Raw genomic sequence first — 68626 nt, 5'->3', positions numbered from 1 at the left:
CATGATAATGTGGATATAACTTATGAAATGGAGTGAAAAAAAATGTCATTAATTCTTATAATCGTTCTTCTCACATTTATTATCACATTTATTATTTATTATCTAACTTCAGTTCACGCCCTCACCATCTGTGTCACCAATTCCCTTTGTCTCCAGAATGTGAGTACACACGGCTCAAAGTTTGCTTATAGGTGCGCACATTTTCCCGTCAAGTTTGTATTTTATAGATAACAACCTTTGCGTGGGAACTGGCATACATACGTTTCCAGCCCTATTTTGTGCGTACGCACGCTTTATAAATGAGACCCCTGGACTGTAAGGAGTGTATTGACGTCCATCCTATACCAGTCTGCAACGAGATTGGACAGTTCTTCCTTAGGAACATTCATGTATGAAGTAATGGCGATCGTAAATAGTTGACTATTGACCTCAGAACATATCAATGATCCTGTGGGACCAGAACCTTTGATGCCGAATCAAATACTTACAATGAAGCCTACTATCAATGCACCACCTCTTGGAGAGTTTGTAAGGGAGGATCTCTATCTTCAGAAGAGATGGAAAAGAGTTGAATTCCTGGCGAATGAGGAATATCTGTTAAGCTTGCAGCAGAATTGTAAGTGGAATAGGAGCAGGAGAAATGGCAAGATAAATTACATTGTTCTGCTCCGTTACACACCTATCGAGAAGGTAAAAAGCAACCTTGACGTCTTAAGTAAAGTTGGCCGCATATTCACAGATTCATTTCTCAAACAACGGAGACCCCGGAGACCAACGGAGTATTCATAACTTTGACTAAGAATCACACGCTTTTTGTTTTTTTATATTTTGAATATTTTCTAATGTTTATTGACTTCTATACTGAACTGTTGTTTATTTGAACAAGATTTATTCTCTCTAAGAGTTTGTTGGTTATATGTTATTTTGTTCCCATCATGCCTTTATATGTCACTTCCTGTTTGTCATCCACATGAAGAGATGGAACAATGTACTGTAATCATCACAAGTTAAAGATGTTTCTATCTAAATCATATGCCATCCAAACAAAAAAGTGCAAGATATAACCCCCTCTCTTAGCTCACAAGCAGGCAAAAGTGGTATGTGAATATGTGAGTTTAATGTGATATGTTTGTTTTCCATGTAACTGAATGATGTTATGTTGTATATTTCATATTCTTTTTACTCAGTTCTATGGTGTTGATGTCTGTCAATGAATGCATTAAACATCTCTGAAAAAGAAAATCAGCCTTCGTAATGTGACTAAGGGCAGCATACTTTCTTTTTTTCGTTTCTTTCTTTCCTTTCTTACTTTCTTTTCTTTCTTTCTTTCTTTCTTTCTGCCTTAAAACAAATTGTGTAGTAGGTCTTAACAGGTATTACTCCCTGTTGTGGAAGTTTTTGAGAAAATAAAGTATCACACTGGTAGGCATGGGCAAGAGTAAATAGGTTCATGGTTTGTTTGCACTGCTGCTACGCAACAGAACCCAATGCTCCTCATGTAGCTTGAGCAAGGCCGGGCCCCGAGTTTTTATAAATATGATTCAAACACAGAATCTGAAGAAAGGAAAACATCATCTACCATTGGCTAGATGGACAACGCCTGATCATCTCCTGATCAGGATAATCTTACCCTTACCAGGAGTTGTTTATGAGCCAACTCACTACTCAGGCATGCAAGCTGTAGAGGTGGCAGTAGAAGGTTTGCGGTAGAACGTAGGATAACAACATTGATATCTGGGCCACATATGGGTTAGATCGAGGTGTCATGGGTTCCGCAATTTATGTGAGTCCCCTTTATGTTTCACAATGTGGTTCCCATATACAGTAGGCATGAAAATATGCAATCTACATAGGATCTATGTGGGCAAAATGATTTCACATTGTTGAAAATAAGCGAACATTTAAAATTATAACTACAAGAGTAATCCACTCCCTGACACAGTTTTGTTCAAGCACAGCAAATCTTCAAATTTTTTATTCATAGACAGCAAATTACAGAAAACCTGCAAATAAGGCATTCATTTTGCAAGTGTATATACACATTAAAATAAAACATAAGAAAGAAAGCAGGTTTGAAATCCATGTACAGTGTTTGTTATAAAGAAGGCAAACAAATCCAAGATGGACATTAGAAAAAAGTCCACTTTAGCTAAACTTATGTGTGCTGATTCGATCTGCAAATGTGCAACTGGATTTTTTCCATGATTTACATATTACCCAGGATTATATTTTCTCTTTTTTTTTTTTTTTTCAAACTTTATCTAGTACTAACTATATTCTTTGACTTTTGATATAGAGGATGGCTAGTACTAGTTTTGGTGCAAGGTCATGGCATTTTTGGGTTGATTCAAAATGTTTATAACCATCTTTTAAAAATAAAAATAATTGGAATTAATTCAAGTCAAGTCACTTTTATTGTCACATCACCACAGCACATGTGCCTTGGTGAGTGAAATTCTTAGGAGCAAACTCCAGAAATTACAGAACAGTTATGCAGATAAGATAAAGATAATGAGTTGGCATGTGAAAATGTGCAATTTGCTCATACATATAGTTAGTGCAATATGTGTGTACAATATGTACAATTAACAAACAAGGAAATCAACAGATGAAATGTGCAGTATGCTCATACATATAGTCAGTACACACAGTGTACTATTGGGCATCCTTACAGTAGCACTACATATTATATGCAATATGTATTTATATATGTTTTATGTGTGAATATATGTAAATATATTATATATAAAATACTATAGGTGCAAAACAGATTGTACAGGTAAAGAAGTGACAATTCAAATCGGTTTCTACAATGACTTGCCATGCCCAGTAAAGCATTTTTAATGCAGATAGTGTAGACCTGTACACTATGTGCAATGTACAAAACCAGTTCATATTAATAGTTTTATCAGATGCAGCTTGATTTATCACTTCTTTTCTGATTTGGTACAGTTTCTAGCAAATGTCCACAAGATGGCAGTAAAATTCTTCTGCATATATTCATGGTTCTCAGTATCTGTACATTCAAATACAACAAAAAGAAATGCCTCTTAACATATCACAAGAATTGAAAAAAAAATTAAAAGTGTGCTAAATTACACTATTTTCCTTATTAATAAGATTGATTGGTCTTATTGTTATAATAAGATAATTGAGAAATTTTCAATATAAATCAAATCTCAAGTGGCCTACATTCTAAAAAAAAAAAAATAATTGCTTCATGAGAAATGTAATGTTTTATTGCATAAATCGGGTATTTAATTATTTATTTAAATTCCATTTTAATTAAAAAAATACAAACATATTTTAAGTAAGACCATGTTTACATATTATGTTATTTTGTTATGTTTCTTTTTATTGGGGTTTGGAGGTGTAGGGGAAATAATACCTCATGAAATAATACCTGGAAAAAAAGGAAACCTGGCTCTTGGCAGCACAGTGTCATACTTTAAAAACATGCCCATCTTCATTTGTCTTGCCATGCTAAATCCGTAGAGGGTTACCAAGGGGCAAAAAGGCAGCTGTTCTGGTAACATGAGTATCTGAACAGGGACATAAGCGTTAATTCAAGAATTGGGTATATTGAAATACTACTACAAGAATCAAGTAGTTTTAATGTTACTAGTCATTCTCAAAACCACTGTTCTTTTTTATTTACTATATTATACAGTATATGTACCTATCTCAGGCGTCATCGGGCACAGGCTCCCTGTGACCCGAGAGGTTCGGATAAGCAGTAGAAAATGAATGAATATTATATATGTTTTATTTAATGTTTAAACACAATTTAATGTATCAATCAATGTAAAGCATAAGAACATTTATTAATTTGTCTATTTTATATAGAAAGTCATTTTCCTGCTTTGTGTATTCTTTATTAACTCAGTAATTGGTATTGTTACTGTATATAACCAACTGGCATCCTCTTAATCTTAAAAATCTAAATGCCAATGCTAAATTTAGCTTGGTTCCACTATTGCTATCCATAGTAGCACTTAAGGGATCTGCTTAATGGCCAGCTGCAGACAAGATTAAAATATGAGTGTAATACAGAAAGCATGAATGTCAGAGAATATTGGATATGATGGCTAAAAATATCTACTTAACCTAGTTTATTTATGTAATGTATGCTGTCAGTTCTTGTCTTTTAAAGATCTTGTAAACAGGGTATAACATTCAAGTAATTTGAGATAATATATTTGATATATAAAGGCTTACAGCTCAGCAGGGAAAAACAGCATATCATGTACTTAACACACTGAGTGATAAAATGCTTGGTAGCTGGCAGTAATGAATTATAGCTGTGGGGAAGCCTTCATGAGCTGCTGGTCAGAAAGCATTTACATATGTAAAGCCATTCCACATTAGTAATAAACATTTGATATGCAATTTGAGGTTGTTGACCTCAGCAATAGCAATGCATGTTGCCAAACCCAGGCTGACAAATTAAAAACCTATCTGGTTACGCAGTTTCACTGGGTTATGCTGTTCTTGTTTATGATTCATGCAGATAAAGACCATAAATGTTGATTTAATACTAGACTTTCATTTTTTTTATAAACCATGGAGAAATTATTTTTGCATGTAGTCTTTTTAAATACAGACTCTGACTCATAATATTAGATTAGATTAGATTAGATTAGATTAGATTAGATTAGATTCAACTTTGTCATTACACATGTACAAGTACAAGGCAACAAAATGCAGTTTAGGTCTAACCAGAGTGCAATAGTAGCAAGTGCAGGATATACAGATTGTATAAGATTTAAATAAGTTAAGTAAGTGATGAGTGATTTACAGTTGTGTGCATACTATGAACAATATACAGATTTACAGAAAGATATGTGCTGTAATAAAATATATGGCTAAATAAATTATATACAGTATATATATATATTCTATGAATATACAGATGAATATACTGTATATGTGCTGTGAACATAATATACAGATGTCTATTACTATAAACTAAAATTTACAGAGGGTATGTGGTATAAACAAATATTGTTATTACGATAAACTGAAATATACAGGAGGATATGTACTATGGTCATAATATAATATATTGCTGTTATTATGAACAGAAATTAGGTGGGTATATACAACGGTGAGCAGCAATGTGAAAAAAGGAGAGCAAGTGTGCAAATGAGCATGATTTTATGTAACAGTCCATTAGTGCAATAACAAATTGTGGGGTGTGATTGAGTGATCAGAAGTTTTAGTTTAGACAGTTCATTAGCACAATAGCATAGTGTGAGGTTTGTGTGTGGCAGTAGAGTGAAGGACAGTAGGATCCGCAAGTGGCAGAGTTCAGTATAGAGACAGCTCTCGGAAAAAAGCTGTTCTTTAATCGGCTGGTCCTGGTCCGGAGGTGCCTGAAACGCCTGCCGGAGGGCAGAAGTGAAAACAGTCTATGGGCAGGATGAGAGGAGTCCTTAAAAATGCTGCGAGCTCGACGCAGACAGCGTTTCTTGTGGAGTGGAGTCCCTGTGATGCGCTGGGCGGTTCTCGCCACCCGCTGCAATGCCCTGCGTTCTGCAACAGAGCAGCTTCCATACCAGACTGTGACACAGCTGGTCAGGATGCTTTCTATTGCACAGCGGTAGAAGTTCACCAGAATATCTGAGGAAAGTTGGTTTTTCTTTAGTGTCCTCAGGAAAAAGAGGTGCTGGTGAGCCTTCTTGACCAGGCTGGAGGTGTTGGTAGTCCAGGACAGGTCCGCCGAGATGTGGGTTCACAGGAACTTGAAACTGGAGACGCGCACAACAGCCATCCCATTGATGTAGATGTTGTCATGCGTGCCTCTTGTCTCTTTCCTGAAGTCCACAATGAGACACTCTTTGTTTTGGAGGTGTTAAGGAGCAAGTTGTATTGTTATTGCACCATGTGGCTAGGTGCTGGATCTCCTCCCTATAGGCAGTCTCATCGTTGTTGGTGATGAGACCAATCACTGTAGTGTCATCTGCAAACTTGATGATGGTGTTAGATCCATTCACAGGCCTGCAGTCGGAGGTGAAGAAGGAGTAGAGGAAGGGGTTTAGCACACAGCCCTGTGGTCCACCAGTGTGATAGTGTTGGAGCAGATGGAGCCCAATCGAACCTGCTGGGGTCTGTTGGTCAGGAAGTCCATGATCCAGTTGCAAGTTGTGGTGTTAATGCACAGATCTACTAATTTGGCTATCAACTTGGATGGAATGATGGTGTTAAATGCTGAGCTGAAGTCAACAAACAGCATACATGCATAGGTATTCTTATTGTCCACGTGTGTGAGCACAGAGTGCAGTGTCATGGAAACTGCATCTTCTGTGCTCCTATTGCTACGGTAGGCAAACTGGTGAAAGTCCAATGTGGATGGCAGAGAGTCTTTCAGGTGTGCCGCTCAAAGCACTTCATGACAATGGGTGTCAGTGCTACAGAGAACTCTTGTTATAAAACTAGAATTTGATATATTCTTTGTCAAGATATGTAGTATTCATTTACACTAAAATGTGTAACGTATTGTAAAATTCATGTTTTTATGTCGTTTTCTTTCACTATCCAGAAAATGTTGTATGTAGAGTATTGAAACATTTCCAATCCAACAGATGGTTTATGATTGTCCACCACCTAGCATCAAGGATATCACACCATACTGTAGGTGTTAGTTTAGTCGATAGCACTCCTTGTCATTTATTGCTAATCCATAGTAACCAAATATATTCTTTGGATGGTTTACAGCCCATGCCTATCCAAACCATAGAAACACAGTGATAATCAGTTTCTTTGAATTAAATTTGTGATTTTCGATTTTGAAATGCATTAACACCCCTTCCATTTTACCCTGTACACCACACACTTTCAGTACAGTTTGGTACTTTGGTTCAGATCTCTGCCGACTTCAGTCATTTTCTGATAATTCTGTGCATTAAGGTGATTAAGGATGGAGAGGAAAAGGAGAGCTGGTGAACAATTTTGTGGCATGGTGTGGGAAGCAGCATCTCAGTGTGGACCAATAACAAGGAGATGGTGGTGAACTTCAAGAGGAAGAGGACTACAGCCAGCCCCATTACCAGTATACTGTAGATCAGGACTTTAAACTAGCTGACGTCTACAGATGTCACTGTTTACAGTAGCTCAGTGGCACTGGATAAAAATTATGAACTCCTTAACTTAGATTCAACTCAGCCAGATGTCATTCCAAAAAATAATGAAATATCATAAAGGAATATGTTTAGAACACTAAGTTTATAACTTTACTCAATTTTGTTATGGGAGAGGACATTAAGGACCATCTCCGCAAAAAAGGACTGTGATTACCATTTAAAAAATAGTATCACCATTTGGGTGATAACACCTCTAACAATACAATGCCAATGTGTATGTGACCATGAATACCATTTATAGACATCTGGCTAGATGATGCATCACCTGGTCATTTGAGTGATACACAATTCTTACACTCAATATGCATTCAAAAGCTCCTCAACATTAAATTACAAACAGAAAAACCAGTATAAGTCATTTGAGAAGGATTTGTAATGCGTTCTTCTTCACTCAGATGAACCCAAAGTATTTCTTGTATTTTGTAACTGCTACTGTAATCCCCTGCAGTATATGACTAGTTAGTACCACACTGAGATCATGGCTTTGGATTGCTGCTGCAGTTGTTGGTTTTGTGCTGGATCACCTCATTGAACTTTTTACAGATTCAGCAGGACAATTGGAATATATGTATTAAACCATAAAGTATATTGCATGCTCATTTTTGTCATTAAAGATCTTGCAAACAAGGAATAGCATTCAAGTGATTTCAGATACTGAACTGACACACTTGTCAAGAGTTTACAACTCAGCAGAGAAAAACAGCTTGTCATTCACTTAACACGCTGGGTGATAAAATGCTTGGTAGCTGGAAGTAATAAATTGTAGCTGTGGGGAAGCCTCGATGAGCTGCTGATCCAAAAGCATTCACAAATGTAAAGCTATTCCACATTAGAAATAAATACACTGCATGTAGTGGGTATAAGGTTGCTAACCTCAGAGATAGCAATGTGTTTTAGTTTATAAGTATGCCAAGCAGGGCTGAAAGATTAGATACTTATCTGGTTACTCAGCTATAAATTCACACAAGAAAATTTGTAGCACTTGAGAGTGCAGCACCTCAGCTTTCAGTGTAATTAAAACCTTGGTGTAAAATCCAAAACAAGCAAAGTTATTCAAATCAATTCAATTCAATTCAAGTTTATTTGTATAGCGCTTTTTACAATAGACATTGTCTCAAAGCAGCTTTACAGAACATAAACACAGAGCAGAAGGTAAACATAATTAATGATAAAGGAATTAATGAATAATAAAAGAAATAAGAATTAACAGAATAAAAATTCTAGATTATTATTAGTTGTATATAGTTCACAATGTGTATGTATTTATTCCCCTATGAGTAAGTCTGAGGTGACTCAGGCAGCAGTGGCAAGGAAAAACTCCCTTAAATTGGTAAAGGAAGAAACCTTGAGAGGAACCGGACTCAAGGGGGAACCCATCCTGATATGGGTGACACTGGGGGTGTGATTGTAATATACAGTCAGTTAAATGTTGTATTGGTGTAAGGTTCAAGGACTTCTGATCTCCTGAGTACCACAGAGTCTAACTGGAGATGTCTCAGGATTCTTAGAGTCGGCCTCGGCTCAGTGGACGTCCAAAGGCTTCGTCCCACAGAGGACATTGGGAGATGGTACAGTGTCTGGATGCCTCGGGATAGGTACAAAGAGAGAAGCAGTGGAAAGGGATTAACATATCTGCTGTTCATAAAAATGTGCTGGTCTGATGTACTGGTGCATGATATTATGGGATGTATTATGTGTACGCCTGACTAAAGAGATGAGTTTTTAATCTACGTTTAATCTGGGAAAGTGTGTCTGCGCCCCGAACACTATCAGCAAGACTATTCCAAAGTTTGGGAGCTAAATAAGAAAACGCTCTACCACCTTTAGTAGACTTAGATATTCTGGGAACTACCAGAAGTCCTGAGTTTTGTGATCTCAGAGAGCGTGAAGGATTATAACGTGTTAGAAGACTAGTTAGATACATGGGAGCTAAACCATTAAGAGCCTTGTACGTAAGTAGCAGCAGTTTGTAGTCAATTCTAAACTTAACAGGTAGCCAGTGTAGAGATGATAAAATTGGGGTTATATGGTCATACTTTCTTGTCCTAGTGAGAACTCTGGCAGCTGCATTTTGGACTAACTGTAACCTATTTATTAAAGATGCAGGACAACCACCTAGTAATGCATTACAATAGTCCAGTCTAGAGGTCATGAACGCATGAACTAGCTTCTCAGCATCAGATACAGACAGGATGTTTCTCAGCTTGGCAATGTTTCTAAGGTGGAAGAAGGCTGTTTTGGTAGTATGAGCGATACGATTTTTAAAAGACAAGTTGCTGTCTAATATAACACCGAGGTCTTTCACTGTCGAGCTACTAGTAACAGTACATCCCTCTAAATGGGAGTTAAGTTGTGAGAGTTTATGTGCACTGGTTTTTGGACCTATGAGTAGTTTTTCTGTCTTATCGGAGTTTAACAATAGAAAGTTGCAGCTCATCCAGTCTTTTATCTCTCTAAGGCACTGAGTTAATTTGGACACTGTGGCTATTTCATCTGGTTTTGATGAGATATATAACTGTGTGTCATCAGCATAACAATGGAAACTAATCCCATGTCTTCTAATAATATGCTTCCCTAATGGAAGCATCTATATAGAGAAAAGCAGAGGTCCTAGAACTGATCCTGAGGGACCCCATAATTAACTGGTAGTAAACTGGAGGATTCACCATTTAATTCTACAAAATGGTATCGGTCAGACAGGTAGGATCTAAACCAGATTAAAGCCTGACCATGAATACCTGTGTAATATTGTAAGCGAAGAATGTTGTGGTCTATAGTGTCGAATGCAGCACTAAGGTCAAGTAGAACTAATAATGACATACAGTCTTGGTCCGAAGCTAAGCACAAGTCGTTTGTAACTTTAACAAGTGCAGTTTCTGTGCTATGATGGGGCCTGAAACCTGACTGAAACTCTTCAAGGATATTGCTCTCCTGTAAGAAGGAGCTCAGTTGAACAGACACAACCTTTTCAAGTATTTTAGACATAAACGGAAGGTGTGAGATAGGTCTGTAATTTGATAGTTCATTAGGATCTAAGTTAGGTTTTTTGATGAGTGGCCTAATAACTGCCAACTTAAAAGACTTCGGGACGTAACCTAAAAATAACGAGGAGTTAATGATATTAAGAAGAGGCTCACCAGCTTTATGTAACACTTCTTTCAGTAGTTTAGTTGGGATGGGGTCTAGTGAACAAGTTGTTGATTTAGCTGTAGTAATAAGTTTAACTAACTCTTCCTGTCCTGTACTTGTAAAGCTGTGTAAAGCCTTAGGTAAGACTGTGTCACTGGTTGCTCTCATATGTTGAGCGTCACCTATTTTATTCCTGATACTTTCGATTAATCAATATGTATCAATCATCAATATGTTATTGATTTTTCCTATATAATATATAAATGCTATAACAAGGGCGTAAGTTTGATTTTGACATTGGTGGGGACATAAATAAAATTGGTCGGCAGAGCCTCATTGTCACAAAAGTATAAAAGCTTATTGGTTTTTACTTGACTTGAACAATAATTAAAATAGTATTTTTTGTGCCATAACTTTATTTATTAAGGTTAAACAGGTCAAAAACAACAGATATACAATAGGTCTATTTTATTTTTTATGATGCCAGTAAGAATTCTAGTAGGGCAAGTTAAAAAAAAAAAAAAAATGCAGATTTCCTCCAGATCTGCTCCAGAAAAACAACACCACATTACATCACAGAACACAATGTATTAATTACTTAATTTTGTGAATTAAAACAACAATATATATTTATATATACACTATATATAATTGGTAACTAGCCACATCATAAAAACTGAGAGCTTAGTGTGTACTGTACTGTAACTTGCTATTTGAACAAGCCAAACACATGTCTATGTCTGTCATGACCAGAAATAAACTGCTGGCATATTTGTTTCACGTCGATTTTGTCCAGTTTGTCCTGGTGGACATGGCAAACAGCAATACTGCTCAGTTGTTCTGAGCCATGTTTTTAGTCTTCGGAGAGTGTATCACCTTGGTGGATGTCTTTGGTGAGGAATCTGAATGGACGTAATTCCAAGGGAGTCAACCATTGCAGCTACTTTACTAAAAACCACCCGAAAACGTTCCTCATTTCTTTTGGCTTGTAAAGTGGATTTGATGCACTTGTTCAGACACTCCAATTCCTCAATTACTTCTAATGCCAGAAAGAGTCCAAGCACAGTTTTACCCTTTTCAAACCGCTCTCGCAGTCCATTTGCCCTCACACCTGTGTTAGATCCATATGATGCCATCTCCTCCAAGCTTGCACTCTCATGCTGAGACAGTACTGCTTTGATTGCTTTTCCTCACACTGTCCACCTGGTTAGACACAGTGGTCTGAGTGATTTTTATTGTCTGTCTGATAGTCCACTATTTAAGTGACGGTTATCGATGTACACAAATTCATACACACTAATGTTTAAATTTGCAACTCATCCGGTTAATATGGAATTGTAATGTACTGTGAAAAACACTGACCCTGAATCGATGTGTGACACAACATTCCCCGTATTTTGTGCATAAAACTGTTGTTATAAGAATACTTTCTTACTCACATACCGGCATAATCACATTGCATATTGCAGTTCATACAACGGAATAGCTGCAGCCGACCTCAACACATCAGCGAGAAAGACAAAGCCAATCAAACAGCGACGTGGGTTAGAGAGGCAGGACTCAAAAAAGTCAAAGGCCAATCCTTTTAGAGAGGTGAGTTACAGAGGCGGGATTCATTGCAGGGGGTAAATCTGTTAACCGTTTGTGTTCCACAAGTTGCGCTATTTTTACAGAACGCCGTTGTAAAATATTTTTCATCTTATTTTATGATTCCTGAATAAATGTTAAATGTATATATATATAGAGGCTTGGTCGATTTATTGCTAGAGACAATTGAGTATAATGTACATGGGCAAGGCTGCCAACTCTCACGCATTCAGCGTGAGACTCACGCAATTAACCCAAATCTCACGCAGACTCAAAAAATCGCGCCGCATGATGTAGCAAAGCAACGCGCAGAGAGACCAGAAAGACAGTGTAGTGATTTTTTTGTGACAATTGTGAGGGAAATACACAATTTATTCCCATAAACTTTGTAGTCAGCCATTCTCCCTCCCATCTGCACCGTGTGAATTGTGAACACAGGCAGGTCAGTGAGTTACAGGGCGTCAACGACATCCCATATTAAAATGATTTTATTTATATCAATTACAACTCATCAATCATGTCCAGATATTTGACTGTTGGCCATCCAAATCAATGATTAAGGCTGCAAAATCAGCCACCAGCACTTACAATAGAGCACATGTTAATCTGAGAACATGTTAATCACATGTTAATCCTATTTCTGTAAAATTTTTGTGAAAATTAAATGTAATATAAATCTAACAAAAAATTCTGTACAGATTACAAATACTTTTACAATCAATATATACATAATACACTTCTGCTAATGCAAGTGTTTTGCGTTTGTATTTTTTTCCACACCAAGCCAAGCCACTCGACAAGCCCCACCCCCTCAACAAAAGCCCCGCCCCCAAAATCTCACTCTAAACTGAACTCAAAAGTTGGCAGCCCTGCATGGGAAGTTACTATTAGATATGCACATATGTCTGGTCAATGCAGGCCAGGCCACCAAATAGCATCATTGATGTCAAGCCATAAGTGTTAGTTTAGATGGATAGCACTTTCTGTATTTAAAGGTGCCCTTCCACACAAAACCGCTTTTACTTGTATTTTTTTATGTGTTAGGTCCATATGTGTTTTTGTTGTGTTGGGAATGTGAAAATGAACTGCTACCTCCCCTGTCAGCTCTAGCCACTTAAAAGAAATAAGTGGAGAAATCAGGTCATTTAGAAAAGCTGCTCAGTGTGACGTAGAAATGATCGAGCTCATTACTATTCAGGAGCTCTCCCACTTGAGACTGCCCCCACAGAATATGTGTAGCTCAGTGAGTTTCCTATACAGCAAGGATGGCTGAACGTCAATATACTTGAAGAAGCCATTCTGCCGCAATTCCAGGTGATTGTAAACAATCTCTCAGGGTAAGAGGCAAGTATACTACAAGACTCTTCTCTGTTCTGGCATTAAGGTGGTGGAATGAACTTCCCCTAGAGGTTCGGACAGCTGAGTCACTTTCTCAGGAAACACTTCAATTAGCACTTCTTTCCTTATCTTTTGCATTTAAAAAAAAAACAACAAAAAAAAAACAAACAAACAAAAAAAAACCTTTGACACTTTTTCATTGTAACTTTGAACAAATGTTTTAAACTCATGGTATCTTAAGTATGTAACCTAGTGAACCAGCATTAATGTATTCAATGTTAGAGATTTAAGCACTTATGTACGTTGCTCTGGATAAGGGCGTCTGCCAAATGCTGTAAATGTAAATGTAAATGTAAATGTAAACAAAGTTCCTCTAGCCTAGGCTACTTATTGTGCTGGGTGAATGAATAGTCATACTCTCGTATCCTAGCGGTTAGCCAATCGGAGCCAAGCAGCAGAGCTCATTGCATAATAATGAGAACTGGAGCAAATCGAGCCGAGTCTTCCTGCAGGCTTTCTATCAGACACTAGAATGGCTTGAAACAAGGTAACCAAGACATTTTTCCCACAAAAATGTTACAGCGTCCATGGTAAACTTCAGACATTACCACAAAAGTAATGAAATACGTGTGGCAGGGCATCTTTAAGTGTTAACCCATGGTAATATGTGAAAAGCAATTTAGCACCAAACCACAGAACTATTGAAATACATTTAAAAGAAGAATTACTATGTCTTCCACTTTAGAACATGCTAAATTGCAATTTAGTCTGTATAATACAAAACGAATTACAGAGAAGCTCCATGCATGGAAAAAAAAAGAAAAAAGAAACGAACTAAGGGAAAAATTACAAATTACTTCCCACCAACAAATGCTTGTCTTCACCCAAGTAACTACTAGTAAGAAGTCTATTTAAAGTAATTAAAACACACCATCTATTTGTAGCAGTAATGACTTCATGTGTTAAAATTGATAAAAATCAGGCAAAATATTCTGACCATTAATTTAATACCAAACAAAGTTTTTGATCAGTACTTCACAGTATTTACAGTATTTCTTCTTCAAAATGATCAACCTGAATACTGGATCCCTTACACACATGTTTCTTTAAACAGATATATCCAATTGCTACCCAACCCATTTTAAAAATAGTAAAGGCTTCCCTTAGCACTGGCTATATGCCAAAATCTTTTAAGCTGGTTATCAAACCTTTGATTAAAATCCTGACATTCGACCCAGTTGTCCAACTATAGGCCAATATCAAACATCCCCCTTATCTCCAAGATCATAGAAAATGTTGAAGCACATTAGTTATGCTCATGCCTACATAGGAATTATATTCATGAATTGATCCAGGATTTAGGCTCATAGCACAATGACAGCACTGGTTAAAGTAAATGGCCTCTAATCAGGGTTGTGTCTCTTTGCTGGTGTTGCTTGATCTTAGTGCAGCTTTTGATACCATTGACCATACTATATTACTTCATAGCTGGGCTGCCAACTTTGGAGTTCAGCTTAGAGTGGGGGCTGGGCTTGTGGGCTTGTTAATATGGGATGTCGTTGACTTGACATTCTGTTCTTAGAAAACAAAAATTAACATTAACTACTAGACATGTCCAGATATTTGTCATCTGGAAATGCTTTTGTACTGTTTTTTATGATAAAATTATGTAAAAATAACTGTTCAGTGCTGCAAAACAAACAACTCTGTTAATGCTAACTTAATTCTATATAAACTATATAACAGAATAGGCCTATTAGTTACTAGCCTAAACTGGACAGAGACAGGGAGCACCCTGTAACTCACCGACCTGCCTGTGTTCACAATTCAGTGATTCAAACTACACAATTTATGGGAATAAATTGTGTATTTCCCTCACAATTGTCACAAAAAACTCACTACATTGTCTGTCTGGTCTCTCTGCACGTTGCTTTGCCAAATCATGCGGCGCGATTTTTTTCCCTCACTGCTGCACGAGTCTGTGTGAGAATATGGGGGTGTGGCGTGAGAGCTTGAGATTTGGGTCAATTGCGTGAGTCTCACACTGAATACGTGAGAGGTGGCAGCCTTGCTTCATAGGCTTTAACATGCTGTTAAAGGGACAGCCCTTTCCTGGCTCAGGTCTTATTTGACTGATCACTATCAGTTTGTAGATCTAAACAGTGACTACTCTAAACAAACTAAGGTATTGTTTGGTGTTCTGCAAGGTTCTGTTTTAGGCCTACTGCTTTTCTCCATATACAGTATATGCTACCCCTTGGTGCAATTATTCGCAAACATGGTATTAACTTCCACTGTTATGCTGATGATATGCTGCTATACTGTATGTTTCAGCTACGTCAGATGTGAGTCACCAGCTTAATATGATGAAGATTGTGTGAAGGACATCAGACAGTGGATGGTTACTAACTTTCTTCTGCTTAACTCTGACAAGACAGAAGTGCTTTTACTAGGACCACAGGCAGCAATTCTGATTACAGAGTAACTCTGGATGGTCATTCTATCACGTGCAGCAGAAAAAGACCTTGGTGTGATTATTGATACCGGTCTCTCATTTGAAGGTCATATAAATAATATCACAAAGGTAGCCTTCTTTCATCTCATAAATATTGCTAAGTTAAGAAATATGATGTCATTACATGATGCAGAAACACTAGTTCATGCATTTGTTACCTCTAGTTTGGATTATTGTAATGCTTTACTGTCTGCATGTTCCAGTAGGAGCATAAACATGCTCCAGTTAGTCCCAACTAGAACCAGAATATATGAACATATCACCCCTATCTTATCCTCATTGCATTGACTCCCAGTAAAATTTCATATTGATTATAAAATACTATTACTAACCTATAAAGCAGTTAATGGTCATGCAGCACAGGTCGGCTGCCATCACAACTGCTCCGACTGCTTTTTGTCATTTTTCTGTGGTTATTCTAGCCCAGAAAGATACATTTCTTCACTATGACCATTATTACATATGACAGAGATATTCTTATTTCTACTGGTGTTCAACAAACTCACCAACCGATGTTTTTAAACCTGGACTCAAGCTGGCCGAGTGAGATCTTAAGGACTAACAAAGGACACGATGTGAAACGTAGCGTCAAGCTGAGAGCACAAGCATACTGGGATCCCCTGCGTAGTATCTTGTTAGCCAACATCCAGTCTCTGGAAAACAAGATTGATGACCTCAGGGCCAAGATAAATTTTCAGAGGGACATCTCTCGTCGGGACTGTAAACTCCTCTGCTTCACAGAGACATGGCTGAGCCCAGCGGTGCCGGACCACGCTATACAGCCGGCAGAGTTCTTATCAATCCGCCATATGGACAGGACAATGGAATTGGGGAAGACAAGAGGTGTTGGAGTGCGTCTGATGGTAAACAACAGCTGGCATGACAGTACGAGCATTGTTTGTCTCTCACACTACTACTCACCCAACTTGGAACTTCTAAGCATCAAATGTCACCCTTTCTACCTTCCTCGAGAGTTTAGCTCAGTCATAGTAAGTGCCGTTTAAATTCCACCTCAGGCGAACACTGCTCTCACCTCACAACAAACACTGCACAAGGACACTGCACTCATTGGGCAGGGGATTTTAACAGTGCCAACCTCAAGTGGGTAGTGCTAAATCTCAACCAACATATTAACTGCCCCACCAGGGGCAACTGTACACTGGACCATTGCTACACTCAAGACAGCTACAAGGCTCAATAACGTCCACCGTTTGGTAAATCGGACCATGCCGCCTTTTTCCTCATGCCTAAATACAAACACAAGGCTAAATACAAAGCTAAAATGGGAAGCCCCGGCTAGGAGGGACAGACCAATCGATGGCGACTCTGCAGGACACTCTAGATGACCCAGACTGGGACATGTTCCGCACAGCTCTAATGACATCAACATGTTTATGGAAGTAGTCGTGGGATTTATCAGGAAACTATCGGATGATATAGTTCACAAAATCATCATTAAGATGTTTCCAAACCAGAAGCCATGGGTAAATAAAACCTTCCCACCACTCTCTGAAATCCTGCTCTGCTGCCTACAACATGGGGCTTGCCACCAGGAACATGGACATTTGCATACTGTCCCAACCGTTCCGCCGAGGACACCAGCGCATAACTTTACACTGTGCTTGCCCATCTGGACAACAGAAATGGGGTGTGGGAAAATAATTTTCATTGTTTTATTTCCTTTTAGTTCTAGCATATTTCTGTGGATAATATAGAAGCCCAATCAAGTGACAAGGCTTTACATTAGACTTGTGGTCTCTGTATCTCATAAATATTGAAGGAAAGGGGCAAGGTAACTCAGGGTATCATCTGTCTCTTTGCGCCATTTGTCCTATTGTTATGTTAATGGGATTAAGGGTGGGTGAAATTCCAGGATCTGGTGTGGGGGCTGTTACATCCTTTCATGTTTTGATGGTCACCCGAGTGTTTTGTCGCTATCTGATTGGACTGCCCCCTAAAATGTGTATATTTACAATGTATTACAACTTTAAGTCAGACTTGATGACTGCAGCCTCGTGTATCTACAATAAAGACTACTGCACAAGGATATCCAAGTCTCCTGGATCTTCTCTGGAAAAAGTTTACAACAGATGGTGCCGTGACCCTGATAGAGCTTCTCATCTCACTAAACTTCTTCAAAACTTCAAGCTCCCAAATCTTCAGATTTTTTCCAACTCAACTTTGGTTTGGTGAGTGTCACTCTATCCAAAGAACCTACAGATCAGTATACATGTGGTTATCCTCTGCTTTGTCAGGGAAGAGTTAACAAACAGCTGCAGGGTTTGGTTTAACTACAATTTTTGTTTATCCTCTGTTTATGCAGGGACGAATTTTGGGTTATCCTCTGTTCAGGCAGGGAAGAATTTTTGGCTTATCCTCTGTTGATCAGAGAAGAATTTTGGTTTATCCTCTGTTGATCAGGGAAGCATTTTGGTTTATCCTCTGTTGATCAGGGAAGAATTTTGGTTTATCCTCTGTTTAGGCAGGGACGAATTTTGGGTTATCCTCTGTTTAGGCAGGGAAGAATTTTGGGTTATCCTCTGTTTAGGCAGGGACGAATTTTGGGTTATCCTCTGTTTAGGCAGGGAAGAATTTTTTTGGCTTATCCTCTGTTGATCAGAGAAGAATTTTGGTTTATCCTCTGTTTACCAGGGAAGATTTTGTGGTTTATCCTCTGTTGATCAGGGAAGAATTTTGGTTTATCCTCTGTTTATCAGGGAAGAAATTTGATTTACCCTCTGTTTATCGGGGAAGAGTTTTGGTTTATCCCCTGTACATCAGGGAAGAATTGTGTGTTATCATCTAGAAATCAGAAACAGTTATGGGTTATTTCCTACTTTAGAGAAACTAACAGTAGATTGTCTAAAAAGAGAAATCCCATAGCAATCTAAATGTTTAAAAAGAATGCAAGACTGAACCCCACTACTGAAAAAGGTGGATTAGCTACCCCGTTGTGGACTAGTGGAGAGTTCAAATCAATGTTAGATGAGCAAATGAATGTTATAGTGACAGACTCAGTCAAACAGAATTTGACAAAGAAATATGGCATTCATCCAGACAAAGTGTGGTATATTGAAGAGTGCAAAAAGATGCTAGGTGCATGTATCAGAAAGAAAAATGTCAAAGGAATTATCTGTTGCCACATGGAATTTTGTGTTACCTCAGCACAAGAGCATGCCCAACGTATTGCAGAGCTAGAAGAGCAAAACAAAGAGTTACGTGCACGAGTATCTTCCATCACTAATGTAAATCCTGACTTGCATTCCTTGTCTAACCAAGAAGGAGATAATGTGTCCTTTAGTGACCTTACTGATCAGCCAGTCAATGCCCTTGTGTGTGGAGCTCGAAAAAGGGTTCAAAGTAGAATAGAAGAGGCAGAAAAAGTACTTTGAAAGTTTTGAAAGTACTGTGTATACTTCTGATTTCAAACATGCCAGCAAAGATGAGTTTCGAGAAGGAGTCCTTAGGATACTGAAGGATATTATTGGGCCAAAGATTGACTGGGTCAGAGTCACTAGCTGTGTGCAGAAAAAGAAAATACATATTTTAATGAAACTTTATCTAATTTTGTTTTGTTTTTTACAATTATTTTGAAAAATCCAATGATAATGATAGTTTGTATTGTTACATTATTTAACAATAAATCACCGCTGTTTATTTTATGTTCTTATGCCTTATGCTAATTAAATCATGATCTTGACATAACAAAAGTTGTTTTGTTGTGACCACAAATGAATTTTCTCGTTATCTCGACATAACAAAAAGGAAAATTAATTATGCATGGCCTCTTAAGACTGCTGTTCATTTACCAGCAACAACACAACAACTAAATATTAGTGGTGTAAGACAGTGTCAGTATCTGTTTTTGTACAGTATCTGTGGCTGTCTAGTGCTCAAAATATAGGATGTGTGTTTCTTTTGTGTTAACCCAACCATTTGTTTTTTTCTGTGTAAACCACTCTATTTGCTTTTATCACCATTGGGTTGTGTGTGAAAAACCAATTACCATCTCATTCTGATGTTTGATGTGGACATTAATTGAAACTCTAATGTATCTGCATGATTTTATGCATTGTGCTACAGCCACATGTTTGGCTGATTGGATAACTGCATAAATATGCAGCTGGTCCTTTTCAATTATACTCTGTATTGAGTGTTATGAGTACTCAATACACAATACACTGTGAATATTATGCATTCAGTATTGTATATTTTGTAAATTGTGGGCTATTCTGTGAATCTGTTGCTGACTCCAACACTAAACCAAATTCTTTGTTGACTTACAGGATATTCTAATTTTCTAATCTATAAGTAGCTGTAAGCATAAGAAATCACTAGCTGGCTAAATAATTGGATACTAGCTAAACATGTTCTGTCATGTTTTTTCAGATTTTATACTGGTTGGAATGATCCAGTAATATCTATTTTGTATACCTGATCAGGAAATAGGTTTTTATATTTACTTATTCAGTATGATCTCTGATAAAATAATTTTATTGACAAGAATAGCAAAAACTACTGATTAATTATATACATTTTTATTTAATATTGAATGGAAATCTTATTTCTACTATATAGTCATATTTTATAACTGCAGCAGAATCTTGCTTTTACTCTTCTTTGGCCTGTGGAACAAAAAAAGGGAAAATAATTTAACTTCTATATGTTAATTAAAATTCCACACCTAAACATAATTCAATAGTTTTAAGAAAAATGTAAAAATTCACTTTTACATTCAAATTTAAAAAAATTCTTTACTGACCTTTCCACTATCACGACTCTTAGCCCTGAGCTTATTGACTTGGGACTCAGCAACGTCAGCACGCTCTTCAGCTTCCTCTAAATCATGCTGCACCTTCCTGAGCTTGGAAAGGTGGGCATTAGCCTGTTCCTCCTGAAAACAAACAGTTGTAGGACATATGTGATATTGTCCAGACACTTGTTCTGGACAAAGGCCTAGCATATTCATTGATCTGCATTACAATGCTTGGGCAAAAATATCTTACCACTTCCTCAGACTGTCTCTTATAGGCCTTGACCTTCAACTGCAGCTTATCAACCAGATCTTGCAGTCTGGCAATGTTTTTCTTGTCCTCCTCTGTCTGTGAATTTCAAAATTTTTTTAATTAGATTGCATTGAAATGTTAGTGATCTTATCATTTGACACACTTTATACATACTTGGTAGGTGAGCTCCTTCACTCTCCTCTCATATTTGCGGACACCCTTAACAGCCTCGACTCCACGTCTCTGTTCAGTATCAACTTCATTCTCCAGCTCACGTACCTGAAAGAGTCCATGGACAAAACATTGAGACGTTCCTTGCAATAGGAATTCTGTTCTGTATCCGAAATGGGGAACTGGAACATGAAAACATTGGGAAGCTTTTGAGTTAAAAAATAGCCTTCAAGTCGTACCCTGGACTCCAGTTTCTGAAGTTGTTTCTTTCCTCCCTTCATGGCCAGATTCTCAGCCTCATCCAGGCGGTGCTGGAGGTCCTTGACTGTAACCTCCAGGTTTTTCTTCATCCTTTCCAGATGAGCACTAGTGTCCTGCTCCTTCTTCAATTCCTCAGCCATCATCGCAGCCTATTGTAATATTGCAAGATTATTTTTCTACCTGATGCTTTACAACTGATTAGCAATATGTAATATAAATTGTACCAATACACACATCTGTGATAGCTTTCTTGGCCTTCTCCTCTGCATTTCTTGCTTCCTGCACAGTGTCCTCAACCTCACTTTGGACTTGAACAAGATCAGCCTCCAGCTTCTTCTTAGTGTTCAGCAGACTTGTGTTCTGCAGAGAAAATACGTAGGAAATTATTATCCTTTATATATTCTTACCACATATATTCTTACCAGTCATACATATTTTAAAGAAACAAGTTGATTTAAAAAATACCTGAGAGTGCAGCAAGCCAACACGCTCACTAGCATCAACCAGCTCCTGTTCTGCCACTTTGCGGCATCTCTCTGTCTGTTCAAGGGCAGCTCTTAGCTCCTCAATCTCAGCCAGCATAAGAGTGTTTCTGCGCTCCACCATGGCCACTTGCTCTTTCATGTCCTCTTGTCCTCTCAAAGCATCATCAAGGTGCAGTTGGGCATCCTGAAAGCAAAAACAAGCTTCATTTATAGATCATCAGACACATGTGGAACACTGAATTGTACTAATTTGATATCACACCTTGAGTTGTCCCTGGACATTCCTCAGCTGTTTCTGTGCCTCAGAAGCTTGGCGATTGGCATGGCTGAGCTGAATTTCCATCTCATTGAGATCTCCCTCCATCTTCTTCTTAATTCTCAGAGCATCATTCCTGCTCCTAACTTCAGAATCCAGAGTACTCTGCATTGACTCAATCACCCTCTGGCTGTTCCTCTTGATTTGCTCAATCTCTTCATCCTTCTCACCAAGCTTCCTGTCAATCTCACTCTTAACCTGGTTAAGCTCAAGTTGGACACGGAGAATCTTTGACTCTTCATGCTCCAGTGTGCCCTGCAAATACATTGAAACAGAAGTAAGACATGATCAGTTTTAGGGTGAAAAACAAGTTGCTGACAAAAAAAATTTGAATTGGTATCAATTGTCCTCATGTGTACTATTATCTGTCTACAGTACCTCAGCCTCCTCCAGAGCAGTCTGGATCTCAGCCTTCTCAGTCTCTACTGTTTTCTTGGCCTTCTCAAGCTCATGGATGCTCTTTCCAGTTTCACCAATTTGTTCAGTCAGGTCTGAGATCTCCTCTGTTCACAAATTGTTGGAAAATTGTAAATTGTGGTCACAACTAAGATAAAAAAACATGTTAACATTCAATGAAATAGTTCAGAGTGTGACATACGCTGCAGATTCTTGTTCTCCCTCTTGAGTGTTTCGAGGTGGTCAAGAGCTTCCTCATAGGAGTTCTTCATCTTGAACAACTCAGTGCTCAGACCACGAGCCTCCTTTTGGGCTCCTTCCAGTTCAGCCTGACCCTCCTCATATTTCTGCTTCCATTCTGCAAGGACCTTTAAGACAGAAGCAACACAGATTTTGTAAAATCTCGTATGAAGACACCAAACAGAAATGTAAAACGTATTAATTACATCTCAGTAAATAAATTAGACAGATTACCTTATCAAAGTTCCTCTGCTTCTTGTCAAGGTTGGCAGCCAAGGAATTGGCTCTTTCCACATCAATCATGAGATCCTCCACCTCACCCTGCAGTCTCTGCTTGGTCTTTTCCAGAGAGGCACACTTGGAGTTCACAGCCTCAATTTGTTCCTCAGCCTCCTGCAGACGCTGTGTCAACTTCTTTCTGTTAAGCATTCAATTTTGTTTTAGATATGATTTTGAACTGTTTTTTCAGTATCATGAAATTTTGTTTTGAACATACTTGGATTCCTCAAGTTCCTCAGTGCGCTGGATAGCATCAGTTTCATATTTATTTCTCCACTGAGCAACTTCGCTGTTGGCCTTAGACATTCCACGTTGTAATTCAGCCTTTGCCTCCTGCTCCTCCTCAAACTGCTCTCTGAGGAGATCACAATCATGACGTGCAGACTGCAAACCATGGGCCAGGGCATTCTTCGCCTGTGGGAAAAAGTATAAGTTGTTTACTATTCTTCATAAATACATATGAGGGATGTGGTAGCTCAGTGGCTAGGGTGTTGGGTTACTGATCGGAAGGTCATGGGTTCGAACCCCTGGTCCACCAAGCTGCCACTGCTGGGCCCCTGAGCAAGGCCCTTAACCCTCAGTTGCTCAGTTGTAAGTCACTCTGGATAAGGGTGTCTGCTAAATGCCGTAAATGTAAATGTAAATATCACCTGTGTATCAAGCTTAATGTATATGATGTGATAGAATTTCATTACAAGTTTACCTTAACCTCCTCCTCCATCTGTCTCTTAAGCTCCTCAATTTGCTGAGTGAATGCCTGCTTGCCTCTGGCCAGCTGAGAAATCAAAGCTTCCTTCTCTTCCAGTTGACGTGAAAACTCACCTGTTTGATTGCAGATTAGATGTTAAACTAAAGCAAGTCTTGTAGAGAAATGGTGGTAGTGTCTTCAGTTCATAATGTGATAAAAGGCTAATTTTGGTGCATATAAGAATGTTATTTTACTCTAATTTACAACATATTACAAAGAGACATGAAGACTTCTTACCATTTTCAGTTTGTAGTCTTGCTTTTTGAACACTGATGTCATTAACCTGGCGTGCATTCTCATCATTCTTTGTCTTGACCTCACTCAGTTGGTCCTCAAGGGTACGGCACATCTTTTCAAGATTTGCCTATAGAAAAAATTTGTATTAGTTAATTGAACTGGAATAATCAGTAAACCTAATAATTATTACCCATTGAAGGAACATTAAATTAAATTATTTTCAACCTTAGCTTTAGCAACAGCTTCCATGTTGCTGGAAAGATCATCAATCTCCATTTTGTATTCACTCTTCTCTTTTTCAAGTTTCTGCTTGACTCTCTGCAGGTTGTCAATTTGTTCTCCCAGCTCTGCCACGCTGTCAGACTGCTTTTTGCGGAGGGCAGCAGCAGTTGCTTCATGCTGCAAAGTGGCTTCTTCAAGATCACGACGCAGCTTCTGGAACTCAGCCTCTCGCTTCTTGTTCATCTCAATCTGAGCTGCAGTTGCTCCACCAGCCTCCTCAAGTCTCTCACTGATCTCCTCAAGTTCTCTGGAGAGATCAGATCTCTGCTTCTCAACCTTGGCACGAGCAGCACGCTCAGCCTCAATCTCTTCTTCCAGCTCCTCAATACGGGCCTATTATTGAAAGAAGACCACACATTTGTGAAGAACCGTATAATTAAGTAGAGGTACTTTAGACACACCTTGTCAGCACACTTACATTTGGTTCTGTATCACCTACAAGATGGGAACTACAGTATGAGTTCTCAATTGATTTTACTATTATATGCAATAGAGTATGAAAGAAAATCTTTAAATACCTGAAGCTCCTTGATCTTCTTCTGATGCTGAGCACCAAGAGATTGTTCATCCTCAATCTTGCTAAGAAGCTGGCTTATTTCAAAGTCTTTCCTGAGAGAATTGAACAGTAACATTTTCAACATACAAGATAGAAGGTAGATTTATTTATTTCAAATGCGTTGATGGACTTTCTTATTTGCTATATACTTACTTTTTCAGCTTCTCCTCAGACTGCTGCTTGTCATTCTCCAGGTCCATGATGGATTCCTGAGCCAGTTTTAAGTCTCCCTCAAGCTTTCTCTTAGCTCTCTCTAGATCCATGCGGAGTTTCTTCTCTTGCTCAAGAGAACCTTCCAGCTGTGAATATAAAATATTTCTTTAGGTAACTTCTGCGGAATCACCTTTTTAGCAAGCAGTTTTGCAATTCTGTATCAAGTTGCTCACATCATCCACTTGCTGTTCAAGCTTAGTCTTAGATTTTGTTAGAGTGTTGACTTTGTCCTCCTCTGCCTGAAGATCATCAAGGGTCTGCTGATGTGCCTCTTGGAGGGCCTTCTTCTCTTTTGTGAGTTTGGCAATGCTCTCATCTTGAGCTGTCATCTCTTCTGTGAGGTTCTTAACCTGCATTTGTGAGAACACAATTACTTTACTTGTAGACAATTGATTAATTAGATAAACAGTGGCAATAGTTAATTTTTTGCTGTCTGAAATAAAGTAAAGACCTTATTTTCTGTGGCATGTTTCTCCTTTTCTACTTTAGCCAAGGTAAGTTCCAAGTCATCAATGTCCTTCTTCAGCTCAGAGCACTCGTCTTCCAGCTTCCTCTTCTTTGCGGTCAGCTCAGCATTGATCTCCTCCTCATCTTCCAGTCTCTCAGTTGTCTCTTTGAGTTTAGCTTCAAGCTGGATTTTGCTCTTAATTAGACCCTCACATCTCTCCTCAGCATCTGAGAGATTCTCAGATTCCTATTTATAGTGCAAGAAAGACTCACAGTAGATAAACTAACAATATGGATGTAAAATGAACGTAGACATTGAACTGATATTTTATATTCATAACTAAATTTACTTAAAGAAATTCTTACAGATGCAACTTGAAGTTGCAGGTCATTCTTCTCTTGAAGCAGTGCCACCATCTTTTCTTCAAGCTCCTTCTTTTTGGCCTCAGCCTTGGCAAGATCTTCCTTGCATTTTGCGAAGTCCTCTTTCATGGTGACCAGCTCCTTCTCAGTTTCAGCACTCTTCAGAAGGGGCTTGATCTTGTAGTACACCTTCATCCATGGCCAATGTTTAACATTCATAAATGAGCGGATGTTGTACTGTATGGTGTCAATGGCCGACCTTGAGAATAGAAATGGTTTCTTGTCTACAGTTTGTCTGAATTCATATCTTATTTAAATGTTATTGTTATCAACATAAAAAAAACGTTTTTTTGGCAAATAATACAATTTTAATTAACACATATACATCGATAAACATTTATTTACATTCCTAGTTTAAAACAGTTTCTGGTGACAACATTATAAAATACCTCCTCTCCATCATTTTCACAAACTCTCTTCTCATGAGGTAACCACGGCAAAGAGCCTGAGTCATTGTGACCAGAGAAGCCAGTTTTTCATCTCGCATCTCTTCAAGAACACCCAGCAAACCAGCTTTGAAGAACACCTGGAATAAATGGCAGGATTTATATTATTTGGACCTCAATTTCTTTACATTTACAGAGAAAAATATAGTATTAAGAGCTTTTTTTATATTCACCTTAGTGTGTCCAAATCTATACTGGTCATGGTCAATGTCGATGGATCCCAGAAGTTTCTCACAGGCCTTCTTGTTATCAATAAACTGGCCTTCAGGAATAACACTGGCATTCAGCACTTTGTATCTGTAAGAATAGATAAGTATTTATCTCAACATTTCAAGACAAGAAAAAAAATGTAGACACAAATAATATTATGGAGTTTTTTGTACCTTTGCTTGAAGTCACCATAGAGGATTCTGCTGGGGAATCCCTTTCTGCAGATTCTGATACCCTCCAGCACACCGTTACATCTCAGCTGGTGGATAACCAGAAAGTTCTCCATAAGACCTGATAAAGACAAGAAGAGAAGTCACTCATGGTGTAATGAAGTCAACAGAATTTTTTGTTTGCTCGGCTCACAGTGAATCTACTGAGAATTCTTTCAAAATTTACCTGGAGTCTTAGATTCATTTGGAATCAGGCAACGCACAAAGTGAGGATGTGTGCTCCTCAAGTTGGTCATCAACTTGCCCAAGTTCTCCTGTGTAGTAAACCTATTATTTATAATTGCATCTAAAATATAATTGCATTGATCATAATGAACTGTAAGTGTAACAAACCCTGAACTGTGAGGACACAGTCTGCATGGAACCACCCTTCTTCTTGCCTCCCTTCTTTCCAGTATCTGGATATTTTAAAAATTATAATCACAATTACATTCTTAAGCATAAAACTAAATAATTAGTGTAAGTATGTCTTTTAAATGAATGAAAGTACCCTCAACAACAGGTGGGTAAAGGGTAGCAAGCAGTTTAACAGAAGACTTCTGGTACAGCTGCACAACAGATTCATTCAGTGGGTCCTTGTTCTTTTCCAGCCAGCCAGATATGTTGTAGTCCACAGTACCAGCATAGTGAACCAGGGAGAAGTGGGCCTCAGCTTTGCCTTTGGCAGGTCTGGGTTTCTGGAAAGCGTTGCACTTGCCAAGATGCTGATCATACAGCTTGTTCTTGAAGCTGGTGTCAGTAGCCTTGGGGAACATGCACTCTTCTTCCAGGATGGAGAAGATGCCCATTGGCTGTTACAATAAAGAACATTAGTTTTGAAGATACATTGCAGATGTTGCAAATGTACAAAGCATAATAACCTTCATGGATACCACACCTTCTCAATAAGTTCAATGCAAGCAGCCAAGTCCATGCCGAAGTCAATGAACTCCCAAACAATGCCCTCCTTCTTGTACTCCTCTTGCTCCAGGACAAACATGTGGTGGTTGAAGAACTGTTGAAGTTTCTCATTGGTGAAGTTGATGCACAACTGCTCCATGCTGTTAAACTGAAAAGATGGAAGAGAACCCTCTGTAGGTATTCAATATGATTCAAACAAATTTTTAGGTGAACATTTAACACAAACATATCACATACATCAAAGATTTCAAATCCAGCAATGTCCAGCACACCAATGAAGAACTGCCTGGCTTGTTTGGTGTCCAACATCTGGTTGATGCGTATGACCATCCACAAGAACATCCTTTCATAGATGGATTTGGCCAGTGCGCTCACAGAGTTATATACCTGTAAGTACAGATGTTTATCAATTTCCTTTAACTTCCTTACAATGTGCCCGATTTACAAAATGCTCTTTAATACTTTGGATTACATACCTGTGGTACAGTCTGTCCCTTTGTCACAAATTCATTTCCAACCTTCACTCTGGGGTAGCACAAGGCCTTTAGCATATCCGCTGAGTTCAAACCCAGAAGGTAGGCGACTTTGTCAGCCTCTGTTAATAGTAGCAAATTTACATGTTATACATACACCTTAATATAAGCAAGACAAAAAGAATATGCCTAAGATTTTCTGGGTTTTGACTCACAGAACCAGAGCATTCATGCTTGAGACAATTATAAAAATTGAAGATGAGTCTTACCCTCTGTGCCATCAGGCTCAGCCTGCTCCTCACGCTGCTTCTGCTTGAACTTCATGTTACCATGATGAAGCACAGCTCCAGTGAATTTGTAGATGCTCATTTTCTCTTCATTACTGAAGCCCAGGATGTCAATAGCAGTCTGTAAATGAATGACAGTTGTTAAAGCCATAAGGATTTATAAAGTACTTCAATACAATTAGCAAGAATCCCTTACATCTGTGGCAATCAGTTCCTCTTTATCATTAATGCTTGGCACTGTGATCTGACCCTGACTGCACATGGGGAAGTCGTATGGGTTGGTAGTTATGAGTGTCATTTCTGTGGAGCAAGGACAGAGGTTAAACAAAATTCTGGCTAGTGTACGCTGTGCAAAGTGTAAATGTATATTATATTCTTTACCAATCAGCTCAGGCTTTTCATTGGTCATCATCTGGTAAAAGATGTGGTATCCTCTCTCATCAGAAAGCTGGAATGTTACTCTAGACTTCTCCAGCAGATCTGTTAGGACAAAGTTGCATGTTATAAATAAAAGCTACTGTAGGCTTGTAGAACTACCATCAGTGATGTAACATGTAATCAACTTACATGTCTCAATGTCAGCACTAGCCAGTTTGCCCGATGTGCCAAAATGAATTCTGATAAATTTACCCTGTTTAAAAAACAAATAATTAAATGTCAATTTCATCAGAACTGATACAACCAACAGCAATTTATATAATAGTTTTGGTGAAATATGTTGCGCTGAATAGATTTAAACTTACAAAACGAGAAGAGTTGTCATTTCTCACAGTCTTAGCATTACCATAGGCCTCAAGCAGTGGATTGGCTGCAATGATCTGGTCTTCAAGAGATCCCTGAAACATTCATTTCAACTTTTAACTTAAAACCTAAAACCTCAAAACCCCTGGCTTAAAAAATAGTGCCCTGAAGACCAAATGGATTTGGTTCATACCTGCATTTTGCTGGAAGATTCCTTCTTCTTGTCACCATGCATTGCAACTGTGGCAAAGTACTGGATGACACGTTTGGTATTCACAGTCTTTCCAGCACCAGATTCTCCACTGGTTTAGATGAAATAAAATGATTACTGAAACTAAAATGAGAATTCTAATCATTTTTGTATGTACTCATGTACTAAAAGGTACTTACGTAATCAGAACAGACTGGTTCTCCCTATCTGTGAGATAAAAATCAGATTCAATTTCATTGATAAATTTTAATTAAAAGAGTAGGAAAATTTCATAATAAATTTATTATTTGAATAGTTAAATGTGTCTTACCAGTAAGCATAAACTGATAGGCATTGTCAGACACAGAGAAGATGTGAGGTGGAGCTTCCATGCGCTTTTTGCCTCTATAGGCAGCCACCACTTCTGCATCATATACTGGGAGCCACTTGTAGGGGTTCACAGTAGCACAGAAAAGTCCAGAGTAGGTCTGAAGTAGATATGACAGGGAAGAATACATACAAGAGTTACTAAAGAAATTATGCAATCCTATCTGGTCAGCCACCCTTGTGATCACTCGAACTTTCAAAGTTTATAGTAAGAAATCATCTCTTTTTTTTTTTTACTAATGTGGGTGTTTGTAGAGTAGTGTAATTATTATTTAGTGTTGTACTATTGTTTATCTTACGTAGATCATCCATGCTGCGTAACGCTCTTTGAGGTTATACAACACAGAGGCTTCATTGAGGTGAGTCATCATGGCCATGTCCTCAATCTTATCAAACTTAGGAGGATTCATGGGGTAGACATCATCCTCCTTAACCGTTCTTGTCTGTAAGATAATCAAATAATGCACATTTAGTGTGAATGATCCGTGTATAATATTATGAGTTAGTGATTCGATTTTTCAGCTTCAATTCTTACCTCCTTGTTCAGAAGCAATTCAACAGTGACTTTGCCACCTTCTCTGCTCTTGATTGTACCCTTAAGGTACAGCTCTTTGTCATCAGCTACATAGCAGGCTGCCTTTGCATCAAAGGGCATGTTTTGTGCCTCAATTCTCTCCTTCTCTGGCTTACGGAGGTAAATGGCAGCTTTGCCGTAAGCGGCCATCTCTGCGTCTGTGCTCATGGTGGCAGTTTTCTGTAATAATGACACACAAAGTTAATAAAATTAATTAAATTAAATGTATCTTTTGTTGCAATTTTAACATCTATATTTTTTAAATATTATTGTATATGCGGTGATGAATTTTTGTGTGTAGCATTCAAATACTTTGAAGTATAGATCAATGTTCTTTCTTTTACAGCTTATTCCAAAATTATGATTCTAATTTTGCATAAATTACAGTACGGTAAAGATGTTTATTATTAAATCCTAATTCTTTATTTCTTTTAAATAAGAAGCGATTAGAGAGTGTCATATACTACTTAAAAGTAGTATATGACCCTCCTAAATTCCTTCTTTTTAACAACTAGTACAGTTTCTTTATATAGTGATTGTCATCTCTGTTTGAATTACCTTCCTGTGCTTTCACAGGTGTCAAATCACAGATCTGTAAAACAAACAATGATTAATGTATTTGAATATATGAAATTAGATTAAACATATGTAACTAACAAGTGTTTACAACAGGGTTCCATATGTTATTTCAAAGTTTAAATTCAGATTCATTTCAATGGATTTTGAACATTCAGCTCAACGTATTATATGGGCATGTATGCAAAATGCATCATATTACTTGTATAATCACCTTGGTTTTATTTAAATCTTAAATTTTAAAGTTGCAGTAGTTCCATCATTGATCCATAAATTTTTTGAATTACACAAATAATGTAATTCTTCTACAGAATAAATACAGAATAATTCAATTGCATCTTACCACACACAGGAACTTTGCCAGACTCCTATACTTCTTGTTCTATCTGACAGCTACTTATATTAGTTGTGTTCTGCAAGCCAAGCAGAAGATATATATGTCCAGACTAATAAGGCTTGGATGCTAGCCAAAGAATCAATCTCAAAAAAACACTTGATGGCAGCAATCCCATTGTGGACATAAAAGTATTTTACTTAAATATTTGAATATTCTTTTAAAACAGAATTGACCTTCTAAAAGTAGAATGGTAGTATGATTTTGAATGGTAGTATGATCTTTGTACATTTTTTTTTATTGGTTTAAATATGGATATCCTGTTAAAATGGTCATGACTGATGAATCTTCACAGCTTATATGTTTGGTATATGATTTATATAATATATAACAGTGAGCATAAATCACTAATTTTATGGTGAAAAAATGTTTAATGCACTGCTTGTAATTTATCTCAAGTAGAATTTCACATGTCAACATATGTATGTCACTCTGTGAAACCTGAACCCAGGATGAGTGTTCATAAACCATTTAAGGAAATGCGGCCATGAGTTACATGTCATGTGTTTGGTTCATATTTCATCTGCCTGCATTTCCATAGCCTCTTGTGCCACACTCACCATTTATTAAATTAGTATGTTACTAAATGCAGATGTGTGAAAAATTACCAAGCTAATAACCTTGCCAGGTTTAGAAATTTGAACTCCCCTGGTATATGTGTTTATGACATACAGTGAACAAAATGGTGTTCTAAAGTTGTGTGTACATGCCACATGCTCCTAAAATAATTAACCTGTCACCTTAAGCACACATGCCATATATTTTATTTTATTGCTATGTTACGTTTTCGTTACAGTTATTAACAATTTATCGAATCACTCCATATCTTTTACCTTGCTCAAATCACCTCATTAGACAAAGGGCTGCAATCGTATAAAATATTATTGTGTAAAAAAGCTTGAATCAGAACAGAATTATTAATCAAATGGCTTGTATCCAGATAGTACTGCTGCATGTTACAAAGGGTACAAAACCTCTGTAAATGAAATCTGCTCGAAATCTGCTCATATAAATACATAATTCAATGTATGCCAAACAGTTGATGGGCAAATTTAATTTGAAATAATTTCAAAGTGTCTATTAATATATTCATTTCTACCACTTATCCGAACTTCTCAGGTCTTGGCTCAGGCATCATCGGGCATCGAGGCAGGATACACCCTGGAAGGAGTGCCAACCCATCGCAGGACACACACACACTCATTCACTCACACACTACGGACAATTTTCCAGAGAAGCCAATCAACCTACCATGCATGTCTTTGGACCGGGGGAGGAAACCGGAGTACCCAGAGGAAACCCCTGAGGCACGGGGAGAACATGCAAACTCCACACACAAGGCGGAAGGCGGGAATCGAACCCCCAACCCTGAAGGTGTAGGCTAAATAGGCTAAAGGTATTTGGAATCTCCAAGAGTTTAGCGTAAGCTGTCATCGACAGCAATTTGCTGGAATTCTGCCATTTTTTCTGACAGAACATGTGTAACAGACATTTAAGTTCAGTTCATAAATTAAATATTATAGGTCAGGCCCTAAAACTTTTTGTTGTCATTAAGCCATTTTGTTACAACAAATGCTTAGGATTTTTTTTAGGAAGATTTTACAGTTTCTAAAGATTTTAAATAGCAGGCACACTTGGTAGTTGAATGGACCCCAGGATTAACTGATTCAAATATGTCTGACGCTTGAATGGTTGGCATGAAAACCACTGCCCAGAATGAAACCAGTGCAGCCACACTGGTGGGATTTATGTGCACCAGTGCATTTTTCATTACAATACCAAAATAGCATAATACTGCTTTTTTTATGCTTCACTAATGGGATGCAAATTAAAACCTTTACCTCTTTCCTTAATGCATAGCACTAATCATTATGTCCAAAGAGTTATGTTTATTATTTCATCATATGTTGATCACCTGCAAAGTTTAATCTTTTTTTCATGGTGGTTTAGGAATAGGGGCTTCTTTATTTCGAAACAACCTTCAAGGCCATGGCCATTTGGGACTCTAATGAGTTTGGTTAATAATAGGCCCAGTCACCACACTACCATGCATGTACAGTAGGTTGTTTAACTTGAAATAGGCTAATGGATGTCTCACAAAGGATGCCATGTTGGAGATTATTGGCTCAATGTCTACAGCAATGGGATTAAGCCTGAGATGCAGTTGTATAAATATATCCAATATACAATGTACTGTACAATAGAGCTTGTACAGTTTTGCAACCAATCATCCACTGCAACCCTGCTAGTCGGTTGACAGAAAGAAACTCTGTGCTGTATTCTATTTAGGGATGGCATGGTGGTGCCAATAATTTCAGGAAAAAGGTTTTGTAGCAAATTGCATTATTTAGAAATGCTTAAAAACAAACATTCATGAAAATACATTGTGTCTAATGATGAGTTAAATTAAAACTATAGAATCTCCATTGGTTTTAGGGTCAATGTGCAGTTCATTGCATTGTTTAATTCATTTTCTGTTTTGCTCATTGTCTTTACAGTACGCCTATAGCAATTTAAAGACAGGCATATAGCCATCCAATGTAAATGACTATGGCTAATCACCACAAATAATAATCATCCTAGCTTATGACTGCTGCTAGTTTTAAACAAATTTAATCCATTTGACATGGATTATAAGTTTATTTCTAAGATAATTGTAGTCTTAAGGCATTATCTGGCATAAGGGTCTTTTTGCAGATATTTAAATGTAAAACTTGTGTTAATCTTGTGGACATTATAAGCTATCAATTTAACATCCCAGTCGGGACTTTCCACTGTCATCTGTTGGTTAGCATACAATTGTCTTACTTTGAGATGTTTGGCACACTTTATGTCACAACCGACTATTATTGCAGGTATTTTAGAAATAAAAGATACAAGTATAGTTTCTTGCATAACACCTTTATTCAAAGTTACTTTCCACAAATAAAACATTACAAAGTTGGTGATTACTCTGCTGATTCTTTGCCCTAAAAAACAAAAAAGAGTGATTACGGCATGTGTAGTAATAGTATCTGTCTCATTAGCTTTTAAACATAACGTAAATATTTCTTATCATTTTAAAAAAATTACCTTTCCAGCATCACGACTCTTAGCACGGAGCTTGTTGACTTGAGACTCAGAAATGTCAGCACGCTCTTCAGCCTCCTCCAGATCATGCTGCACCTTCCTAAGCTTGGACAGGTGGGCATTGGCCTGTTCCTCCTGAAAATAAAAAATTGTTACAGATTAAATGCTTCATGGTATTTTAGGAATGACTCCTAATTAAGGCCTTAACTAGGCCTTCCTAATTAATATGCATAGGCAGATTTATCTCACCGCCTCCTCAGACTGCCTCTTGTAGGCCTTGACCTTCAGCTGCAGCTTATCAACCAGATCTTGCAGCCTGGTAATATTCTTCTTGTCCTCCTCAGTCTGCAATATGACAAAATATTTTATTAGTTTTGTTTTAGTAGTTTACATTTATTGTGTAATTATTTGACACACTTTATACATACTTGGTAGGTGAGCTCCTTCACTCTCCTCTCATATTTGCGGACACCCTTAACAGCCTCGACTCCACGTCTCTGTTCAGTATCAACTTCATTCTCCAGCTCACGTACCTGAAAGAGTCCATGGACAAAACATTGAGACGTTCCTTGCAATAGGAATTCTGTTCTGTATCCGAAATGGGGAACTGGAACATGAAAACATTGGGAAGCTTTTGAGTTAAAAAATAGCCTTCAAGTCGTACCCTGGACTCCAGTTTCTGAAGTTGTTTCTTTCCTCCCTTCATGGCCAGATTCTCAGCCTCATCCAGGCGGTGCTGGAGGTCCTTGACTGTAACCTCCAGGTTTTTCTTCATCCTTTCCAGATGAGCACTAGTGTCCTGCTCCTTCTTCAATTCCTCAGCCATCATCGCAGCCTATTGTAATATTGCAAGATTATTTTTCTACCTGATGCTTTACAACTGATTAGCAATATGTAATATAAATTGTACCAATACACACATCTGTGATAGCTTTCTTGGCCTTCTCCTCTGCATTTCTTGCTTCCTGCACAGTGTCCTCAACCTCACTTTGGACTTGAACAAGATCAGCCTCCAGCTTCTTCTTAGTGTTCAGCAGACTTGTGTTCTGCAGAGAAAATACGTAGGAAATTATTATCCTTTATATATTCTTACCACATATATTCTTACCAGTCATACATATTTTAAAGAAACAAGTTGATTTAAAAAATACCTGAGAGTGCAGCAAGCCAACACGCTCACTAGCATCAACCAGCTCCTGTTCTGCCACTTTGCGGCATCTCTCTGTCTGTTCAAGGGCAGCTCTTAGCTCCTCAATCTCAGCCAGCATAAGAGTGTTTCTGCGCTCCACCATGGCCACTTGCTCTTTCATGTCCTCTTGTCCTCTCAAAGCATCATCAAGGTGCAGTTGGGCATCCTGAAAGCAAAAACAAATATATATTAAATATTTTTAAAAGCTTCATTTATAGATCATCAGACACATGTGGAACACTGAATTGTACTAATTTGATATCACACCTTGAGTTGTCCCTGGACATTCCTCAGCTGTTTCTGTGCCTCAGAAGCTTGGCGATTGGCATGGCTGAGCTGAATTTCCATCTCATTGAGATCTCCCTCCATCTTCTTCTTAATTCTCAGAGCATCATTCCTGCTCCTAACTTCAGAATCCAGAGTACTCTGCATTGACTCAATCACCCTCTGGCTGTTCCTCTTGATTTGCTCAATCTCTTCATCCTTCTCACCAAGCTTCCTGTCAATCTCACTCTTAACCTGGTTAAGCTCAAGTTGGACACGGAGAATCTTTGACTCTTCATGCTCCAGTGTGCCCTGCAAATACATTGAAACAGAAGTAAGACATGATCAGTTTTAGGGTGAAAAACAAGTTGCTGACAAAAAAAATTTGAATTGGTATCAATTGTCCTCATGTGTACTATTATCTGTCTACAGTACCTCAGCCTCCTCCAGAGCAGTCTGGATCTCAGCCTTCTCAGTCTCTACTGTTTTCTTGGCCTTCTCAAGCTCATGGATGCTCTTTCCAGTTTCACCAATTTGTTCAGTCAGGTCTGAGATCTCCTCTGTTCACAAATTGTTGGAAAATTGTAAATTGTGGTCACAACTAAGATAAAAAAACATGTTAACATTCAATGAAATAGTTCAGAGTGTGACATACGCTGCAGATTCTTGTTCTCCCTCTTGAGTGTTTCGAGGTGGTCAAGAGCTTCCTCATAGGAGTTCTTCATCTTGAACAACTCAGTGCTCAGACCACGAGCCTCCTTTTGGGCTCCTTCCAGTTCAGCCTGACCCTCCTCATATTTCTGCTTCCATTCTGCAAGGACCTTTAAGACAGAAGCAACACAGATTTTGTAAAATCTCGTATGAAGACACCAAACAGAAATGTAAAACGTATTAATTACATCTCAGTAAATAAATTAGACAGATTACCTTATCAAAGTTCCTCTGCTTCTTGTCAAGGTTGGCAGCCAAGGAATTGGCTCTTTCCACATCAATCATGAGATCCTCCACCTCACCCTGCAGTCTCTGCTTGGTCTTTTCCAGAGAGGCACACTTGGAGTTCACAGCCTCAATTTGTTCCTCAGCCTCCTGCAGACGCTGTGCCAACTTCTTCCTGTTAAGCATTCAATTTTGTTTTAGATATGATTTTGTACTGTTTTTTTCAGTATCATGAAATTTTGTTTTGAACATACTTGGATTCCTCAAGTTCCTCAGTGCGCTGGATAGCATCAGTTTCATATTTATTTCTCCACTGAGCAACTTCGCTGTTGGCCTTAGACATTCCACGTTGTAATTCAGCCTTTGCCTCCTGCTCCTCCTCAAACTGCTCTCTGAGGAGATCACAATCATGACGTGCAGACTGCAAACCATGGGCCAGGGCATTCTTCGCCTGTGGGAAAAAGTATAAGTTGTTTACTATTCTTCATAAATACATATCACCTGTGTATCAAGCTTAATGTATATGATGTGATAGAATTTCATTACAAGTTTACCTTAACCTCCTCCTCCATCTGTCTCTTAAGCTCCTCAATTTGCTGAGTGAATGCCTGCTTGCCTCTGGTCAGCTGAGAAATCAAAGCTTCCTTCTCTTCCAGTTGACGTGAAAACTCACCTGTTTGATTGCAGATTAGATGTTAAACTAAAGCAAGTCTTGTAGAGAAATGGTGGTAGTGTCTTCAGTTCATAATGTGATAAAAGGCTAATTTTGGTGCATATAAGAATGTTATTTTACTCTAATTTACAACATATTACAAAGAGACATGAAGACTTCTTACCATTTTCAGTTTGTAGTCTTGCTTTTTGAACACTGATGTCATTAACCTGGCGTGCATTCTCATCGTTCTTTGTCTTGACCTCACTCAGTTGGTCCTCAAGGGTACGGCACATCTTTTCAAGATTTGCCTATAGAAAAAATTTGTATTAGTTAATTGAACTGGAATAATCAGTAAACCTAATAATTATTACCCATTGAATGAACATTAAGTTAAATTATTTTCAACCTTAGCTTTAGCAACAGCTTCCATGTTGCTGGAAAGATCATCAATCTCCATTTTGTATTCACTCTTCTCTTTTTCAAGTTTCTGCTTGACTCTCTGCAGGTTGTCAATTTGTTCTCCCAGCTCTGCCACGCTGTCAGCCTGCTTTTTGCGGAGGGCAGCAGCAGTTGCTTCATGCTGCAAAGTGGCTTCTTCAAGATCACGACGCAGCTTCTGGAACTCAGCCTCTCGCTTCTTGTTCATCTCAATCTGAGCTGCAGTTGCTCCACCAGCCTCCTCAAGTCTCTCACTGATCTCCTCAAGTTCTCTGGAGAGATCAGATCTCTGCTTCTCAACCTTGGCACGAGCAGCACGCTCAGCCTCAATCTCTTCTTCCAGCTCCTCAATACGGGCCTATTTTTGAAAGAAGACCACACATTTGTGAAGAACCGTATAATTAAGTAGAGGTACTTTAGACACACCTTGTCAGCACACTTACATTTGGTTCTGTATCACCTACAAGATGGGAACTACAGTATGAGTTCTCAATTGATTTTACTATTATATGCAATAGAGTATGAAAGAAAATCTTTAAATACCTGAAGCTCCTTGATCTTCTTCTGATGCTGAGCACCAAGAGATTGTTCATCCTCAATCTTGCTAAGAAGCTGGCTTATTTCAAAGTCTTTCCTGAGAGAATTGAACAGTAACATTTTCAACATACAAGATAGAAGGTAGATTTATTTATTTCAAATGCGTTGATGGACTTTCTTATTTGCTATATACTTACTTTTTCAGCTTCTCCTCAGACTGCTGCTTGTCATTCTCCAGGTCCATGATGGATTCCTGAGCCAGTTTTAAGTCTCCCTCAAGCTTTCTTTTAGCTCTCTCTAGATCCATGCGGAGTTTCTTCTCTTGCTCAAGAGAACCTTCCAGCTGTGAATACAAAATATTTCTTTAGGTAACTTCTGCGGAATCACCTTTTTAGCAAGCAGTTTTGCAATACTGTATCAAGTTGCTCACATCATCCACTTGCTGTTCAAGCTTAGTCTTAGATTTTGTTAGAGTGTTGACTTTGTCCTCCTCTGCCTGAAGATCATCAAGGGTCTGCTGATGTGCCTCTTGGAGGGCCTTCTTCTCTTTTGTGAGTTTGGCAATGCTCTCATCTTGAGCTGTCATCTCTTCTGTGAGGTTCTTAACCTGCATTTGTGAGAACACAATTACTTTACTTGTAGACAATTGATTAATTAGATAAACAGTGGCAATAGTTAATTTTTTGCTGTCTGAAATAAAGTAAAGACCTTATTTTCTGTGGCATGTTTCTCCTTTTCTACTTTAGCCAAGGTAAGTTCCAAGTCATCAATGTCCTTCTTCAACTCAGAGCACTCGTCTTCCAGCTTCCTCTTCTTTGCGGTCAGCTCAGCATTGATCTCCTCCTCATCTTCCAGTCTCTCAGTTGTCTCTTTGAGTTTAGCTTCAAGCTGGATTTTGCTCTTAATTAGACCCTCACATCTCTCCTCAGCATCTGAGAGATTCTCAGATTCCTATTTATAGTGCAAGAAAGACTCACAGTAGATAAACTAACAATATGGATGTAAAATGAACATAGACATTGAACTGATATTTTATATTCATAACTAAATTTACTTAATGAAATTCTTACAGATGCAACTTGAAGTTGCAGGTCATTCTTCTCTTGAAGCAGTGCCACCATCTTTTCTTCAAGCTCCTTCTTTTTGGCCTCAGCCTTGGCAAGATCTTCCTTGCATTTTGTGAAGTCCTCTTTCATGGTGGCCAGCTCCTTCTCAGTTTCAGCACTCTTCAGAAGGGGCTTGATCTTGTAGTACACCTTCATCCATGGCCAATGTTTAACATTCATAAATGAGCGGATGTTGTACTGTATGGTGTCAATGGCTGACCTTGAGAATAGAAATGGTTTCTTGTCTACATTTTGTCTGAATTCGTATCTTATTTAAATGTTATTGTTATCAACATAAAAAAAAAAACGTTTTTTTGACAAATAATACAATTTTAATTCACAAATATACATCGATAAACATATATTTACATTCCTAGTTTAAAACAGTTTCTGGTGACAACATTATAAAATACCTCCTCTCCATCATTTTCACAAACTCTCTTCTCATGAGGTATCCACGGCAAAGAGCCTGAGTCATTGTGACCAGAGAAGCCAGTTTTTCATCTCGCATCTCTTCAAGAACACCCAGCAAACCAGCTTTGAAGAACACCTGGAATAAATGGCAGGATTTATATTATTTGGACCTCAATTTCTTTACATTTACAGAGAAAAATAGAGTATTAAGAGCTTTTTTTATATTCACCTTAGTGTGTCCAAATCTATACTGGTCATGGTCAATGTCGATGGATCCCAGAAGTTTCTCACAGGCCTTCTTGTTATCAATAAACTGGCCTTCAGGAATAACACTGGCATTCAGCACTTTGTATCTGTAAGAATAGATAAGTATTTATCTCAACATTTCAAGACAAGAAAAAAAATGTAGACACAAATAATATTATGGAGTTTTTTGTACCTTTGCTTGAAGTCACCATAGAGGATTCTGCTGGGGAATCCCTTTCTGCAGATTCTGATACCCTCCAGCACACCGTTACATCTCAGCTGGTGGATAACCAGAAAGTTCTCCATAAGACCTGATAAAGACAAGAAGAGAAGTCACTCATGGTGTAATGAAGTCAACAGAATTTTTTGTTTGCTCGGCTCACAGTGAATCTACTGAGAATTCTTTCAAAATTTACCTGGAGTCTTAGATTCATTTGGAATCAGGCAACGCACAAAGTGAGGATGTGTGCTCCTCAAGTTGGTCATCAACTTGCCCAAGTTCTCCTGTGTAGTAAACCTATTATTTATACTTGCATCTAAAATATAATTGCATTGATCATAATGAACTGTAAGTGTAACAAACCCTGAACTGTGAGGACACAGTCTGCATGGAACCACCCTTCTTCTTGCCTCCCTTCTTTCCAGTCTCTGTATATTTTAAAAATTATAATCACAATTACATTCTTAAGCATAAAACTAAATAATTAGCGTAAGTATGTCTTTTAAATGAATGAAAGTACCCTCAACAACAGGTGGGTAAAGGGTAGCAAGCAGTTTAACAGAAGACTTCTGGTACAGCTGCACAACAGATTCATTCAGTGGGTCCTTGTTCTTTTCCAGCCAGCCAGATATGTTGTAGTCCACAGTACCAGCATAGTGAACCAGGGAGAAGTGGGCCTCAGCTTTGCCTTTGGCAGGTCTGGGTTTCTGGAAAGCGTTGCACTTGCCAAGATGCTGATCATACAGCTTGTTCTTGAAGCTGGTGTCAGTAGCCTTGGGGAACATGCACTCTTCTTCCAGGATGGAGAAGATGCCCATTGGCTGTTACAATAAAGAACATTAGTTTTGAAGATACATTGCAGATGTTGCAAATGTACAAAGCATAATAACCTTCATGGATACCACACCTTCTCAATAAGTTCAATGCAAGCAGCCAAGTCCATGCCGAAGTCAATGAACTCCCAAACAATGCCCTCCTTCTTGTACTCCTCTTGCTCCAGGACAAACATGTGGTGGTTGAAGAACTGTTGAAGTTTCTCATTGGTGAAGTTGATGCACAACTGCTCCATGCTGTTAAACTGAAAAGATGGAAGAGAACCCTCTGTAGGTATTCAATATGATTCAAACAAATTTTTAGGTGAACATTTAACACAAACATATCACATACATCAAAGATTTCAAATCCAGCAATGTCCAGCACACCAATGAAGAACTGCCTGGCTTGTTTGGTGTCCAACATCTGGTTGATGCGTATGACCATCCACAAGAACATCCTTTCATAGATGGATTTGGCCAGTGCGCTCACAGAGTTATATACCTGTAAGTACAGATGTTTATCAATTTCCTTTAACTTCCTTACAATGTGCCCGATTTACAAAATGCTCTTTAATACTTTGGATTACATACCTGTGGTACAGTCTGTCCCTTTGTCACAAATTCATTTCCAACCTTCACTCTGGGGTAGCACAAGGCCTTTAGCATATCCGCTGAGTTCAAACCCAGAAGGTAGGCGACTTTGTCAGCCTCTGTTAATAGTAGCAAATTTACATGTTATACATACACCTTAATATAAGCAAGACAAAAAGAATATGCCTAAGATTTTCTGGGTTTTGACTCACAGAACCAGAGCATTCATGCTTGACACAATTATAAAAATTGAAGATGAGTCTTACCCTCTGTGCCATCAGGCTCAGCCTGCTCCTCACGCTGCTTCTGCTTGAACTTCATGTTACCATGATGAAGCACAGCTCCAGTGAATTTGTAGATGCTCATTTTCTCTTCATTACTGAAGCCCAGGATGTCAATAGCAGTCTGTAAATGAATGACAGTTGTTAAAGCCATAAGGATTTATAAAGTACTTCAATACAATTAGCAAGAATCCCTTACATCTGTGGCAATCAGTTCCTCTTTATCATTAATGCTTGGCACTGTGATCTGACCCTGACTGCACATGGGGAAGTCGTATGGGTTGGTAGTTATGAGTGTCATTTCTGTGGAGCAAAGACAGAGGTTAAACAAAATTCTGGCTAGTGTACGCTGTGCAAAGTGTAAATGTATATTATATTCTTTACCAATCAGCTCAGGCTTTTCATTGGTCATCATCTGGTAAAAGATGTGGTATCCTCTCTCATCAGAAAGCTGGAATGTTACTCTAGACTTCTCCAGCAGATCTGTTAGGACAAAGTTGCATGTTATAAACAAAAGCTACTGTAGGCTTGTAGAACTAGCATCAGTGATGTAACATGTAATCAACTTACATGTCTCAATGTCAGCACTAGACAGTTTGCCCGATGTGCCAAAATGAATTCTGATAAATTTACCCTGTTTAAAAAACAAATAATTAAATGTCAGTTTCATCAGAAATTATACAACCAACAGCAATTTATAATACTTTTGGTGAAATATGTTGCGCTGAATAGATTTAAACTTACAAAACGAGAAGAGTTGTCATTTCTCACAGTCTTAGCATTACCATAGGCCTCAAGCAGTGGATTGGCTGCAATGATCTGGTCTTCAAGAGATCCCTGAAACATTCATTTCAACTTTTTTACAACATTTAATTTCAAGTAGGTAGAGAAAGAACTTAAAACCCCAAAAACCCCTGCCTTAAAAAATAGTGCCCTGAAGACCAAATGGATTTGGTTCATACCTGCATTTTGCTGGAAGATTCCTTCTTCTTGTCACCCTGCATTGCAACTGTGGCAAAGTACTGGATGACACGTTTGGTATTCACAGTCTTTCCAGCACCAGATTCTCCACTGGTTTAGATGAAATAAAATGATTACTGAAACTAAAATGAGAATTCTAATCATTTTTTGTATGTACTCATGTACTAAAAGGTACTTACGTAATCAGAACAGACTGGTTCTCCCTATCTGTGAGATAAAAATCAGATTCAATTTCATTGATAAATTTTAATTAAAAGAGTAGGAAAATTTCATAATAAATTTATTATTTGAATAGTTAAATGTGTCTTACCAGTAAGCATAAACTGATAGGCATTGTCAGACACAGAGAAGATGTGAGGTGGAGCTTCCATGCGCTTTTTGCCTCTATAGGCAGCCACCACTTCTGCATCATATACTGGGAGCCACTTGTAGGGGTTCACAGTAGCACAGAAAAGTCCAGAGTAGGTCTGAAGTAGATATGACAGGGAAGAATACATACAAGAGTTACTAAAGAAATTATGCAATCCTATCTGGTCAGCCACCCTTGTGATCACTCGAACTTTCAAAGTTTATAGTAAGAAATCATCTCTTTTTTTTTTTACTAATGTGGGTGTTTGTAGAGTAGTGTAATTATTATTTAGTGTTGTACTATTGTTTATCTTACGTAGATCATCCATGCTGCGTAACGCTCTTTGAGGTTATACAACACAGAGGCTTCATTGAGGTGAGTCATCATGGCCATGTCCTCAATCTTATCAAACTTAGGAGGATTCATGGGGTAGACATCATCCTCCTTAACCGTTCTTGTCTGTAAGATAATCAAATAATGCACATTTAGTGTGAATGATCCGTGTATAATATTATGAGTTAGTGATTCGATTTTTCAGCTTCAATTCTTACCTCCTTGTTCAGAAGCAATTCAACAGTGACTTTGCCACCTTCTCTGCTCTTGATTGTACCCTTAAGGTACAGCTCTTTGTCATCAGCTACATAGCAGGCTGCCTTTGCATCAAAGGGCATGTTTTGTGCCTCAATTCTCTCCTTCTCTGGCTTACGGAGGTAAATGGCAGCTTTGCCGTAAGCGGCCATCTCTGCGTCTGTGCTCATGGTGGCGGCTCACTTCAAGGAAATGATATGATATTTTTTTTCATGATGATGAAAAAAACAATACAATATGCATTTTGTAGAAAGCATTAGTTTAATCTGGAATATTGTCTGTGTTGTATTCTCTTCTCAGTAAGACAAAAACTGAATGAGTTTTTAAATTACCTTTCTCTGCTCCTAAGGGTGAAGAATTGTCTAATTAACCTATAAGATAAATTATAATAACAATGATACAGCAATCATAATTAAAAACTTAAAAATAAAGACTGTTAAAGTATAATGTAAGATAATGTATAATGTAATATTCATCCCAACTCAACTCAAGCTTGTTACTTGACACAAGTAACAAAGAACAACACTAAAGAATATACATAATTCCACAGTAAATGTTTAAGCATCATGGTGTGTTAAATATGAGGTAGGTGTGAAGTATGAGGAAGTGAAGTATACTGTATGAGGTCAAATGTAAGTAATGTAAAAGAAATGTAGATTAAAGTGTAAGTGCACAGTCTAAGGTGACTGTGTACAAATATTTGCAATGTCAGGTATTTCAGCAGATTATTTGGGTGTCTATATGTTTAAATTGAGTATAAATGAAAATTCATCTCACCACACTCAAGGACTTGACTGGTCTTCACTGCAGTCTCCCTGTGAGACATACAGCTGCTTATATTGGAATGATTTGGCCAGCTAAGCAAAAGTTATATATGGTCAAGTCACACTAATATGGCTTAGTCAAGAAACAGTAGGTGCTGTTATCTATAGCTTTTTTCTTTTTTTTTCTTTATATAGTTATTTGGTCATTTTTCTGAAAGGTTTCCCACCTCAAAAGTATACATATTAATCTTTGTTAAAGATATTCGTCCACATACACTTAAGTAATATAAACATACACTCAAAGACACAATATGCATTTTGACAGGATGTTGGATTTAAAATTTTATTTATATATATATATATATATATATATATATATATATATATATATATATATATATATATATATATATATATATATATATATATATATAATGTAAGTATAACATAATGTATCTAACATTTTATATATATATATATATGTATATATATATATATACATATATATATATATATATATACACATATATATATATATATATATATATATATATATATATAATATATATATATATAATTATATATCTCTATATACGGTATATGTATATACGTATATATCTGTATATAAAATCTAATATATTATGTATATTTTAGGTATTACAGCCCTTTAATGTTTATTCTTCTCATTTTGCTGGCCTAAAAATACTGATAATAAATTCTGCATCCCATAGTCTAAATCCAATGCTATGACAGTTTTCATTATTTAGATTAATCACATGCTAAGTGAGATTCTACTAATTTGCATGTGTATTCCTTACATTCTTTGTGATATTATTTCTTTCCTAATTCATTTTCTAGGATTCACTGAGATTTCCTTAGATATAAAGGGTTTAATGTAAGATTTTTGGCGGACTACAGCTTCAGCTGTGAAGGATGCCGTAAATCTTTTGATCATGTCCCCTGCCCATTCCATACATGGTGAGAGTGAGGCACCCTGCAGTTGAAAGCATTCTCAGTATTTCACATCTCTCCCATTACAGAACTTGCCTTGTCAGGTAACTGAAGAAGCTCTTGGTTTTATTTTTGGAAGTTGCATACAACGATATACTTTTTTTTTTCCTCACTTATGTTTTTCAGAAATATTATGTTCAATATGCACTGAGTATCTAAATAAACCATAATTTTCGAAATAGAATTAGTCAATTTAAAGGAGTCATATTATCAGGACACAATAATAACAACCCAACCACAGACCTGCTCCTCACATATGGACATAGATATATTTAGATACCACTGTTTGTAGAAGTTTGAATCAATTAAATTTATAGAATATCTGATTATTTTTAATAACATATCATAGCTCTATAATGATAATGCAGTGGAATTTGAGTTTGGATAAATGTTTAACAGTATTTTTACATTACAGAGAAATTATCAGCTGCCTAGAAACTTACTTCTTATATTCTATTGCTGTATGTTGAAATATACTGTGCAAATCTCCTCAAGGTAATATTGAAAAGACATGTCAAATTACCAAAATAGCCTGTCAATATAATTAAGTGTGTAAGGTTAAACCACCAGCCCATGTGTCTGATCATCCACATATGGAAGTAAAAATGGAGGAATTTTCGGGTTTTATAATTAGCTGTGGCACAACATGCTACATAAGCATTTTGGTTTGTCAACCAGTTGGTTAGCAGGGTTCTCATAAGAAGCTTTTTTACAAGCAGTGCCTTTGGTTGAGAGAAAAAAAAAAGGCCCACACCATTTAGTTTACATTTAGACTTGTGGTGTTTCAAGCTGCATACCATTATCAGTTATTAAATAAATCCATTGAACATTTTTATATTAAAGTACTCATTGTCACTCAAATGAAGATGGGTTCCCTTTTGAGTCTGGTTTATCTCAAGGTTTCTTCCTCATACATTCTTAGGGAGTTTTTCCTTGCCATGGTCAACAATAGGGTGCTCATTGGGGATAAAATAAAAATTTATATACTGATTTTATTGAAAGCTGCTATGACCGTTGTTAAACAGAAATTGAATTTAATAAAACAAACATTACTTCTAAATAATTTACTATTTTAACAAAAATTTTTTTTACTAAATACATTTACTAAGTAACAAACAGGCCACTATGTGCTATAGGTGTAATCTGACATGAATTCATAGTAACATGCTAATACACAGATACTCTAGACATGGCCAGTATTGTTCATGTCAATTGGAGACATAAATATAACCTTTTAATATTTAGATTGTTCTGGCTTTGTGCTCAAAACACATAATCTGAATATAAAATTAATTGACAGGAAGCTTATTGTGACACATTTACATAAGGGTATTGCTGTGCATAAATTTATAGATATATACACATACTCATAGATGCATGAATTGGTTAAGGTACCACTTTTATTCTGTTCTGTTGATTTCTTAAGTATCAGATTGTTTTGCCCACTAGATCAAATAGACTCTTGTCTGAATGAACATCTAAAGTGCTAGGTAATTTGCAGGATTTGGTGAATGAATCTGAAACAACTGGATTTACAGCAAGATAATTTATTAGTATGTGCATGTGTATGGCATTATTGATTACTGAAGATTTAGCTAAAGCAGCCTGACCATGAGTATTAGTCCTGTGAAGAGTTCTGGTTGAAACAGGGTTTATTAATTCTGCAAAGAGCTGAGCAGCTGACATTACCATCTATATCATGGCTCTCGATTCACCACAAAGATGTGCTGTCCTGTTCAAAGATGCACCAACGAGACACACACAAACAATATGTTCTGTTCTGAACTCTGATATGTATCCCATTATGTTGTGTGGATTTCAATATATTAACTACAGCTGTACTATTACTCTGCAAATTCACACTCTGCTTTTATTTATGGGATGTGAAATCAGTCAAGACTGGCCAATAGGTTGTGCATATTTAATTTTGAATCCTCCAACACTACAATGGCCAGTGTTTCTGTTTAATTGTATACCCCTGTATATAAAAAAACAGAAGTACACTTTTTGATTGCTGAAGTTAGTCATGGATTCACTTTTAAGCTTGGTAGAATCCTGACCCCTGCTGGTCAATGCAGTCATTTTGCCATTTGCCAGAGAGGGTGGCTGAAAAGCTGCACTGAATTGTTTTACAAGCATATTTTAGTATTCTAAATCTGTATTAAATAACCGAATATTGTACCATGATGAGATGACCAAATCCAGCTGCAAATACAATGATAAAAAGTGGGAAACATCAATGTACATACTAGTGTATGCAACTACTGAAATAAAAATTTAGTTGTGATATTACTTGTGATTATTAAGTCAAAGTGCAATAGGGCTGTAAAAGTAAGAAAGAAAAAAATTATTTTATAGAAGTTTATGAGTGCATGCCAAACTATTATGAACTGCACAATAGCTGCTGGTGCTTTTGTTGTCATTTAAATCCAAACAACTAATTCAATATCTTCTGATAAAGTTAATTTATTAAAGAAAACTCAATTTAAAAAAGTGAATATATTGTTTGTTACAGTGAATAAAGTAACAAAATTTGAATTGACCGACATTTTCAGTGCATTAAAAGCCTAAAATACATGTAAAACCTAATGTTTTTCCTTCATCTGTATTGGGATAGCAGTCTCCTTGGGACAACTGTTGGAAGAAACACCAACAGGCACCTCAACTAATAGAACCCCTTCTGGAGAAAATGAAAAGTTCATCTTTTGAGGATCAACCTCTGCAGGCAACCTGTCACAAGAAAAGCAAGTTAATCAATCTACTGACTATGAAAATGCTATGAAATTGCTAATACATTGGCATATATTTTACATTCAGTATTTTATTTATTTGTAATTTTTTTTTTGTTTCTTTTCCCAAGTACAATAAAAAAGCTGATAATGAGACACTGCCAAGTAACCATTAAGCATAATTTATTGGAAATTACATAATCTTACTTGTAATTCCTTGTAAAACTCCTTGAAATGGTCCCACGGTCCTTATGTCTTTCTTGATGCTTACCTTTGGATAAAAAAAATTAACTTAAATAGCCACCTAAACTAAACTAAATATTGAAATCAGTTTATTGAATAACAGATTATTTCCATATTCAATATAAGAGCCACAATGCCTTCAGGATTTCTTGAAAAGGTGAAGATTACAAGACATACCTGCTATTTCCAAGTAGCCCTCATTGATTTTGACACAAATTTCCTCTGGACAAAAATGACTAACATCTAAAGAGATTCTCCAGGTCTTACTGTCACAAGCATCATCTGAAAATTGTTGTCCATCTCTAGATGAAGGCGAGACCGTTGGACAAGCAGGGGTTACCAAAGGAAATGACAGAAATCCAGGGCAGGTTGAGGTTTCCAGTGTTTTTCTGGCTATGTTTAGCAAGTTACCATAATCTGATTCAAGGAGAAAAGGTGGTCCCCTGCACTGATCTAAAATACTTGCCTTCGGCCAGTCCTGGATTGAATCCCAGCTACCGTTCCGACTGAATAGGAGGCGAGGCATTTTAAAAATAAACTGGATAAAGCAGTTGGTTTAGTCTGATTTTACAGTATAGCTAGATCTACAGTATAGCAGAAAGTTAAGCTAATGATTTTTGTAGGATTATCACCTTGTCTAAACTCTTCCATAGCATGCTCTATTTATACTGTGGCTGCATGTTTCACCCTTTCAAAACACCTCACACCAAATCCCAAACATCAACAAAGGGTGAGGTAAAGTTTTCACTATGATGCTACAGTCTGACATACCCACAGCAAAGCAGTCCTTCCCATATTAATAGCTCTGAAGGGATAATGGCAAATTCTTGGCAGATGACAATAGATACTCTGGTGATGGTGTTCTCTTAATGGCCTCTGTAATCTAGTCACACATTAGTGTTCTTTAACTCACCATAGTAACTGCAAACTACCCTAGCTGGCCGGGAATAATTTGTGCCCTTTGTGTGTGAAAAGAAATTCAGTTCCCTTGTAAACAATAAGAGCCAAAAACAGGCTGCATAGAAAAATTACCAGATACCAGGACATGCCATTGTTAGAACATATTTTGCTGCACCTAACCTGCTTTATTTTCTTACAGTATAATTGCCCAAATTATAAGTAGCTAGTACTACAAGTAAATGTTCTTTTGAAAAGCAGTACTGAAAATGTCCTTGGGTAGCAATTTTAATAACCTGACCTTAAAAAGGCATACATTCAATACATGCTTTAATTTTCAAAAGAAAGGAAACAAGTCAAAGCACCATTTCATGCTTTTTTAATTCCAGACAAATTAGAGAATGTCCAGTTTACAAAATCCCTTAACATTGCAAGACCTATGCCATTTTACCACTTTCATTCATGTCCCACACAATTAGTATTCGAGTGATTGTTGCACTGGGAAAAAGAGAGTCAATTTAATAAGGGATAAACAAACTTTTTTTGATATAAAGAAGTGCTGGGTGCAAAACTTTGACAGTGGAGTGTAGACTGAAAGATGGGGTGCAAAACTGTTCTGCATAAAGAAGAACCTGAAATGAAGAAAATACAGGATTAATAAAAACAGGTAAAGCACAATTATAAACTATATTCTTCAGATTTTTGATAAAAAGAGAAATCTGATGTTTACACTAACACTAAAAGCATTTTGAATGGAGACCAGATTTAGTCAGAGTTTTTAATAATAAACTAGTTTTTAAAAAAAAAAAAAAAAAAAAAAAAAGCCTGAAGAGTGGAATATGACTAGGGATTTATTTGTGAGGTTATGCACTGATGCCAGAGTGTAACATACCTCACCAGGGCATGATTTTTAGAAAATTTAGGCAAAAGGATTTCCTCCAAAAGGATCTACAAATGCATCAGCTTTTGCAGCTGGGCCAACCTGCAAAGGAAAGATTACAATATTACACATCTAAATGAATTGTACCTTTGCCTAATGTGAAAACATTCTACTAGTTGTCCAGGCCTCATTAACACTGGTCACATTAACACCAATTTAGATATTTGCTTGTTTGGCAGTACTGTATCCATTTACTGTTGTAGGTGGTGCTAAAAAGCTGCTTCCAAAAGGATCATCAAAAAGACCAGCTGCTGGTAAAGGATCTGGGCCTGATGGGTATGGGGCAGGATTAGGCATGAAAGCAGCATCCAGGAGCACTCCTGAGGAAGGGGTCAAGCTTAGAACTGAAGCTGGGGTAGCAGTTGTAGAGGCCTGAAGTGCAGGTTTAGAAGGCTCTGAAAATGAAAAGATATTAAAAAGTGTAGATCTATCATATAGTTATATGCAAGCCAAAATTATGTCCAGGTTATTACCAATGGATTTTGCAGAGAGCTGGTTAATGTCAAAGTCATCATGGTCAGCTGCTTCCTGGGCTACACCAACTTTGTTGGAAAAGTACTGTTCAAATGCACCATTGGAGTTTTGGTCTGCCAGACTGCCACTTCCAGGTTTTGCCATCTGGAAGTTTTTGAACATATCCTTCCCGGTTTTCAGCTCCTTTCCACCAAGGGGGTCCAAAGCTGTGAAAGCATTTTTAACAGCAGGTATCTCTTCTTTTGTAGGGGGTGGTCGACGAGGCAAAGGAGGGACACCTGAAGAGGTGTTCCCTGTTTTTAGCTCTCCAGGAGAAGCCATTACAGGAGGAAACCCACTGGGCTGAAAGGGGTTGGATAGGGTGGCAGACTGGGGCCAGGCCATTGCGGTTGCTGGTTGGCCCCAAGCTTGAGTGGCAGCTGGAATGCCAAATGAAGAGGGCATTTGTTGTCCCCAGTGAGGTAATGGTGCTCCCCCAAATGTACAGGGCTGGGGAAGAGAATTTAGTGATGAACCTTGGACTGATGTTTGGATGGCAGAGCCCTGGATAGGAAACATGGACTGGGCTGGTTGAACCCATGGACCTGTTTTAGGAGCTTGAACAGATGGTGGTCCCAATGACCATGATGCTAAAATGCAGGAAGGGAACAATGTTTAAAAACACATGGTTCTGAATAAGTATTAAATGTTTATTCACTGCACCATGGCAATATTTGTACAGACAACGACAAAAACAGTGGCTCTTTTTTTGCTGGCAATGTCTACTCATCTCCTTCAGAACAAACTGAAGTTATTACAAAACATTAACCTAAAAGTGAGAATTCCTTTCAGGATAGAAATATCCCTATGCACAGGGCACAAGGAATGATTTAATGGGTACAAGTACAGCATTCAGTGTCACCAGAAGAGATTTAGAACCAATGAGCTAGAGAAAACACTCCACTACCAACATCTAAACATCAACTGTGTCAATATCTTTTGGAAGAATGGTGTTCAACCCTTCAGCACAATTCAGTCTCTATTCCAAGACTCATTTTAGAGGTTCTAGCAATTTGTAGTTACCAAACACCTTACCAAGTCAGTAACTTTTTTCCCCCATTTAATTTGTCCTTTCTGTATGTACTTCAGTTCAGTCAAACTAAAGTCTTAGTTCAAACTTTAAAAAGGTAAAGTTTATAGCAACACTGCAATTAATTCTACTGGCTGGAATAGATTAATTTCTAACCCAGAAATATCAAGTCAACACACACTTTGATAGAGTCCACCTTAGTGTCATTTTTACAATAAAAGGCCCACATGCATTCAGAGTATGAAAACCATTACACCTTGTTAGACTGACTAGAAGTACTAGAAATGTTCACTAACCAAGAGCAGGGTTGAACAGATCTGCTGGAACAGAGGAGGCAGACTGAGCAGTGGATGGACCCTCACCCTGAGCTGGTGATGCAAATATATTGGCCCCAAACATTTCATTTCCAGGAGACTACGAAGGGGGCAAAAAAAAAACCCACCCACATGCAAATTATATATAGACAACAGATTTTAAGGTTGCAATTGTATTAAAAAATTTCAGAATGAAAAAAAATTATATATATATATATATATATATATATTATATACATATATAAAAAACACACACACACACCCCTGAGGCATACAAAGCAGACAGCTCCACTTTTTATGCGTATAATCAGCACATTAAAGTCAACTGTGGTCATCAAAAAGCTCTTTAACCAGGAAGAGTCTAGTTTGAATTTGTTTGGAACATTTGTTAGTGTTGAAAAACTATAAATTGTAATTGGAAGCCCTTGCAACTGTTACCAGGAAAGAGGAAAATTTAAATTGGCAATATATGCACACTAACACTTGCTTAAATAATTTACACTTAAGGAGAATTAAGCATAGCCTGTTTTTGCATGTTGGGAGGATACACCAACAGACAAATAATAAAAATTCTAGCTCAGGATCAAACAGGGCCTGTGATGCAGCAATGCTACTAAAATTAAAACCAAGTAGATATGGTAGGAAAAGAAGCCTACAGTTTGAATAAAAAGCTATGTAATGACCACAAATGCAACCCATTACCAGGTTAAAAAACACCCTTTAAGCATTCACCTTCAGTCTCCTCTGTACTCGGCCACACTTAGAGCTTGGTGGTGGGGGGCAAAGGGCCATCACCCCTCCATTTTGCACAATAGGTGGCATAGTTTCACTTTTACAGAGGAGTGGAAATTGAAACACAGGAAGCAAAGAGTTGCTGAGACCATTACACAGTGGTGAAGTGGTTTGGGGAAGATGGGGTTTTGTTTGATTAATTAAGCCTGAAAAAGGGGGGGTCTGAAATGCAAGTGGTTGGTTACTGCCCGTCTGTGGGTACTGGCTAGAAGTCAGGCCATTACAAATGTGACTGCTAGATGCAGAGTCACCACAATTGGATGACAGGGGAGACACAGTAGAAATGGAGGAGTTCCACTTGCCACTGTTTTGAGGAAAGGGGTCATTATCAAACGGGACTGGACTGGGACTAAAGAATGCATCTAATGTGGAAGAGAAAGGGGCATCACTGGGTGTGTTGCAAGGAACTGATGGATAAGAGATGAAAGGATTGTCTTTAAGGTGGTTCTGATTGGTGTCAATCACAGGAGCAAACTCCAGCAACAAAACACTGTCCAGCTAATTTTGAAGAAGGATAGGAGAATAGGAATTCAGAAGATATGGTAAGAGTATGAAAAGTGCAGGAGTAGAGAGAGAAATCAATGGTTAGTCTTCCATGCTTTAGTAAATGGTTAAGGTAAAATCAGATGGTTGCCCAGTGATGCAGCAGTAAGAAACTAACTAATGGACTGCAATTTTTGTTTAAGTGGCCAGGACAGCAAAGTGAACAATCTTAAGATTCTTTTTTTTTTTTTAAAGAACCTTCTATCTAAATATACAGCATTTTTATTACTTTATATTCTTAAGGACTTCTGAACAAGATTAAGACAAAAGGATCAAAATGCCAACAAGCCATTAATGTAGATTTCACCCATTCCTGAAGCACAAAAGCAAGCATTTTCAGATGCTTCATTTTAGTACTAGCTGTTACAGTTTGCCACATGACTATCAATGCTTATTAGGATTTGACTGGAAAGACAAAGAAATAGAACTTCTTGAAAGAAAATCTGTGAAAGCTGCGAATTATGCACTAATCAAGAAAACAGTTACCCCTGTGTGATTTGTCCAAGCATCCTGATCACAAAAAATCTGGAGACAGCAAAATGTAAATACAAGCTCAAACCTGGTATGTAAATTTCATCAGTATTTTCAAGTATTGTAGTTATAAGCATAGAGTGGACCTTTTAGTGGAATAATCATATATTACCGTGGGAGAGTTGATATCCGGGGGTGTGGACATGTCCCCAAAAAGGTCCATCTGTTCCATAGTCTGTATGCAGAGACACAATGAATGCCTCATCCTTTTAAACAGACATTATTCAGTGTAATATATATATATATATATAAATAAATACTCCCTAAAGTTCACTGCAGACAAATCAAAAATCTTACTTTTACTGTTGCCACCTGACCATCCAAACTGAGCAAAGTATCACTTCCATTCTTTAAACAGAAAAATTATAGTAGAAAATATGAATGTATACAGGAGGGTGGGGGGATAAATAAAGAAAAATAAAATTAATTTGTTACCTCAACAACAGTACTGGTATCATCCTAAAACAAAAAGAAAAATGTATTATTAGTATTATTAACAAGGCTTTTTTTGTTTGTTTTTTTTTTTTTAAAAGGGGATGCAAAAGGACATGTTTTAGTTTAAAGCACATTTAGCAAATAACCACTAGAGTGCAATATAATCACATTGTTATTCAGCCAACCTTTTATTTTTTAATACAGGCTATATTTTTATCGAACCTTATTTGTTGAACAATTACGTGCACTTCTACTGTAAAAAGGGGGCCAGCAAATTCTACTACATGTGACAGTGATGCCATGGAGTAAGGGGTGCCAAGCACCTACATTTAATGGGACAGTGTGCACAGCAGATAAACATTTGTATGCCACAAGGGCAAATTGCACTTTACCTGACAACACTGAAATTCATCAGAAAAAAAAAAAAAAAAAAAAAGTGCAGCCACGAGCCCACGACCATGTACAAATGCTGATTAAACTAAATTACTTCTACATAAACAGCAAAGCAGTGCCCGCCACATGATCAAATCTGTTAAGCTTAGGCATGATCAAAAAAGCAAAAATGTAACACAAAAACTGCTAATATCTTCAACAATCTGAGAATGACACCTCTGCATGGGGTCATATTTATGTGCTGAACAAAAGTCTCACCACCATGAATCAGGTGACTTTGCCATAAATTATTCTAGGCCATCAAAGTCTCTGGATTAGTCAACATCTAAGCTGCCCCCTTGTAACAAAGCAAGGTGTTATAGTTTCTAAAGTTAAAGAGCTAAACGTTAAATAGATTTGCTTCTTGTAGTGCATGTTCATTTACTTACAGTATTTATACATATAAGCCAAATCAATTGGATAATCAGAGTGACCATTGTAGAGCATTATAAATTTGCTGAAGGAAAAACAAGTCCTGTGCTACAATAATGTGGGTAGAAAAATATAACTAAATAAAGAAAGGCGACACACGATTGCACAATGTTACATGTAAATGAAAAAAAAATTACATTATCTTTCAAAATACTTGGGTATCAAATGCATTAAATAAAAACTTGTGCAGTTGAAATACACATTCCCTGCCAGCATTAGGAAGCAGTTACTGTACCTTCTGTGCAGCTTCAGCTTCTTTCTGCCTTGTGTTGAAAATCACCTGGAATAGATCTTTAAGATCAATGACCAGAGGTTGTGCCTGCAGGATTGTCAAAAAGAAAGTGTTACATGTTTTAATAAAAAGGTGTAGTTTGGGAATTAAAAGTTTTTAAAAAGTTTCTAAATTGTAGGTAGATATTTAAGTATGGAGATATACAGTACAAATTTAGTATCACCTTAGAATAATACGTATATAAAATCAATTGCACATCATTCTCATCAGATTTATATTTTAAATGCTGTTGTTTACACACCAAACACAGTATACTGGTCAGCAATAGCTTTATGTAGCGCTCTTGTAAAGTAGTGTCAGTTTGTACAGTCGCCAATAAGCTCTTTTTGTTTTTCAAAAACTCTTTAGCCCTTAATCCCATGCTGTCTGATGCAGCACCAGGGTCCTTGAGAAATGTTTAATTTAATGCATTTTGCAGAAGCTATGCATGGCTGACATGACACGAAAAGCCTCTTGAATTGACTAAACAGCTGTTGAATTTTTTTCTAAAAACAAAATACTGGAATACAGCATTTTAACCAAGCCACACATTATCCACACAGCCTAATGCTGGCCTTCGGGAAAAATGTGGTTTCTGTTCCATGCCAAATAGGTCATACAATTTAAAAACCACATAAGCAAGTCTATTTGAGTGTGTCAAATGCGGTTTTACACAAGTGCGCAACTTTTACATGTTCCTAAACAACTGCTAGAAAATATCCTAAATAAATAAATGAATAAATAGCATAGGGTCCATGAGCCAGCAGAAACCTGCTGAGTTGTCTTAATGGCAAAGAACTGATGTTGGCCCTCTGCCCCACACACATATCCAAACGCCCGATTATCCGTGAGGTCACGAGCAATAAAGGAGATCTTATTCACTGCATGCTCATGCTCAATCACCTGCAGGTGGAAAAATTAAATATGAAGTCACATAAAAATGCATTTGTGGATATCAGGATATTGGAAACAAATGACCAAGAAAACCATGATTGTGTGTCTTACACCAGTCTTTTCATCAGTTATTTTAATTCCATCTAGAGAGATGTTCACCCAGATTCTTTGCTTGTGTTTGCCTTGGGAACGAGCAGCTACGGCCATGCCCTACAGAACACGCACACACTTGACTACATTACCACAGAAGTGCTAAATATAGCAGTTAATGTCTATTAAATTAAAATAGTTCAATGCAACACTGAGCTGGTAAACTGTTGGCTTTGAGATACATCTCAATTTTAAAATTAAACCACAAGAACTTTTGACAGCAGCCATTTTGGATCTGTACCTTTAGTTTCATCATGGAGTCCTGACTCATTTTGTCCCCTCGAGCTTCAGGCACATCATCAATGCCGATCAGTTTAGCTTTATATCGAACACCATCCCCTTGAAACCTGGCCAGCAGGTACTCATCTGTCCTCTCTGGAGCTGAAGAAGAAGAAAAAAAAAAAAAAAAGAAGATCAACATAAACAATAATGCAGAGCACGTGGTAATGAAATCCTGAAACATTTAGGGTGAGAAAGCAGTAATCCAGACATGGACCTCCATTACATTACACAGAGAACTTTAGAAATTTTTGAAAAGCTGAAGAGACTCATGCCTGATATGTATATATATAAAATAAATAAATAAATAAATCCATACCTTTCTTTTTCTCTCTTGAGAAAAATTTGCTTGCGGTTGGTGTTGAAACTGCAGTTGTAGCTGTAGAGTGTTCAGTTACAACTGTGTTGGTCTCAGTGGAAACAACAGGCAGTACAGGGTCAGTGGTGGCTCCTGCAGGGGCTACAGGTACAGGCTGTACTTCTGTTGACATGGTAGGAGCACTTTGGGGCAGGAAGAAAAGGACCTCAAAACAAGCGAACACCTGCAGTTACACTATTCAGCAACCACACATCCTCAACACTGGGCTCTAGGAGAAGGGAAAAGTGTAAAAAAGTGTGAAAAGAACACTGCTATAGGAATGACAAATGTTAGATTTCCATTTATTTTGCACTTCACATTGACCAGAAATGTCAGTGTTGACTAATTTTCCACATGAATAGAGAACAAAGAGTCTTTGTAGCACTTAGCATTGGGAGCAAGTACGAGAATAAACTTGGGTGGTTCATGCACTTAATTCTAGAGTCAGCAAGAAAATGTTTCCTGCCTTTTTGGCAAAGGAAGAAAAAGAAAAAAAACAATTACAGATTAGAATAGATATATGGAAAAAGCTGACAGAGTCCCCCCTGACCAGACACCCAAAGACCTCTTAGAAAACAGTTAAATTACAACAGCCTTCCACAGAAGTTCAACAAAGCATCAACATAGTCCATTTAAATATCGATTTAGTCGGTACTTTTCTTAAATACATTGAGAGAGGAGCCAGGTGAAGATGAAATAATATTCATTTATCAAATCCCTTTAAATAAAGGTTTCTATTTACATAAATAAGATACCCTAGTCTGTTGAAGCATGTAAGGCTGAGCAATGCATGTAATGTTAAAAACATCCAACTTAGCAATGGTGTTTTTTTTTGTTTTTTTTTTTTTTTTGGGGGGGGGGGGGGGGGTCCTACCTTTAAATGATGTGCTTGGCTGTTCAGTATACCGAGATGTGTTAAGAATTTTATGGTCAAAGTTTGGCCATGTTCAAAGGTTAACCAATCATATTCCAAGTACTTGTCTTATGATTCTTAACCTCATCAGAATTAGTATATTGATAGTCAATAGCTAATAACACTTTGCATTCACATTTACCACCATCTTCCAATCAGACCTCTACATTTTGGATTTGTACCAAAGTGCAGATAAACTGCAAGTGAAGCATGTACTTCAGCTTATCATTAAAGACAACAAGGAGCAAGCAATAACACTTGAACTCATAAAATTACAACCGGATCTAACACTACCTGAACATGTCTAAATCTTGTGATGTTCATTTGCTGTGGTTTTAACATTAACCCAAGTTTCTGTTCAATCACATGAGCACCATCATTCTTCAGGGTCATGCTAACTAGGGAATTTATGTTAACATTAACTTCTGGGAAAAAAAAAAAATAGGAGACAACTTTGTACAAATCATAGCCTGTCATTATTAAGGGAAAAACAAGATTACAAAATTACCTGTTAACACAGTAGTGCTAATTGCATACCGGAACCTTGTTATTGGTCAGGCACAAGAACATACTTAAAACATCAGTACATAATTTTTAGAACATTAGAAGATTTAGAGAAGTAACAAGCATGAGGTTACATCATGTGCTACTTCATACTCATTTAATGTGCATGGACTTGCCACAACTGATGTTAGTAACCATACCTTTAACATTATATTCTTCTGGGAGGAACCTAAAGGTCACTAAAGCACAAAAGGTCACATGTAGTGACATGGAAATAAAGTACCCTATATTTATTGTGCTGCACAGATTTTTCCTGAAGTGTAGTTCATAAACTTCTATTACTATTTGTACTTTAGTCATAAAATGTTATGCACAACATTTTATCCCACTATAATCATGTACAATATATTGTTAGAGCAATAATCCATCTACAAGGTGGCATCAAAAAAAAAAAAAAAAAAAAAAAAGTGTGCATATTTGTCTTGGTTCTGGCTGTTCAGTAACAAAAGATAAATGATACCAGTTGCAGTTCCTTAAATTGCAGCAGTCAGCATAGGTTTAAGGTGCTCATAAATCCACCACACAGTTCTGCATCAGTACACTAAATAGAAATGTTTACCTAAAAAAGGTTAAATGTTAACAAATTTATGCTGCATCATTACAAACAGTAGGCATGTAAGACAGGTATAGATAAAGTTATAGGGAGGACTAAAGCTACCAAAATATTGGTCAACTTTATTATTAGTAAACACTATTTAAAAATAAACTAGGAAGGTGAACGTTTGACAAACTGAGAATCCGATAAACCAGACTAATTAACAAAATCAGTCAAATTTGATCAAAAGGTTACTAACTAACCTAAGTAACTAAGGTTACACAGTAATATTACTGTGGATGATAGTGTAATATTTTTCATTGTGTACTAGTTTACATCGTCCCCTATTACTCCTGAAGTTAAAATCTTTAACATTAATTCATAAGCATTAATAAGCTATTGTGTGGAGTCAGGTGTGTGCCAACAATACTACATGCAAAAGTACAAAAAAAAAAAAAAAAAAAAAAACCACGGTGAAGATACACCGCGAAAAAGATGACAATTTCAGAAAGTAAAAATGAATTTAAATAAATAAATAAATAAATAAAAATTCATGTGACTCATTTAGTGTCTGTAAGTATTCAAGGTTCCTTAAAATTAGCAGTGTTGAAATTTATGGAATTGCAAAAGTTTAGGGCATTATAAACACACACAAAAAAATAAAAAAAATCACACACACACACACACACACACACACACACACACACACACACACACACACACACTACATACATACATATATATACACACACCCCAAAGTTTCCTAAATCTCAAAATACCAATGGTTTATAAGAAGAAATAAAAGGTTACAGAAACCTGCAGCGCCATTTACCTGTTTAGTTTTAGTTGCCGACTTCCATATAAAAATGATGTTAAAGTGGCTGCAACACAGACCAAGATAGAATATTGCTAGTTTGAGGTTTAAAATTTCCAAAGGACCACCTTGCACAGGCCTGGACGCCTTACTCAACTAATCCACAGCTCCTGATTCACTAATTTGAAGAGTCGTTTCCGCTCCCACAGGTGTCGCACTTATAGGGCTGCGACAGGGCTGTCTACTGGGTTGCCAGATTCGGCTTAAATATATCGGTTCAATAACAAATTAATGGATATTGCGGGATGAAAAAAGAACAAAACAAGTATATTCTACAATCGTATCTGACCCTGGCAGTGCGAAATTTTTCCAAACATTCTGCTTATGTTTAAATGATGTCACCCATAATGTATTTTTGTAAAAATGAATGATCACAAGGTAACTTTTACTACTTTGGAAGGTCATTGATTTGCATCTACCAAGTATTTATAGTCATATGTAAAAGGCTGGAACTATTTTTTTTTCTTCTTCTTCAAACTAAGGATCAAAAGCTATATCTTTGACTAAAATCTATATTTGTGTATAAGTTAACCTAAGCAAGTTTCATTGTGGGTGAAAAAAAAAAATCTCTTCCTCTCTCTGTGTTCTGTCCATCCTTCCTATCCTTCCTTCATTTCTGCTGACCATGCTGACCCTAGCTTTCAGGGGAGGTGCCTGTAAATCCCACAATTGATAAAGATAGATTTAACTAGATAAATATAAATATTATGTAGCTTTTAATGAAATTCATGATTTAACCATGGGGAATTAAACTATAAGATAAAATTTATTTTATTAAATAAAAACAGCATTGGCAGTGGATTTTGTATGGTTTCAATTCATCTAGGAACTAATTATTGAATTTGCAATGTTTTAATTTAATCTAATCTTTAAAACTTGTATTTGACTTTATTATATTATGATATGCAGTTAGTACACTTTGTTTCTATGAAAAAACCTTATGTGAATTCAAATCAATCAAACTGCAATTTAAATACCTGACAGCCTTAACAACTGAATAAACCCACTTGCACTTCCTTGCCTTACACCACCATAAACTGCAGATATACAAAGTGCCTCCAGTTATAGAGTGGGTAACTGTTTGCATGATGAAATTCATGAAAAAAAATATATAAAAAAAAGATAGAAAAATTATATCTTGTACTCAGATATAATATCTTAAAGTAGTTACAAATAGCTGCAGATTAACAAACATGATGTAAAAAAATCCGCTCAAAATGCATATGAATCAAATGGTCATGTGAAGATGAGAACAGAGCAGTGTCTAAAGAGCATTCCTAAAAATGCAAAAACAGGAAACTGTTCCAGGGCAGCTTGTTTCCCTTCACATTTCCTGAGGGGAAGTTTCTTAAATCAAAAAGTGTGGTCCTCAGCACATGGGAGATGTATAAATGACAGGATCTATGTTGTTAGGCCTCAGTTAGAGCAGACCAATCCTCTTCTTTGACCTCGATCTTCAATTGAGTCATTTTGTTTGGCTGCAATTCTACTTGAAATTCCTACTTGAGTGCTGACCTTGCAGAAATGTCCCAGTGATGGCAGCATTTTTTTTTTTTTTTTGTAATTTTTTTTTCTGATCTGTTGCTGTTATAACTTTCATTTGGACGGTATGGGTTGCACTGAGCAAATACACCTAGATAAAACAAAAGAGGTTATATATATATATAACTAATAACAACTAATGTTCTGTATATCCTCTTACTAAAATAATTATTTGCTGATAATTTAATATTGTACTATTGTACTTTAGGCTTTAGAAAATATTTTTGGTGTTGGTTAATCATTCATGAAGGAAAGTCCGTCTGCACTTTCTAGTACTATGTACTATGGATTAATTGCATGGGAGATCTTCATGCTCATCTGTTGAACAACTGTTCTGTAACAGGAGAATTCAAAGCAAGAATAGTATACATATGTTACTTTACCCTATTTTACACTATAGTCTGTTTAGCTGCTGTGTGTCGATTTGATGATGACCTTTAAACGGGCATTATAAATAAAAGTTATCTCAACATTCTTGAAAAATCTAATCAGTAACAAAATCTCAAGCCCAACAATATACACAAATAGAAAATAATTAGAAATCACAAATATAAAAAGAGAGGGTCTTGTGGACTGAGCTGTGGACAGAGTCCAGGCGGGTTGAGCTGGCAGATAAAGCTTGATTAGTCTCATCTGTGATTTGTGTAGCCTTCCTTGCCAACCTCACACATCGTTCTATATACACACAAAGAAATCTCTGACAAGATTGAGTAACCTAGTAGATCAGTGCCTTTTGGACTTTTGTTTGTTATTGAGCTGTTTAAACTGTTTGTTTGATTTAGTCTTTTCCCAAAACTGACAGTGATTGGCAAATACTGTATGGGGATTGTGACATTTTTCCCAGTCCCCTGCTGTTCTAGTCACTTCATTTCATCATTTCTGGGAAGGACAAAACCAAACACACAGCCTTAGTGTAACGGTATATACAGCTCAATCAAACACATTCAATGCATAAATAATTTAAGTGAAATAGCAAAGAACTCATGCACAGAAGGTTTCTCAGTTCTAGATTCAAACATATTAAATAGTCTGATGCAAATAAATAAACAGTGTGTTAAAATAGTTGTTACATAATACATTACTCAACACATTTAAAACTCATAATGACAAAACTAATAATGTTCTCATGAGCATTCTTAACAGCAGTTCCGTCTTCTTTTTTTTTTTAATTTGGAAAAGTAACTGCATATAGATCGTGAAATTATACAAATATAATTGTTATACAGACAAAAATAATAAAGACAGCATGCAAACATTTATCTATTAGCTCTGGTCAATTATTAACACTTGTCCAATCATCCAATGTACTTAAGGGCCCACCACGTACAAACAGACACAGTCTACCAGTCCTGGCTGAAGTCTCACAATGAGGATGTTGATGTCAATAGCTTTGATTACACACTGCTTCTTGCAGCTTACTGCTGGAATAAGTGTTGGTGATTTCATGTATGTACCCCTTCTCTAATTCTATTTGTGTTTAAATCATGCATGCTATAATATTTATTAGAAGTTGGCAGGTGATAGGAGAACCATCCAATCAGATATCGTGGTTCAAAGGTTTATCCCAGTAGGATGCTCATATTTACAAAAATCTGAATATGTATAGGCTGCAGTGGGATAAAAGTCTGTTCAGTTTAAAGGGTTTACATGAATTGATTAAAAATTTTCCTTAAACTGCTCTCTGTTAAAGGCAAGGGTTTAAAAGAAAAGCAAGGGAATTAAATGCACCAGCACCTATTGACTGTAAAATGACTGCTTGGTCTGAGTGGGCACCCTGTGACCCTTGTACTAAAACCAAGGTAACGCACACACACACACACACACACACACACACACACACACACACACACACACACACACACACACACACACACAGAAAGAGAGAGAGAGAGAGAGAGAGAGAGAGAGAGAGAGAGAGAGAGAGAGAGAGAGGGAGAGAGAGGGAGAAAGAATAATTTCATATTAAATAGTAATGTAAATTGCATGCAGAATTAATCAGTTTTCAGGGATTATTTATCACCCTCATAGTAGTTCCTTAAAAAGCACATTTACAGACGAGTAAATCAATTTCATAAAAGTAAATTGTGTATTAGTTTTTTACTTTTTTCCCCATGTATGTTTTAGCATCGTTCCAGGGGTATTGAAACTTTTGGGCAGTTTGGAGGTCGAAGATGTATAGAACCCATTGGAGAAAATGATGTCTGCAAACCAACAACTCAATGTGTGGAAGATCCACCACCTGTCTGCGCCGCTAATGAGTTCCTCTGCGAAACAGGTTTTTACTGTCAAGAGTACAGTTAATGTAGCTGAATCATAGGCTGTTTTCATAATCATAGAAGATTTATTTTTATCACTAAAGTCCATAATGAGGATTTACTGAAATATTGCAATTGCAGACTTCAGAAGCAACCTATGTTAAACTGCAGAGTTAAGCAGGAGCTGCATGTGTGCGACAGAGTTTATGTAAAATAGTGATTTGTCTCTAATGGAAATCTGACCTTGATCTTAAACACAGTTTTTCACATATTTCATGATATCGGCTGGGGCATTATTTACATTTTTACATTTACATTTACAGCTTTTGGCAGATGCCCTTATCCAGAGCAATATAAAAAATGCTTTTAAGTCTCTATTATTGAATACATTAACTCTTGTTCACTAGGTAACTGACATAAGATTTGAGGAGCCAAAACACTGTTCAAAGTTTTTTATTTTTACGCATGATGTATTTCATGAAGAAGGTCTTTAGCTGTAATATCTCCACTATCTGACAGTGAATTTAAATGTGAATTCACATGTTCTGCCCCAAGTGCTTTTTTATCATTTTACTTTTTAATATTTTTGAGATTACAAAACTTACTAAACTAGGGCTAGACTATGACTTCTCCTATATGTATTTTATGTAAATTTAATGCAAAGAAAGGCAATATGCTTTTTCATGCTGTATTTATGAAGACATTGTTATTGGGTTTAAAGTCTCTGTGTTAAAAAGCGTTGGTGTAGACTAGTATAAAGGTACTGAAAACCTTTGTACTAGATGCTTCTACTCAAGAAAAATCTGCCATTCATTGATGTGTGAACTATGCACAGGTGATTTTAGTAAACTGAAATGGGAGCCCAGAATATTTAAGTACCTGCTTAACCAGAATTGTAATATTGTTTTATTTTATGAAAACTCAGTTTATTGGAACTCACTCACAATGGAAATCTAAGCACTTTACAAAAACATGGTTTGCATTAATGTATAAATATTGCTTCAAACAAGCACCCTCTGTTAACAACCCCACTGGACAATTCTTGTTAAGTAATATAGAGCACAGATGTGTTAGACCATAGATGAAGATGCTGTTCAAGAAAGCTTAGTGCTACCCCGTTAAATACCTGCTAAAATCTGATTGCTCATGGAAGCAAGTTTTTTTTAAATGATCAAGTTATCATTAAAAATCTACTCACAGAGCAGTGCAAGCTTTATCAGAACTACAGTTACTGTGAAATAGCTATTTGAATTCAACCCCTTTGTCTATGTAGGCTCACACCTAAAAAACTTTGTATGCTGCCATAACCTTGTTTTGAAAATGATTTTTAGGTTGCAAATGCAAATTGATCATGAGATACAACTATTCGAGTAAACTTTATTCACAATATGACAGCTATCTTGTCTAAAAATCCCCCCTTTTTTGATAATTGTGCGAGGTTGAGAGTAATTATAAAAGTATTTTATGAAGATAAAAATGAAGTGCATAAATCCTAAGACTAGTTCATAAAAGCAGGTTTTGCAATTCATAAAAAATTAGCTCAGAATTGTTCTAAATGTTTATAAGAAGCCAAGGAATCAAGGAATAGATGGCCAATCAGGATCATCTTTCTTACCTAAGTAAGTTTCCTTGCAGAGAGAACTCTGGAACTGGCCAGCACAGAGCTACCTCTAATGGATGGACTCTGGGTCCTGGTGAAGCCTGGCTAGAGCTCCTGGGAGCAGAAAAATATTAGAGGAAAGGTGTAAAGACAAAGCCATATCTATACCATGGTGAGATACCATGGCCACTTCCACTTGGTCATATCTCTGTCATATGGACTCCACCAAATGCATGTGAAGTCATTAACCCAGGATGTCTAGGCAGGATGTCTGCTTCCATGTTTGCATTGCCCAGAATGTAAACTGGTCTCAGGGAGATCGGTCTGATTTCTGCAAAAAGGATCTGGTGTGCTTACCTAAATAGGGGACACAAATACAACCTGCTCTGGTGGTTGATTTAAGAGGCCACTGTAATGTTGTTTGAACAGGCCAAAATATCATAGCTCTTCAGATGTGGGAGGAAGTGTTTCAATGCTAGAAACATCAACTTTATCTTCAGGATGTTTGTCCCATGAAAACTTTTGTGGCAGCAGCACACAAACATATAATGTGAGAAAGTGTGACATCACAATGCCTTCCTGCCAACAATATATTGCATCAATGACTGCAATATAATACATAGATCCCCAGGGGTTGCCGAGGAGCCAGAGCTGCATCCATGCACTGCGTAAATGTATGTGGTGATAAGGCTAATCCAAATAGAAGAACTTCAGAAACTTGATGTGTAGGTATACATCCTTTAGATATATTGTGACAAACCAATCCTCAAGGTGAAATGAGACACAATGAGCTGAGTGTTAGCATCTTGAACCTCTATGCTGCAGTCCTTCTTGAGTACTAAAAAGTATTAGCTGTAAAAGTCTGACTTGCTCTTCGGAAAGGTTACATTTTCTTTGGCCAAGAAAATGTTTTAGATATGGAACTTGTTGGGCAATATACCTACAGTATGGACCCAAGAGGTCAAGAGGGTAACTGAATTTAGTAACATTTCTTAAAGTTTTTCTAAGATACATTTAGGAGAAGGTGCTAAATGTTGCTAAAGGATCTGCTGTAAGGGACCAACTGAACAGGCAGTGAAGAGAGATCACTGTTGAGTAAAGCTGGAGGCAGATAAATCACCAGGTGTACTCATTCCCTGAATCTCTCCAGGTGGCAGGATCAAGTCATGAACTGAAAAATTATGTTGAACTATTAATTGCTAAGGAGCTCCATTTGACTGTAAAGTCGAAGTGACATTATTTACATTTACATTTTAATGTGCAGTGTCACCCACATGAGGATGGGCTACTTTCTGAGACTGATTCCTCTCATGGTTTCTTTCTCATGTCATTTCAGGGATCTTTTCTTTGCCACCGTTGCCTCAGGCTTGCCCATTAGGCATACATTTAGGGATAATATTAACATCATTTTAAATTTTAAACTTTTTAATTTTAATTTTAAACATCTTTTTTTTCTATTTTTGTGCACTTATATAAAAACAATTTCTATTGTTAAAAGTGCTATACAAATAACTTGAATTGAATGGAATTGAATTGAATTCATTCATGTACAATTAATCAATTATACTAAGTAGGTGCTAATGATCATCAATTTCATATTTAGGTTGACACAGTTAGTAACTAAAACAGAAACAATTGTGTAGGATGCTTAAAACTGGATGAGGTACAGCCAGCATAGCAACTCTTAAATGCTATGGTAAGGTAATGGAAGACAGTTTAATGTCACAGGTCAAACACCATTTCAAAACGGAGCACAGCAACAAGACACAAGGTAGTTCTCTTCCAGGCAAAACATGGTGGGGGTTTCTTGAAGGTTTGGGCCTGTATTTTAACAAATTAGAGCTGGAGATTTGGTCAGGATATAGGATATCCTCAATGCTGAGAAATTCGGACATATACTTTTCTATTATGCGATATCATCAAAGAGGAATCTGATTAGCCCCACATTTGTTCTGCATTTAACCATTACCATTAAGAACTATCTTGAGCATAGAGAAGAACAAAAAGAGTCCTGGAAGTGATGGTTTGTCCCCCACAAAGCCTTGATCTCAACATCATCAAGTTTGTCTGGGATTGTTCTTTTTCCTACCATTTTAATAATTGGTAAAAAGAAATCATTAACACTTCTTTTTGAAAGCATTTTTCACACCTGTGTAAAACTGCTGCACATTTCTGTATATGTCACTATTTGTGCATGTTTACAAGTCCATTCTTATAAAAATTACATACATAAATTACTTTACTTACCCTTTCTCACTGTCTCCACAAACAGGCTTCTGTATTAAAAATCGGCTTCTGTGCAATGGGGACAATGACTGTGGGGACTTTTCTGATGAGGAAGAGTGTGATAAGATCCGCTCCCCATGTGGCAATTTGGTCATGACTGAGTCAGATATCGGTCTGGGTGCAGGATACGGGTAAGCAGCAAACAACAGTAAAATATTACTACTGAAAATAAGCAGGAGATAAAACAGGAGACAGCAAGCAATCTGATTCAGAATCCAACAAAATGTAACAGAACTGTTACAACATACATCGTTTAGAGAAAATACATAGTTTAGAAAAGAAATAGTTTACTTGTTGAACACATATCCTACATATGATGTGCTAGACAGGTCTCTTTTATCACACAACAGCATCAACATTCTAGGCTCAGGCCCCCGAATGAACCCATTTAATAACAAGATATATAATGGAATATGTGACCGTGTCAAGGAGCCATCCACATTGAGCTACAACAGGTTGCCCTGGAATGTTGCTGTCCTTAACTATGAGGTAAGTAAGAAAGTTAGAAAGGAAGCTATGAGGTAAGTTCAAAGTAAGAAAGGAATGTTTTTGTGAAAAACCAAATGTAAATCGTGTTACATAAAATATTTAAAACTAGGAGGAAGGTGCCATCTGGTGGTGTGGCAGGAAATTATCTGAAC

At 37.2% G+C, this 68626-nt stretch overlaps 5 protein-coding genes and 1 non-coding gene across 13 annotated transcripts in view; 1 reads left to right on the top strand and 5 right to left on the bottom strand.

Annotated features, from left to right (window-relative positions):
- Positions 1-20306: 20306 nt before the first annotated feature.
- On the bottom strand, positions 20307-30801 carry LOC113655106 (myosin heavy chain, fast skeletal muscle-like). The gene is made up of 40 exons (XM_027165413.2): positions 30768-30801; positions 30171-30389; positions 29935-30078; positions 29580-29736; positions 29449-29476; positions 29252-29360; positions 29061-29153; positions 28885-28948; positions 28699-28797; positions 28514-28617; positions 28300-28438; positions 28034-28152; positions 27795-27944; positions 27535-27705; positions 27148-27448; positions 26991-27055; positions 26824-26911; positions 26601-26718; positions 26391-26514; positions 26161-26297; positions 25715-25970; positions 25353-25595; positions 25075-25251; positions 24842-24987; positions 24651-24741; positions 24076-24465; positions 23851-23977; positions 23569-23687; positions 23083-23279; positions 22821-23004; positions 22549-22714; positions 22329-22453; positions 21897-22205; positions 21615-21818; positions 21384-21509; positions 21128-21298; positions 20892-20996; positions 20718-20813; positions 20474-20605; positions 20307-20336 (listed from the first exon to the last, which is right to left on the bottom strand). The coding sequence occupies exons 2-40, from the start codon at positions 30375-30377 to the stop codon at positions 20322-20324; spliced, it is 5796 nt and encodes a 1931-aa protein (XP_027021214.2). The 5' UTR covers positions 30378-30389; positions 30768-30801; the 3' UTR covers positions 20307-20321.
- A 3263-nt stretch (positions 30802-34064) lies between these two features.
- On the bottom strand, positions 34065-44739 carry LOC113655160 (myosin heavy chain, fast skeletal muscle-like). Its single transcript, XM_027165506.2, has 41 exons — positions 44636-44739; positions 44191-44229; positions 43822-44040; positions 43586-43729; positions 43232-43388; positions 43101-43128; positions 42903-43011; positions 42685-42777; positions 42511-42574; positions 42325-42423; positions 42140-42243; positions 41926-42064; positions 41660-41778; positions 41421-41570; positions 41161-41331; positions 40774-41074; positions 40617-40681; positions 40450-40537; positions 40227-40344; positions 40017-40140; positions 39787-39923; positions 39338-39593; positions 38976-39218; positions 38698-38874; positions 38465-38610; positions 38274-38364; positions 37699-38088; positions 37474-37600; positions 37192-37310; positions 36892-37088; positions 36629-36812; positions 36357-36522; positions 36137-36261; positions 35705-36013; positions 35400-35603; positions 35169-35294; positions 34913-35083; positions 34677-34781; positions 34498-34593; positions 34252-34383; positions 34065-34148 (listed from the first exon to the last, which is right to left on the bottom strand). The coding sequence occupies exons 3-41, from the start codon at positions 44026-44028 to the stop codon at positions 34128-34130; spliced, it is 5802 nt and encodes a 1933-aa protein (XP_027021307.2). The 5' UTR covers positions 44029-44040; positions 44191-44229; positions 44636-44739; the 3' UTR covers positions 34065-34127.
- Positions 44740-48079: 3340 nt separating this feature from the next.
- Positions 48080-49736, bottom strand: hspb15 (heat shock protein, alpha-crystallin-related, b15). Its single transcript, XM_027165505.2, has 3 exons — positions 48783-49736; positions 48570-48633; positions 48080-48363 (listed from the first exon to the last, which is right to left on the bottom strand). Exons 1-3 carry the CDS (start codon positions 49129-49131, stop codon positions 48219-48221), a joined length of 558 nt encoding a protein of 185 aa, XP_027021306.1. The 5' UTR covers positions 49132-49736; the 3' UTR covers positions 48080-48218.
- Positions 49737-49865: 129 nt separating this feature from the next.
- dab2 (DAB adaptor protein 2) lies at positions 49866-60448 on the bottom strand. 8 transcript variants are annotated; one of them, XM_047809031.1, is made up of 16 exons: positions 60261-60448; positions 57378-57645; positions 57021-57160; positions 56741-56839; positions 56507-56638; positions 55700-55783; positions 54601-54624; positions 54463-54513; positions 54278-54340; positions 54121-54159; positions 53032-53589; positions 52282-52399; positions 50916-51545; positions 50638-50837; positions 50395-50484; positions 49866-50134 (listed from the first exon to the last, which is right to left on the bottom strand). In XM_047809031.1, exons 2-15 carry the CDS (start codon positions 57547-57549, stop codon positions 50422-50424), a joined length of 2373 nt encoding a protein of 790 aa, XP_047664987.1. In that variant the 5' UTR covers positions 57550-57645; positions 60261-60448; the 3' UTR covers positions 49866-50134; positions 50395-50421. The 8 variants fall into 8 exon arrangements, with proteins under 8 accessions (XP_047664987.1, XP_047664988.1, XP_047664989.1 ...); XM_047809032.1 differs by lacking the exon at positions 54121-54159; XM_047809033.1 differs by lacking the exon at positions 54463-54513.
- Positions 53488-53601, bottom strand: LOC113655219. The gene has a single exon (XR_003443649.1). It is a non-coding gene; the product is annotated as a small nucleolar RNA Z278 (small nucleolar RNA).
- A 2693-nt stretch (positions 60449-63141) lies between the features above and the next one.
- The window catches only part of c9 (complement component 9), a 10049-nt gene continuing 4564 nt past the window's right edge, over positions 63142-68626 (top strand). Inside the window, exons 1-5 of the mRNA XM_027165452.2 lie at positions 63142-63290; positions 63535-63643; positions 63969-64119; positions 67972-68116; positions 68336-68474. Coding sequence (XP_027021253.1) covers positions 63211-63290; positions 63535-63643; positions 63969-64119; positions 67972-68116; positions 68336-68474 — 624 coding nt within the window. The 5' untranslated portion in view covers positions 63142-63210. The remainder of the gene's footprint in view (positions 63291-63534; positions 63644-63968; positions 64120-67971; positions 68117-68335; positions 68475-68626) is intronic.

This window comes from Tachysurus fulvidraco, chromosome 26 (genome assembly GCF_022655615.1).
Source record: "Tachysurus fulvidraco isolate hzauxx_2018 chromosome 26, HZAU_PFXX_2.0, whole genome shotgun sequence".
Lineage (NCBI taxonomy): Eukaryota > Metazoa > Chordata > Actinopteri > Siluriformes > Bagridae > Tachysurus > Tachysurus fulvidraco.
This window is presented reverse-complemented; position numbering and strand designations above follow the sequence as displayed.

Excerpts from the sequence above, each read along its gene's own strand:
- LOC113655160 (XM_027165506.2), bottom strand. The coding sequence starts at position 44,028 with ATGAGCACAGACGCAGAGATGGCCGCTTACGGCAAAGCTGCCATTTAC. Across the intron at positions 40,345-40,449 it reads AAATGAATCTAAGACTCCAG|GTCTTATGGAGAACTTTCTG; the intron begins GTAAATTTTGAA and ends TGTCTTTATCAG. Across the intron at positions 38,089-38,273 it reads AGAAGATCAAGGAGCTTCAG|GCCCGTATTGAGGAGCTGGA; the intron begins GTATTTAAAGAT and ends TTTCAAAAATAG.
- LOC113655106 (XM_027165413.2), bottom strand. The coding sequence starts at position 30,377 with ATGAGCACAGACGCAGAGATGGCCGCTTACGGCAAAGCTGCCATTTAC. Across the intron at positions 29,361-29,448 it reads AACCAGTCTGTTCTGATTAC|TGGAGAATCTGGTGCTGGAA; the intron begins GTAAGTACCTTT and ends CATCTAAACCAG. Across the intron at positions 21,819-21,896 it reads ATGTCCAGGGACAACTCAAG|GATGCCCAACTGCACCTTGA; the intron begins GTGTGATATCAA and ends TTTTGCTTTCAG.
- hspb15 (XM_027165505.2), bottom strand. The coding sequence starts at position 49,131 with ATGCCTCGCCTCCTATTCAGTCGGAACGGTAGCTGGGATTCAATCCAG. Across the intron at positions 48,634-48,782 it reads GGGCTACTTGGAAATAGCAG|GTAAGCATCAAGAAAGACAT; the intron begins GTATGTCTTGTA and ends TTTTATCCAAAG. Across the intron at positions 48,364-48,569 it reads AGTTTTACAAGGAATTACAA|GTTGCCTGCAGAGGTTGATC; the intron begins GTAAGATTATGT and ends TTCTTGTGACAG.
- dab2 (XM_047809031.1), bottom strand. The coding sequence starts at position 57,549 with ATGTCAACAGAAGTACAGCCTGTACCTGTAGCCCCTGCAGGAGCCACC. Across the intron at positions 56,840-57,020 it reads ACTCCATGATGAAACTAAAG|GGCATGGCCGTAGCTGCTCG; the intron begins GTACAGATCCAA and ends CGTGTTCTGTAG. Across the intron at positions 55,784-56,506 it reads CCATTAAGACAACTCAGCAG|GCACAACCTCTGGTCATTGA; the intron begins GTTTCTGCTGGC and ends ACAATCCTGCAG.